A 53746-nucleotide genomic window follows, 5' to 3' on the forward strand; every position below is an offset into this window, starting at 1 on the left:
TTCATAAAAATTAAAATTGTATCCTTCTAGATACGTTTCTTTATTTTACATAATATTTTATAATTACTAACCAGCTATATTATAAACTTTAAAGGCTCTCTCCCCTGGATAGTTAACACACCATGCTACGGATTGCCATACAATGGTAGTATTTTAGTTTGTAACAAATCTACAATTAAAACAAATCGTATTATTTCTAACAACAAAACTATAGAAAGTCCTTCAGCTGACACCAGAACTCAAACTATCAAATTACAAAATGAGTGCTGATTAACAAGCAGATATCAATGAAGTTAGTAATGCTTCAAACACTGCAATGATGTGTGTCTGTGTGGGTGTAATGTTAAAACACAAGATCTTTCTAACAAAAATGTTATCTTGTTCATAGCAATTCTTAAGTACACCTACATCAGCATCAGGTTGCAATGCTTAAGAATGCCAAGTCATATCATAGTCATGATGCATCCATATCCATAATTCAAGAGTGTTACCTTCGACATATTGTATCTTTTAATTTTATTTAGATTTGGTGAACAGTTAGCAAGAGCAAGTATAAAGTAAGCATCATTGGCGTATCTGCAAAAAAAGTATCATGTAAATACAAACCCCAGCTTAATGTAATTAAGTGGGGCAGAATAGCATAATTAAATTTCAGTTCAAAACCAATGGTAAATATTATATATTGACGCATTTCAAATATTATCTGAAGGGAGAAGCGAACAGAATTCTTCACAGAAAATCATGTTAAATTTAAAGAGATCTTTAATTTTTCTTTTTTCTTTATTTTCAGTCAAGTTAAAATCTCTATTTTTTTTCTTTGGATAAGTATAAAATTCAAAAATTATGTCCAAGGAAAATTCTGCCACGTACTAAAACCTAATTTAAGGAAACAACTGTAAACTCCATACCTTCCAATGCATGGTTGAGGCACAGAGCTATAATCACATATAAAAAAGTACATGAAGGGTTATATAATATTCAAACCTGCAGGACTCTCTACTAATGTTATGTGTATATCCGAAGTCCAAAACAGCTTCACAAGAAGGGAATATATAACAACAACCCAGACTTTGAAAAACTGAAAATTATGTGATCAGTGTGGACTATGGTTCGTACGTAGAATCATATTAGCAAAAACAACAATGATGAGAAATAAAATAGAACCATTGTCGAGGAAGTACATATGTAAATACTAATTTGAACAGATTAGAATCGGAAAATTAGGAAGAAAAAAGAAAAGAAAAGTGCATATATAACATGACTATGGAGTTTAAAATTATGGAACATATACACCATAAAAGATGGCTAGTATTATGACTTTTATTATAGCAATGTGTGTAAAATGCATACTTTAAATAGAAGGGAGTGGGAAGAAAAAGCACAACAGTAAACATCAAAACAATCATATGCCTGGGACTCCAAAATAGCTGGAAACTAATTGTGACAACAAAGCATAAATCATTTGAAAGAAAGAAGAGAGCCATGAACAGCACAGTCTCTACCTGAAAATGCACTATTGTTGATTTGACAAGCCGCGTATTGAACTGGAAGTCATAGAAGGTCTTCCTCTTCTCTACTTGCAAACATTCCTGTCAAGATAATATGTTTAGCAAGAAAAACGAGAGAAAAACGCAAGTATGCAACTCCAAACGCACAGAAACAGGAACAAATATGGATACGGTTTTGCACTCCTAAGACTGAAAAACATTAGGGTCACGTTTGATTCAAATGAATAAACCACTAATGGAATAGCTATTCCATAGTTTGCGCCACCATTACTGGAAATAGAAGAGTTACTCCACTAAATAAAAAATAATTATTCCTCTCAAAAAGCTAAGTATTAATTATTCTTAGAGCATTCCTAGTAGCCTCACCAAAATAGTTTTTTAGCTATTTTGGTGAGCCAATTTGATGAAAATTCTGAAAAACCACTCCCAGCAGCCTCACCATTTTAACAAAAAAAATTTGATGATTGAAATTACTAACCAAATTAGATGAGGAATTTTCACTCAACAACCCACTCACCAAATTTTGTTTCACCTTTCTCTATCACATGATTAACACACTTTTTTCCTTTTTTCTCTCATTTTCTTCTCCCATCTCCCATCTCTCAGATGATAATGTCCTTATTTCATGGATACGAATGATTTTTTGTAAAAAGATTATATAGAGAAAAAATAAATAAATATGAAAAGATTATTTTCCCAAATTACCATATTTGTTGTTCTTGTTCACATGGGTGGTCTGCCACCGAGAAGAAGCTCCGTGGAGCCCCTCGGAATTGGCTCCAGGGTGGTGCGACCACCCCCTGATTGCACATCGAGAGTGACTGCAACCACCCCCAATAGCTCGAGGGTGGTTGGGTTGGTGCAACCACCTGGGCTCCTATTGGGTGGCCGACCACCCACCTAGACAACCTTTTTTTAAAAAGAAAAATTATACCTTAAAAAAATAATATTTTTTTGGACAATTTTTAGAGCTATAGTATTTAAACAAAAAATTCGATCATTTTTGCGTTGTCACCAAAAAAAGGGGTGGGGGGTCATTCCATTCGAGCTTCTTCTATTCCTATTACTAAGGAATTTCAGGACTAAACCCACAAGGGTGGAGAAATAAGAAAATCAAAATCTAGATATTTATAAAAACAAAACACGAAAATTTCTAACAAATACAGAGGCCTTGGTTTACTCAAAAACAATATAAGTAAACAATCTAAAACTTGAAGATAAAGTGCGGACCCGAAAGTTCTTTTGTTGTATACAGAAAATTTTAACTTCATGATGAATATAATTATGTAAAATGGGGGTCAACTCTTATATTGACCCAAATCATCATAATATTTTATGAAATCGTCATATTGAAAGTGGAAGAAACTACTGAAAATCCACATATTGGGGCAAATGAAAACCCATATGCCATAAGGTCCGCTATTGAGACCCTTGTACATCAAACCCTGCAAACAAAGGCATCTACACCCCGGATCCATAGACCACCACAAGACAGATCAGGGTATAAGTACTCAATATTAAAGGAAACAAATTGAAAACAGTAACAAGTTTTTACAAAATCAACAAGAAAAACTCGACCCTTTCACATAAAATACTCGTATAATAGAAAACAGTTATCCAAAAAAGATATGAACAAATAACTATAAAATTAGTCTATTATCTAATATCACACGCAACTTGTTCTTAAATAATTAAAAACACACCCTGTAGGCTATGAGGGACCATGCGTCTCTATAGAACAAAACCAAGAGCAAACAGTATGTAAATAAACAACAAGAGGGCTGAAATCTAACCCCAAAAAAAAATAGGGCTCCAAGAAACTACCTTGTCGAGCTCTTCCCGGGAGCGAGAGAGGTTCTCGTAGTTTTTGTATTGGTTCAATCGCCTCTCGCGGTAATTATCTCTGGAATAATTAAGCCTCTCCCACGGTATTCCTTGTATGTCTTTCCCATTCCTAGCTTCCAGAGCAGAGGTATCCGTCTTTGGCTTGCTCTGAATATCCCAAAACCAATAATCTCCAAAACTAATAATAATTCTCCAAAATGAAGAAAGGGAAATCATAAGAGGGGGCATACCTTTTCAAAGTCGTCTTCAAAGTCAGAGTCCGGAGATTCGAAATCGTTGTTCCTCTGAGGCTGGTTTTCAGCGAAAGGATCGTCGTCGTCTTCGAAACTGGCCATATCGAAGTAGTCATCTACGACATATTCGAGGTCGTCGTTTTGAAATTGCGCCATGAACCTACAATTGGAACGCAGTTCAGTCAATGAAAAGTTTCTTGCACGGTTCGAATACCCTAAGCTAAGGCCAAAGAGTTCAGAATTCCCCCAAAGAATCCATATTTTCATACAAATTATAATTTAAATAAAGGACCTAGAATTTTACCACTAAATTTCGAATTGTAAGCTTAAAAATGACATCACAAACGAACAGGTAGTGTGTTAACAACAAGCAATACAGAAAGAATTCAATAAATAAGTTATTTAGTCTTGAACCACTTCAATATTACTTTAAGTGATATGAAAAGCCAAAAATTAAACGAAGAAAAAGAAAATCCTCGCTTTCAAAGCGAACTCAGGGCATTATACGGAAAATTACCTCCTAAATTTGGTACAATTAAGCAGGATAAGTTAGAGAATGGTAGATCAGACTGAATCAGAGACCTTGGAAGCGACAGATCAAAACAGAAAGCAATAGAACGCAACTTTCTCGAGAAACAAACACGAATCTCGATGAACGGTGTGCGATGAGGGGTTTAATCACGGTCAGAATTTCAAAGGCAAAAAAGATGTATTGCTGCGATTAAGACAACGAGAGAGCTACTTGCCAAACGGGCGACGAATGGCGAGCCTTGATGCGCAACTTATAGAGAAGACAAGGGTTGGGTCGGGTCGGGTGACTGGTGAGAGCGCGCGAGCGAGTTCACACAGCGTGAGTGACCGCCTTGCTGGGACCCATAAGCCATAGCAGACCACAAATATTTCGTTTTGTTTTTTTGGGATCAGTGGGCTCGGCTGGTGGGTCCCGCTCAACCGCCCGATTTACCGGCTCGGCCGTTTTCTCTGCATTGGTGAGAGCGTGTTCGCGGCCCGCGGGAATGTAGCGTGAGAATTGTTAGTTAATGTGAATTTGGGACTAAATACTTAATTCTTATTAAATAAGATAATTTTAAAATGTCCACTTTAAATATAATTCACATGTAATTATTATTTCTCATAATACACCCTAATAAGGCTAATATATTAACAGGTTGGGAAAAAGGATTTAAAGATTTTGTTAAAAGTGAGGGGTGGGTATCTATAATCTATTGTTATTATGCAGTGAAGGAAAAATTTTATCCGGTGCTTAATTCATTTTTTTTTTTATAAAAAAATAATAATAATTTATTAAGCTGATATTATGCTATTAAAGCATGTAAAAAATGTCTTACTAAAATATGTAACTTTTACATTTATTTTATAATTGTATTATCTAGCATACATGTTGGGAATTGGACCGACTAAGCCTTTATTACCCATTGTGACCATTTTGTGGCCCAACAGCAATAAGGACCCGACTGGCCCAAAGAGAACAACTGTTATTTTTTTTTTTTTTTGATAAAAGGGTACTGCTTTCATTAAAATAAACAAAAGATCCAAAGGTCCCATTACAATGTTAAGGAATACCAAGACTCCCTAAACAGAAAATCAGAATTAAGTTCTGATTTGGGAGCAAACTACCTAAAAAATACCCAAAGATTACAAGATCATACATTGGAAGCCACCTCAACCAAATAAGCACCACTACTAAAAAAAGATGGCTGATCTACGCTAAAAAGCAAAAAACTCCAATAAAATCCAAGCATCTAATAGGTAGCTTGCAAATCTAATTAAATAATACAGCAACCGACAAACACCCCCACAAACGAAGATGGCCGGACCACTGCAACTAAGAAAACCAAAAACCAATACAACCCAAACAGAGGCTCGGTGAAGTGATGGAACGATCTTTCGAGAACCGCCGTCCGACGAGGGAAAGGAAGCCGGGAGAGTGGCGCGTGGCCATCACACGCCAGGAAGGTCTCTGGCGCGTGATTACCATGCGCCAGTGAGGAGGGGGCGGTGGAGAACACGCCGAACGTCGAGGGACTCGGAGGACGCCGGGGAACCCAAACGTGAGGTCGATGTTGTGCAATCATGGAGAGAGAAGCCAGATTTAGATCGGAAAATTTCGATCCAAACAAATCTTCCAAAAACACGCAACACACGCCATCCTCCCAACGGAGCTCATCGGAAAACCCCAGCACCTGAAACCTCTGCTTGCACCAAAGAACAACATAAAAACAAAGAACCAACAAACCAAAAAACCCTCCACTGGTTCAAAACAACCGTGAAGAAACAAACCTCCAACAGCCCTAAAGCTTGGAGAAACGGACCATCCACCCCTGAAAACAAGTTAAGGAGGAACAAAAAAACCACCCTAACTATAAAGGCTAAGGGGAGACACCAGCACCCGGAAGCCCCCCCCCCCCCCCCCCCCTGAGCGAAAACCAAGCAAACTCAAAGCTTTTCCTTCTTCGGTTTAAGAACATACTCTTATCGTCTCTTTTTAGCCATTTTGAGATTGTAGATAATACTTTTTTATTCGAATTGAAAGTCTTAGGGTCCGTTTGAGTTTGCGATTTAAAATAACAATTTCAAAATGTGCGATTTGAAAAAATTAAAAATTAAAAACGCAGTTAAGCGTTTGTCAAAATCGCAGTTTAACCTTTAAAAATCGCAAATTAGCCTTTAAAATTTTGCGTTTTAAAAAAAAATCATTTTACCCGCAATTTGAAAAAGCATATTTTATGCGTTTTCAAATCGCAGTTTTTCAAATGATTTATGTTATGCGATTTTGTTTAAAATCGCACTTATTATCTACGAAATCGCAATCTAAATGACTCATTAAAGATCGGATATCTAAGGGTAAGTATAACCTTAAGTAATAATGCTCTAATCCCAAAAATCATGGGATTAGGGTTGATCAGGAACTTCAACACTCTTTTATGAAAGGATGATCAAATCCAGGTAACGTGGACTCTCCCTTTCATGAATTTTTTTCCTTGGGAAAATAGATTAATTTAAACATCAGAAGTATCTTGGCCGAAACATTCACAGCAAGCTCTTAAGACTTTTCCTATTTTGCATGTATTCATCTTACTGACTCATGTGCTCCTCAAGATCGAAAACTGTACCAACACATGTCAATCTAATAAATTCAATAAAATAAAAAATCTTATAATTTTGTTTATACACAAATTTTGCCCATACAATAATATGTTGCGTGATTATGGAAAGTATAACGAGTGAAAAGTGTGTTTCCCATATTTGGTTAAGGAATTGCCACTTCCCTTTTCACTTCTCTTTTTGTTTTCCAATACCCTTGTGCATGCGCCTACCTAGGGGTGCATAACTAGTTGCGGCAATGGTTATTTGCTCATAACCGCTACCACAACCGGGGTCTCCGGTTATGCCTATTTTAACAACCGCAACCTGAATCGGCTTACCGATTGCGGTTTTTACCAACCGCCGATTATCCGGTTGCAGTTATTTTTTGTTTTTCCGGTTAGCGGTTATTGCCAGTTAATAACCGCACCGCTTGTACACCTATACACCTACCTGTACTTTAGAGGTTCTTTCCATTTTAGAATGCAGGGGATAAATGCATTTTTGATTATTTAAGATTTTGACAAATAGCCTATTGAGTTGTTTGTTTGTTTGTTTTTTTTTTTATTTAAAAAAAGGAATAGCTTATTGAGTTTTTAAAAATGATTAGTTACTCAATGAAGTAAGGAAAAAAATATATAAATAAATTAGTTTAAAGAAATGTTTGGTTTTCATCTTTTATCCATCTTTTTTACATCTCCATATAACAAAGGGCTAAACCTATCATTGAATATGTATGCCACATATTTAATGATGGGTTTACAAAAGAGATTGATGTGTAACATCTATCATTAGTTTATACAGTTAGAAAAGTTGAAATAATCCGTTAATGTGCGTCATATCAATACGAATCAAGCCAGTCGGAAGAGATGGCCAAAACACTCACATGGTCAATATGAATGGTTTAACCACCCTTATTTAGCATATTATTAGATTATGTCAACTTTTTTTAACAACTACGACTATTTTTATTCTTTTTTCTCACCACAATTAGTGAATAAACAATTTTTGAAACTCAAAAAAATTATTTATGAAAATTTGAAACAACATCGTAAAAATTCACTTATCCCTTCGCATGTATCAAGTGAAGTGGTGATATATCGTAATGGTCAATCCGACTCTATAGGAGTTTTGAGTAAGGTAGTGTATATATGATCTGGATACTAATTAGATTTTATTTCTTGCAAATAGTCAACCCCGCTGGTTAGAAATGAGATAATTGCACCAATTCTTGTGGTATGTCATAATTATTTTTTATTCTCTATGGTTCAAAAAGTTAATGAGAGATCCTTATGGTAAGTAATAATTATAAATCAATCCATAGAGTCAAATTACGTTAAAATTTTTGACAAATTATGTTAAATGCCATGTCAAACTAATAAGAAGACGACACGTGCCCCATCTTAATAAAAAAATACAAATCTTTTTTTAAAAAAAATAAACTTTTTTTTTAAAAAAAAAAAAGAAAAAAAGAAAAAGGAAAGGGCAAAGGGGTGGCCCAAGGGGTGGCCGCGTGCCACCCCCATAGGCTGGGAGTGGCCACAGGGGTGGCCCTTGCTTTTTTGTTTTTTTGTTTTTTTGTTTTTTTTTTTTGAATTTTAATTTTTTTAAAAAAATAAGTTTATTTATTTATTTTTTAATAAATTTATATTTTTTTATTAAGATGGACACGTGTCGTATTCTTATTGGTTTGATGTGACGTTGAGTGACATTTAATCAAATCTGTCAAAAAATTTAATGAAATTTGACTTAAGGAATCGATTTATAATTATTGCTTACCACAATGACCTCCCATGAACTTTTTGAATCATAAAGAATGAAAAATAATTATGACATATTACAAGGATCAATAGTGTAATTATCCCGTTAAAAATCAACTAAACTGCATCTAATAAAAAAAAAAAAAGTCGACTAAATTTTCCTGTTGAGCTCTTTTCAGAAAATTCACCTAAACCCAATTTCTACATTTTTAATAATGTTTATTTCCTTAGGAAAAAAAATGTTTTACTTAGGAGATCATTTTACGTAAAAAAAAAAAAAAAATGTTTTAATACTTCTCGACGCTCCGGTACGGTTTGAGTACCCGGTCAGTGCGAGGACTTCGTCAACCGCAAACAGGAAGGTTACTTGACAGGTGTCAGCTGCAGACACCCCTCTGTCCTCTCCGGAGACCGGTTTCCCCATCCCCACTTGTGCTTCACTGTTTCCTAGGTGAAGTACAGTCCACCAGCTGATCCACGTGGTTGGCTGGCAGCACGAGTTCCAGAAGCTTGGCGATTCCCGGTTCCACCACGTGGCCTCCTGTAGCTGATGGGTCCGTCTTGCCTCGATTTCCCCATCACAACGGCGTGATGGTACGTCGTCGTTAGTTTAACCATGGTTAGGTGAGGTGAGGTGAGGTTAGTTAAGGGTTAGCGTCCACCGCTTGCTCTACTCCCTTCTCTTTTGGTCGGTCATTGGGCCCCACCAGAGCCCACATTCAAACGTTCACACTTGACAATCCTTATTTCTTTTTTTTTTAAGTCACAATCCTTATTTCTTAGTCGGGACGAAACCTTAAAGAATAGTATTAATTAAGTAATTAAAAAAATTGTTTTTCTTTTTATATTATCATATCCTTCTTTTACTATACTCTTACGAGGAATCACTGGGCTTGGAGAGTTGGAGAAGGCCACTTGGCACTTTAGGGAATGTGGAGCTACATGCACTAGGCAACCAAAACCATGACACGACTCTACTCCGCGTAATGGAATTGTGGTTTTTTTTGGGTAAAAATATGTACGGAATAGAATAGTATATTGTTAATTTTGAAATTAATAAAAAGTAATGATGTGATATACAATAAAAAAAATTTATATAAAAAAATAAAAAAAAATTATATTGTAGTAAATTTTTTTTTAATAATAATAAAAAATTATTTATGTAATATAAAAAGTGAAAAAAGTAATAATACTGTGATGTTCATCATTGTTAAAAAAAAAGAAAAAAAGAAAAAAAAAAAGCACATAAACAGTAAAAGCCATTATTACATCTGTAGTGCAGTCAGCACAGCCCCTGCCACCCACCGCCATCTCCACGTGGCAACTGCCAATACATTAAAAACTTTGGTCAGTTATGGATTGGCTAGTACGACTCGAAGGGCACAATTAAAATGTAACACCGAGCCACGACATTGTTTCACGTTGTTCCATTTTCTGTCTCTTGCTCAAATACAAGTTGATCCTTTCCCTTGGGTTCGAATGGCTATGTCCTGAAGGCTGAAGCTCAGATTTTTTTTTAGATTTTTTTTTTTAAAAAAATTATAACAAAAACATGTAACTTTGGTCGGGGCGTTTTTACTATTTATCACACTGTATTAATTATATTGTAAAAATTATAAATAATAACATAATAAATCCAAGCTACTTAAGTTAAAAATAGTGGATGAAATTAAAAATTTTGATTATGGTAAAATATTTGAAGAATTCTATAAGATAAGAAGTTGATGTGTACGATGAGTAATACTGAAATGAATCTTTTTTTTTTTTTTTTTTTGGTCTTTTTAAGTGATTTTTGTTGAGTTTAGAATTCTTGGAACTCGGTCAAATACAAGACCTATTGTTAATAAGGTCCTAGAGAGGCCCAATAGCATGATTCGAGCACAATGAAAGGCCTACTGCTAAGGTCCCCTCCCCTTCTCATTCTAGGTAATTCGATTCATTCTTTCTACACTTTCACCATTTCTCTCCCCGTAGCTCAAAAACTGATTTGAATGTCGAATGTCTACGGTCGAAGGGCTGGCGGCTTGATGACAACCGTCCTTCCTCTTTTGCATGTTTTGTAGTGAGCTCAGTCTGGACGTGTGAATGATGGATCTTTCTGGATCCAACAATTTTTAAAATTACTATTACATGTACGATAGATTACTGTTGAATTTTAATCTAATTATAATTTTAAAAATTACATCATTTTGAAATAATTACATAATAACATGAGTTCTACTTATAGCATTATTCGTATACAATTGATCAAATGTGTTCGATTCTCCTTTTTCTCAGCTCGAGGGATAAGGAAGCAGCATTTTACCCGGTGGTTGCCACAATCTTAAATTATACGTTTAGAATATCCGCAAGTTATTAATACGAACAAACCCAACATACTAACTCTTCCAGCAAAATATAAAAATGGATGTACATTATTGTGGACATATATACAAAAGAGAGCCCATCTACAAGTACGGTTGTTTTGTTATACCGACATGGCACCCTCAATTTATAGAATCAGTTATTATTTAAAAAAATAATAATAATAATAAATTGAGTATTATGTCAATATCGTAAGATAGTAATAAGATATTGATAGATATATATCTTTACTTTTTTGAGGATGATCAGGTTGAATGAGAAAGAACTATCAAAAGGAGGACCTAGTAATCTTAGTTATGGGTATTTAGTGGGGAAACGAATCCTCTCCGATCTGGATTCAGTCTTTGAAAAAATAATTGCATATAATTGTTTTTTTTATATTTTGTTTGATAATTATGCCTTTGTTTTTTCAAAGCTAGAATACTTACCAGTTCAATTAAACTTGAGAGGATTTAAATGCATTCAGTGAACGGTTAAAATCGTCCTACATATGCTATCCACTCATCTGTATGGGTTGCAAGCAAATTTTTAACCGTTAACCATGGCCAGCGGATGTCATATCCATATAGCGGAATATGGATAGGTAGAGGTGGACATATATGTATATATATATTAGATTAAAAATGTTGTTTTATAAGACAAAACTACACACACATGTTTTGTGTGTGTAGTTTTGTCTTATAAAACAACATTTTTAATCTCAACAAATTTTAAATACATGTTTTTTTTTTTTTAAGTAAATATTAGAATTCAGCTATAAACACTTATATTGCTCAATGTTTACAATTCAATTTGTATTTTCATATTACAATTCAGATGTGAGTTTAGTTCATAAATTGGATTGAGCCTATTAAAAAAAGCTCATAAAAAGCTTTTTAAAAAATAGGGAAAAATTGTATTTAGTCCTTAGGTTTTTATTTGATTTGAATTTAGTCATTGAGTTTTCAATTTAAAGAATATGATCTTTAGGCTTTGCCCAAGTTTAAAATAGGTCATTCTATCACTTTAGTGTCAAAGTTAATGGTTTGTCCACATGTCAACACCTTCGGGCAATGCTATGTCAACAAATATCAAGTCATTCATAGAAAAAAAAAAAAAAAAAAAAAAAAAAAAAAAACCCCACAAAAAAAAAACCAACTAACTGTGAAGCTTAAAAAACACAAAATCTGATAACTTAAGTCAGTAACTTCCTCTTCTTTTTCTTTTTCTTTTTTTAATGAATGATTTAGCACTTGCTAAAATTACATTGCATTCAGGGGTTAACATGGATGCTAACATGTCAAATGAGATACGTGCGATACGCTAATTTTAACGATAAAGTGACAGAAGAACCTAATTTAAACTTGGGCAAAACTTAAGGACTATATTTTCAAAATTGAAAACTCAATAACTAAATCCAAATCAGATGAAAACGTAAGGAGTAAATATAATTTTTTTCCTAAAAATAAATAAATAAGAAACCCATATAAATTAAGTCCATAAAACAAAACCAAAAAAGCCCAAAATGTACGTCAAAGCGAATATCACATGCGATTAGTTAAAAAAAAAATCGTCTGCTTATATGCAGTTATGGGCAGATTCCATCCGCCCTTAACGGGCTAACAGTTACTCAAATTTCCGCCGTCTATAGTGCAGTTTACACCCCTAAATAATGTTCCTCCCATGTGATTTGTCGAGGGAAAAAGCATGGATTCGAGTCTTTATAGACACGATGGTACGTCAGGAAATGAGATTCATGTCCGCCGATTCTTACCCATCGTGTTCGTATCGATCACTATATGTATCTCAACAGATATGTTATTATAGTGACGTCTAGGCACCGAGTTTCAACCTCTTACTCCTTCCTCGAAATGGGGAAGCATAAAAGAAGGGATAAGAAGGAAAGTTAGCCGCCCAGCCAATGAAGCTTCAGATCACCATTCACTTTACCTCTACTAGCGTCTACCAAAATAAAAACTAAACGTATGACTCTTTTTCTTGTCTCTTCTTAAGTGTTGTGTGTCGTTTTCAAAATTATTTCTGAATTTAAGATGATAATTATTTAATTTTGATTTAATAATAATTTTAAAAGCTACATGAAATTTAGGAGAAAAAAAAAATCTCGTTATAGCATTACTCGGTTACTAATTATTGCTCTTTCTTTCACGTAATAATAAGTCCATTTCGGTTGTGAGAATTATTTATCGAGTTTTTTTTTTTTTTTTTGTGTGTAAATTTTGTCTGGTTGTGCCCAACTTTGGTCGAGATCTTTAGAATTGTTTAACTGAGGAGGCTTATCTTTTTGTGTCTTTGAAAGGGGGAAACTGCTACCATTTTGGATATTTAAGCATTTTATATTCAGTGATTATCGTATGAATTCCTTGACCTTGACTAGTCCGAAGAAACAAATAAAAAAATCAAAACTAAAGAGATAAAGCAAATTAAAAAAATAATAAAAAAAAAAAGGAAAAAATATTGGCATTTTTAAATATTCAAGAATTAATCGAAGGGCACCCATCATTAGTTTATACTTTATATTAATCATCGACCACTGACTTGACTAACCGTGGGTCCATGGATCAGAGAGAAACATTTTTTTTATTCCTTTTTATTTTTTAATTGAGATTGTACCTTTGAAAACTTCCCTTGTAAATTTTTAATGTCATCTAATTAACTTTCCTTGATTAGCTCTCACATCAACACACTAGATATTCATCCCAACTTGGCAACTTGTTATGGAGATCTGATGAAATTAACTATATTTACTATATTTTTTTTTTTTAATGGAATACGCTTTTTTTTTTAAAAAAAATTTCTAGTGTCAATATCAATAAAATTTCTTATTTCGTAGGGGAAGAAAGAATCATGTATGAAGTCTATTAGAGGTTTCCCGTTGGCCCCCTTTTAGTCACCGTCAATACTTTAATAGTTTTTTCTCATTTTGCCGGTGGTCAATCGTCAGGCCGACCGTTCAAAAATTTTATGGTATAAACAAATATTATATTCATGAAAATCCTACTTTCTGTAGAGTTCTATCAATTAAATCCAGAAACTGGACAGCCGAGGATGATTGTAAAAAAAGGCTGAGGGAGATATTAATTAATCAAACAAACTAATTAATGGGGTTATTCTATTGTGATAATGATTAAAAATTCTGTAGCATTTTTGGATGTTTCGATACCAACCTCAATGTGAAACACGTAGGCTAGGTACTGGTGATGGAAACAAAATACAAAGAGATATAGAGAAAGAAAGTGGCTATGATCAAAGCTTTTAAGGCCATTTACCATATTTTATTCGAATTTTTTGCAAAAAGCATGGTGGGAGTAGCCAATTTCGCTGGCAATAGTCATTTCACAGCTCCGAATGGCCAATTAGGCAAAAAAGTACCAAGATTTTTATATTGTCAATTGACAACCTTTTATAGGAAGTTTCCATAATTAGGTTTTGCAACAGTAGAGATATTTTTCTCTTTTTATTTATGTTGATTAAATAATTAAGATGTTTGAGTCAGATATTTCACTCTCTCTTTACAAGAGGAATACTCGAAATCTAACTCATGGAAGTAAAAAAGATTTAAAATAAGGATAAAGATAAGAATATTATATTTAAAAAAAAATTAATAATATTTTTAAATCCGAATCTCAGAATATTATTTTGGATAAATGTTGATTTGAAAAATAAAAATAAAAAAATTACAAAGTAAAATTTCATAAGAACTCTAAAAAAATCTTGAAAGATAAATTTGAACTCATTTATTAAAAGTTTTAATATTTTAGTTCTCTTGATGTCGGGTGAATACTCTTATTATATCTCCAAGCACTTGATCAATTTGGAGTTTGGACCATGTGATTGTAATAATTTGCTGCTGAACAACAAATACTATATAAAAATATTCACGAGATTTATGCACTATACTTGTCGTGCCCAGAAGAATAAGGACAAAATAAAATTATATGGAGGGATTTTCTCTTGATTAGAGGAATAATAGATATTTTGACTGCAAGCAAATGGACACAAATTTGAAAGGCATCGTTATCAACAATAAATAAGATGGGCTAGTATTCTATTTCCATCAGTATCGATTGGCTAGCGGATTTGAGAATTGAGTGGAAGGAAATAGAATAGGAAAATGTTTGCCGTAGTACAGTTTTTACAATAATTTTATTATAAATTATGTATCTTTTTTTTTTTTTTGGTTAGAGATTGTTTTAGTCCTCTTAATTTCTCTTGAGGTTTTATCTATCGTTCAATACAACTTATCTAGCTCAATATCGCAATCTCAACGTCATGGCTCCTCCACCGTGACGGTCTCTTTCTCAACCACGTTCTTCATCTTTTACACTGCGTCGGTAGTTGTTTTTGTCCGAGTTCTTAGATATGATTTTTTTCAAAGTTAGATCTACATTCCTCCGACAATCTCTGCCTCCCACACATCACTCTACCGCATCCACCGACACTCCAGCTCCCTGTAGCCACCGGCCGTTTCTCCATACGCTTTACACGTGCTGGCGCATGCGAACAACGCGACCCACGCGCCAGCTCACTTGCAGCTCTCCTCCGCTCCACTAGAGAACGAAGTTTTTTTTTTTTTTTTGGGGGGGGTGGGGAGGGGTTTAGCTGTTTATTTGTTTATGTATGTCTATGTTACATGGGTTATTGTCTCCCCCTTTATGTGGGAGACTTTTTGTATCTAGATTTGTGTTAGTGTCTCTCTCTTATACAGTTCCAGATTCAGACTTTAACAGTGTTTCTATTGCTTCAACCTCCTTCCAATGACTGTCGTTGTTCTTAAGTGAAGGTTCAAATAGATTAGCCTTAATCTACGTCCATTTATTAAACATATATATTATGCGGTCATTTGAGAGAACCGAATCACTTATTTAACCCATTTCCTATCATTTATCATTATTTTAACACTGATTTAGTTTGTTTTGGGTCTATTGTTGGGGAGCCCATCCCATTTTGGTTCATTTCATATTAGAAGTGTGAATGATTGAATTCTATAACCCTTTTCATATTAATTATAAATTAATGTGACAGTTATATATGGGTAAAAAAGTTAAGTCATAAAATTTGATAAATAAATTTATTAGTTAATTTCTGAGGCAATAAATGTCATGTGTATTTACTTTGTTAATTTATAAAGGATCTATAATAAAAATTATAATACTCATATTAGCACTTGTAGTAAAAAATTTATTTCTTTTTTGCTTGGAACTTTATTTAGAATAATACTATTCTTTATAATTTTTTATTTATCACACATAATTTATATAAATTAGCATAATATGTTTTAAATATTTTTTTTAAGTCAATTACTTAAAATATAGTATATTTAAAATAGACGTGATAAATGAAGATGCAGATCTTCTTCGTCTATCAACGTCGTTTTGGACTTTTGGTTACAGATAACGAAATTCATTTCCTAGCCCAAAAAAGACGACAGACAGCTTCATTAATATGGACAGGTGACATATTGGTCGTGTCGTATATTGGATTACAAAACAGTTTCCAGGTAGAGGATAGATATCACACTCTTCAAACACTTTCTCCTGGAATTAATATTTAGTTTTACTTTTATAGATTAGTTTTGGAATAAAAATACAAAGGAGATTGGTTGAGACCGGAAGTAGGGGATAAGGAATGCGACCCAAGTGGAACAGCTGGGCAGGATTCGTATTTAGGTCACAGCCAACTTTAGTGGAATCCTATTGGCTTACCTCTATCAATTGGGTCCCCTTTTGGTTGGATGAATTATGAATATTCCAATCAGGGCCGGCTCGATATATTTGGGGGCCTTAGGCGAAAAGTTTAAGTGAGGCTTTTTATTTAAAATTAAATATAAATTAAATATTATTTAATTTAAAATTATATTTTTATTTAAAATGCATTCTTTTCACTTTTTGGGATGCAAAATTACTTATTAAATTTTTATATTCAAGTTTTTTTAACATTTCCTTTTCAATTGATAATATGGCTAATCCATTTAATCTTTCTTGTGACATTGTTGATCTTAGGTAGGATTTTATTAATTTAATTTTGAAAAACTTCTTTTTGCAGAAGCAACTGTAACTAATATTGTCAATAAAATTCTATAAACGATACTTGCATTAGGAAAAGAATCAAGTATTTTTATATAATTTAATGTGTCAATTGGAACACTTTCTTCTATTTGTAAAATTTCTGTTAAAACTTTTAGTTCTGAAAATAAATCTAAGCCATCAATATCATCTTTTAGAAAACCTTTAAAGTTAAGACATCTTTTTTTTTTTTTTTTTTTTTTTTTTTAAGTTTTTCATATTCGGAAGCATATTTTCTAGTAGACATCTATAACTAAAAGCAATTACAAATTAAATAAACACAATTTATATATATATATAATGACTATAATAAAATAAATTAAAAAATAGAACAAGAAAACCCGATTTGTCAAAGATTGAATTCTCCTTAATCTTTATGGTAGAATTATCTTACACTTTTAACCTGCACAAAAAAAGACAAATTAATATAAAAATATTTCCTAAAATCAAATAAAAAAATTAATGCAATTAATTGATTGAGTAGATATGGAATGATTTTAAGGACTTGAATAGTAAGTTATAGGGAAAGAATGAAAATGGAGAAAGAAGAGAGAAATTCAAATTTTGAATAAAATTGACTTGAATAGAGAACTTGAAATTTTAAAAAAAATAAAATAGAGGAACGTTGGGCGTGCTGCGTACAGGACTTTCCATCTTCAATATATGAGGCTTTCCATTTTTCAAAAAAACTTTCCATCTTCTTTCATTCTTAGCATTTAATTTTATTTATTTTTTCATCCTAAACGTTGGGCGTAAAGGACAATCTACTTAATTATGTCTTTTTTCTTTTTCTTTTTTTTTTTAATGAGACTTTCCATCTTCATTGATTTTTCCTAAATTGAGGTCTTATTAATTTTATTTTTACCAGATTTTGGAGCTTTAATTGGGGCCTTATTAATTTTATTTTTACCAGATTTTGGGGTCTTATTAATTTTATTTTTAGTTTTTTACCATATTTTGAAGCCTTATTAAAGTGTATTGATGACAATTAAAGTTTTTTTTTTTTTTTTTAAATTATTAATAATTTTTTATTAGGGGCCTTATTAAATTGGGGGCCTTAGGCGACCGCCTAATTCGCCTAAGGCCCCAGCCGGCCCTGATTCCAATATGTGTGACCCTCCAAATCATCCTCATGCATGCATCACTTTTGTACGTCTAGATTAAAAAAGTTTAATTAACTTTTGAAAAAAAGAAATGCGACACGTAATCTTAAGTGCTTATCCCTTTACGTAATGATTTGTAAAAAAACTATACCAAGATCGATGTACCACAGATAATTAAACAGCTAGCGAGATGATGAATTCTCTTTGCTAATGCGTAGCCATACGATTTGACTCTCAGTGACCACATGCATGGCTGCACTTATACATCTTTTGATAAATGTGTAAGAAAGGATTTCGAAAAATTTTAACAGAGAAATGATACATAAACATATATTTTGTATACATTTTCATATAATCAAGTTTTAATTTTGTTATTGAATTTGTAGAACCTAACGTGAATCCCATAAATTCAATGATAAATTTGACAATAAAAATCATACGAGCTTGAAGATGATAATAGTAATGTTAGAATATTAATTTAATATGATATCAAACAATATTAACATAAAATTTGATATTTATTCAACCCAAATAGAGAAATAACCTAGAGAGAAACCTCTAGGAACAAACAAGATATTTAAATCTCTAAAAAAATAAAATAACAATATCACGAATACTGCCCTTATAAATTTCTTCAATCCACACTCTATTCATGCTTTGTTTTACTGCTGCCTTAGCAAGGCCATAAACCTCAGAATATATTTGACACTCTTTGATTGAATATGCCTAATTTGCTAACTCCGTCAACTAGAAAGAACAACTTTTCTATCTGCCACTAATTGTCTGTATCTTCACATGTTTGAACCATTTGCCTTTACAGTATTAACCACCTGCAAGGAATTTCCTTTTAGGATGATACTCTTAAGTCCTAAATCATAACTGAATTTCACCGCCAGCAGTGTCGCTTGGGCTTATGCTATCACTGGCTGTGCCTAACACATACCGAATCAAACAGTCTTGGTCAGTAATTGATATCATTTTTTAGGCGATAAGATTTGTTTGAACAATAGCACTTCCGAGCCCATCGTAGTCACAACTCCCAAGCATCATCAAGTCTCCTAATTGCCCTTAAGAGAGTTTTGCAAAATATGGAAGAAGAATTGACTAAATAAGTTGTATTTGTGAACGATAATTAAATTCACCGCTTGAAAATTTAATTAAAATTATCAACATGATAAATCACAGTCACAAGATATTTTTTTTAAAAAAAAAAAAAAAAATTCACCATGAATAAACTAGAACAACTAGAAACCCCAACTGCATGCGCATATACAGCCATGGGAACAAAGAATATAAAATGATTTAGTCTAATTAAAGGTGATTGGTTAGTACTAAATGATATAAAATTAGCAATTGGATAAGTTAATTTATAATGAACAAGTTGGAATCAGGTAGCTTCTAGGTAGTTTTGAAGATTATCTAACTGTTCAACTTTTTTATTATTATGGGACGATCATCACTTGTTATTAGGTTGCTAATTTTTAAGAGAGTAGCTATATAGATAAAACGGCAAATACAATTTATTTAATCAATTTTTCCTTCTTATTATCATTATACAAAATTTTCAGAGATGAGCTATGTACGGAGCTTACAAATCTCATATCATCAACTGGTCTAAAACTTGCCACCCGAATGATGAGGGCCACTTTTCCTTAAATTTCAGCCCTCTTTTAAGCTCTTTTATAGGGAATTTGCTTCGTCTAATAACAAGTCGCGATAAGTTGTCGTAATCAGGTAACGAGTAGTTTAGGATGCGGGATCCACTTGCTTAAGACAAGTACTAGACCCACAACCTCCCCTTACAAAAAATCGGGCAAAGTAATAACCGGGGATTCTAAGTCATTATTATATGATTTTTTTCGTTAATAGATTAAAAAAAGAAAAAGAAAAAGGAAATTAAAGATTTTTATAAGCCACATAAGAGCAAAAGAATGGATCAAGGATGTAGTCTTGTTGGCATAGGCCCTCTTGTTGTTTCCTCTATTTTTGTCTCATTTCATATACTTATATATTGGAAAGCACACGTTTTCTACACATCATGTAAATCTTACTAGTTACTATTACAATTTCAGCAAAATATAGATTAGTATTACAATTCAATCAAAGTGAGGAAGATACTGGTTGAAACATAAATAAGGGAGAGAAATCGCAAAGAAATTATCCATCTGTGAAGAAAACTTTTGTATAAAAGGTCTTTGCCTAGTTCCCTACCTTATGATCTAGACTAACCTAGTGTTTGGGTGAGAGTCAAGTTACGGATTTTAGCAGTTAATTAATATAGTATAATCACGTGATTAACTGTATGTATGAAAGGTGATGCGCTCCAAGTGGTTGGTAAACGCTACAGGGCAAAAATATAGTAGATTTGGTCACTGGTGGAGGACATTCGCATGATCATTACTTCGTTTACTAGTTGGAAGATCAATCATGTCAATAGAGTTGCAAATACGGCGATTGGCGGTACATGGGTTAGCTAAAGCTACCGTTAAGTTCATCGTAAATCAAATTTGATTGGAATAAATTCCTATCTGGATTTATGATGTGATTTTATTTGAGCAATTTGCTCATGATTCTTGATTATATAATGAAAGGCATTTAATGCCATTTTTCTAACCAAAAAAAAAAAAAAAACCCTTTTGGTTTAAGCTAGCCAACTAAACGTCTTTTGACCTACTTAGGATTGCCACATCCCCATTTTCTGTGCTAATCTCATTCTAGTGTTTGGCAAGGCTATCTCAACTGGGTCTAACTGTGGGCCTGTGGCTATGGTAGCTGCAGATGGACTCAAGCCCCAAAAGTTCATAGCCCAAGCTCAGCTAAGGTTAACTCGGGCTGGTTTAGCAAACCAGGCTTTGAGCTAGCTCCGCCCAAATGACAGCCCACAAAAACACTCAGAACACACAATCTCTCTCAAGCCTCGGCAACACCCAGAAGCCTGTCTTTGTTTAGTGGACCAAACTTTTTGGCCCAACTGTTCCTCTCCTCTTTCCACCGAACCGGGATCCCTGCAATTGCATAGAACTCAATTGTAAATCCTCAAATTATGAAATTTGGGCATTTTTCTTATATCGAAATGCTTGAAAAATGTCATTTATTAAAATTATGGTATGTTATAGTTGAGAATTGAGTTTATTTTTTTCATGTTCATGCTCTCTATGTTGTAAAAAAAACTTTGAGCAAAAATTGTTTTGTAGTTGTATGAAGAAGAACGGCTTTGTAAAAGTGAAAAATAAACATTTTTGAGGAAAATTCTTTGTATTGCCTCGAGAATATGCCACACTTTTAATATGTATCATTTTTCAAGCATTTCGATATAAAGAAACTGCTAAAATTCTGTAATTTGAGAATCTATAATCTTTTTTTTAAAAAAAAAAAATTGTGAGAGATCATAATCCAATCGCATACATACGTAGGCGATTGCAGCCGGTCCCAATCCATTTCCGCCGCCTTAATAGCGACCACACTCTTGCCAGATTTTTTCGCCAAAATTTGGAAACATCTTCTTGGTTGAGGAACCAGAGAAAAGTGTATTGTCTGTTTATATCTTCAGTCTTCTTCGTGTCACAGTGTTCCCATTCAATCCAGAATGATGCCCTTTTGCTCACCAACTGACTGCCTTGCTGCTTTAAACCATATGCTTTCCTTCTGGTCAGCCGTCAGCAATGTGTATCAAAGACTTGCAGTTGAAACTTGAATCCCATTTTCAAAAAGTCCAACATTTAGATAATGAAGAACCAGTATACATTATTATTAGCAAAATACTGAACAAGAATGGTCTAATACAGAATCATACGACAATAAATCTATTCATAACGACAAAGTCTTTCTCTAAACTGGGTTTGAATTAATTTTTCCTAACGCAGTTTATTAAGCTAAACACAAAAGAGAGTTGAACTTGACACGTCTCTAATCCCTGAACTATTGCATGATCAACTTTATTGTCACTTTTCATGTAGCTTACATGAAAGATGAATTTACTTTCACACTAGGCCAACTTTATACATATAAACACGACACATACACACAAAAAATAATTTAAAAAAATTGCTCTAAAGATGGGGTATAAGAATATAAGTAAATGATTTGGAACACTCATAATGAGCTTTTTAAATTTGGTTTTTTATCTAAATTTTTAACAAAACACACAAAAATTATCATTTAATAAATTATCTATCAAAAGTTCAATTTAACGTATGTTGAAATCTTTCTTTAAATCTAAAGAGCCAAAAAGTAAATGTTAAAGTTTTTCTAATTTTACTTTTTGCATTGAATGCTTCAAAAGTTTGGCTTGATTTGAATTTAATGCATTGAATGCTTTTAGTAGTTAACTTTATATATATATATATATATTTAAAGTAGATAAATATTTAGAGAATTTCTTATTTAATAATTTAGGTGTTCCAAAGTCCAAACAATCAGTTTCCCAAAAAGAAATTATGCTGTGTTTTACGAGTAATTCTACATGTACATTAATGCTCAGTTTGTTTCGGCGTAAAATGATTTTAGCATTTTACGGTGTTTGGTAGGGGCGAAAAATAATGGTCAACGAAAATCATTCTCAGGTTGACCTAAAAAGCTTCTTTAATTTTTAGAAAACAATTTATAGTTTTTAAAACCGTAAATCGTTTTTCGAAATTAAACTCTTTGTCTTTGCACGTACGTTTTATATCCGATTGTCGGAATTCAAGAATTTTCGGTCGTCGGAATACAGTCGGCGTCGGAGTCCAGCAACACCCGGTCGTCGGAATCTTGCAGATGCAGGAATCCGGAGACATCTAGCCACCATCTCCAGATGCCAGCGGACCAGATTCCGACTGAAACTGGCCCGAATATTGACGGATTCCCGCCATGGTCAGAACCTGGTCGGAATCCAGCCAAACTTGCTCTTCGGATTCCAGCGGCATTTGCCAAACTCTGATTTTTGCATTTCGTAATTTTTTCATGCGAGCCAAACACCGAAAAATATTTTCAAAAAAATTATTTTTTCTGAAAATAATTTCGCCAAAACATTTTACGACGAAAATCATTTTACGTCAAAACAAACGGAGCATAAATATTAATCAAAAAATGAGATAACTTTTAAAATTACTATTTGATGAAAATCATCATTTAATTCATCACACGCTTAATAATAATTTTAAAAATTACTTCAATTTTTTATAGACACACAATAAACACTTAATATACATATAAAATTACTCGTGTTTTACGGGTATATTAGAGAGCCATTTAGCCATTTACCGCCTTCGGGTTTTAGAGAGTGGAAGTTGAGACGTCTCTAATTCGTAAACTATTGAATTGACAGAAGAGAGAGAGCGTGACAAGGCTTACATCTCGTTTTGGATAGGGACTCAAAAGAACTCTGAAATATAATAATAATAATAATAAATTATACATGTGATGTGTTTCAATCTGCACCAGCAGCTTCAGGGCATTGGAATGTGGATTATATTTTTCTGAAGGTACAATAATTCAATATCTACTGTCGCTTTTGAATTAAAATGTTATAATATTAATTTAGATAATTAAATTTATATTTTTTATTAGCTTAAATAATGATGATTTAACATTAAATTAAAGGTTAAAAACCTCATAGCTACTTAATTTTTTTTTACATATGTACGTGAGATATTTAACCATTAAATTAAAGAAAAGTTGTGTCACTTGTTGCGGGGAGTCTTCACCTTTAACGCGGGTGAAAGTTGAAAAAGTTAAAACATATGCACACGGAAAAGGGATTGTCTTTAATGGTATTCTCTTTTAAAAAAAAATTAGAAACAAAACCAAATTTCAAAAGAGAAAAGGACTTGTTGTGGAATCTTAAAAGGACGGATAGTCGCTTTGTGGAGGCAAAATGGCCACCACCTTGGGGCAGGGTGGCTCAACAGTCAACCGACTAGGCAACTTAGGATGCCTAGGGCCCCAATAAATTAAGGCACCAATTTAATTGTACATAAATTATTTTTTTAAAGAAAAATATTTAAAGTTCTAATATGCTAAAAAGATTAATAAATAGTCTTTAATTAAGGTCTTGGGGGCATCACAAGAGTTGAAATTTATGATATGCACTAGTATGTCATGCATGGAGTAAATAAAAGGAAAATTTCACTTGCTCCCTTAATGTTTCGGTACTTTTGCAATATCGATTTCTTAATAGTTTAAAATTTTACAATGCTACTCATCTATTAAGATTTTTTTGTTATATCCTAATGAATGAATGGCGGCCCTCTTAAAAATAAAAAAGGAAACAATTTTATGGTTGGAGATATTTTGACCCGAACCCAAGGTCAGGCCGAGGGGGAATGATGGGTGGGGGACGTCTTACCGTCCCCCAACTGGCTTTTTGAATAAAAAAATATTTTTTTTATTCAAAAAGTAACTTCTGATGACATCAGAAGTCACTTTTTGATTAAAAAAAATTGTTTTTAATTAAAAGGGGAGGGCAGGGACGGTAAAACGTCCCCTGCCAATCACTACTCCAAGCTGAGACCAAGGTCTATTCATCCATGGCTAAGGCCGGCTGTGGAGAGCCATAGAATTGCTCAAGTTTTTATATTTTATTTTTTTTTTAAAAAAAATGAATGAAGGCTAATTATTTATTTATTAATTAATTTTACATGGATATAAGGGGGACATTTTTACTATTCATCGTCTGATTTAACTTAAAGCATTAACAATAGAGTCATTGCAGACTTTGAAGACACAGAAACTTAACATTGCAAGTGACGTTTCCAAAAAAAAAAAAAACTAAAAGCAAAAGAAATAAAGCATATCCTGCTATATAGCTGTATTAATGAAATTTCAAACATGAACTCTTGTATTTGTTAAGATAGCATTTTCTAGTGAGAGAAACATCAATATGTTATAGCTAGTTGAAAACATATTAAAATTGGTAAGAAATTATTAATAATGAAATTTTAATCAAAGTAAATTAGTAATTCATTAAAAAAATGCCTTCAATTTTGTTTAAAAAGACCATATATACACCATATAAGACCCAATTTTCAAAATATTATTAGGCATAATTACATATAAAATGATGTATTACTCATATTATAGTATTAAAATTCATTATTGTTGTTCTCAAGGGGCAGCTCAATCAGCTGGAAATCGCGCTTCATAAAGCGGAGATCACTAGATTGAATTCTTTCCTCTTTTTCTGTAGACATGTCAAAAAAAAAAAAAAAAAAAAATTCATCCGTACTTTTTCAGATCAATGGTTCAATTATTACAAGGTTAAAAGTCAATATCTTATTGCAAAAGACAGTAACCGAAGCCTTTCTTTATGTCTCATCCAAAGATGCCCTGCTATCTTGTAGGAGATAAAGGCAAAAATGCATCATCATGTTTGTTTTTGGTCGACTTAATACACATAGTTTTTTATGTTTCAGAATGGATTCAGAAGTATGCATGATTGACCTAATTTATAAATAGTTTTTTCTAGTTAAATTTTGATAAAAATTTAATATTTTCTGTTAGATGTTACGTTAGTTTTAATAAATTAATGATTCGTGGCATTTTTAATAAAAAAAAAATATATAAAAAACTAAAAAATTAGTTATTATTATTATTATATTTTAAAAAAATGGTGGCTTGAGCGACCCTTTTTTTTAAAATAAAAAATAAAAAATTGTGTAGTTTTTATATTTTTAGTTTTAATATATATTCTTTTAAATTAAAAATGCCATGTGTCCTCATCTTATTGGCGTTAAGGTGGCACATGAGAGAATCTATTAAATTTTTTAACGAAATTTAATTTCAGCAAGCGATTTATAAATTAGGTCAACTATAGAAACTTTTGAATTTACTTTGATACCGCATATAGACGATTTGTATATTAGACCAACCATAATTGATGGTGCAATTTTTTTTTTTAGAAATAAAATCAAACAAAAAAACTTAAAATAAAATAAAATAATAATAATAATTATCAATTTCTCGTAAGTCAAAAGTCTAACCACGTTGTCCATATCACGATAAAAAGAGACTTGCTACACAGGGGACGCTCATCCGTCCCCTGTGAGCATTTTATTATAAAAAAATAATTTTTTTATTATATATGGGTGATGGGGGACGGATGAGTGTCTCCTCTAGCATTTCCCCCCGATAAAAAACCGCCATACCACCCCTCCATGGATGTTTTCTGCAGCCCCACTTTTTTTTATTATTATTATTGTTTTGTCTTTAGGAATTTATTTATTTGATAACTTTCTCCTCCCACTTGCCTCACCATTCTCTGACATCTCTAAAAGCATTTGCCTTCGATTCTTCTCGATCGAATCGTCAACACTGCACGCATGCAATAATATATAGAACCCCAACTTTTGTTGGGTATTATCTTTTAATTTTCTTTTATTATTATTATTATTATTATTTTACTCCTTTTCTTTTTGTTGGATTGAAGACATTAATAATTAATCATATGCATTTTCATGTCCGTAATTTTTGAATTCTGTAATTTTTAAAATTATTATCAAATTAAAATTTAATAATAACCTACCACATATGTAATTGATGATTTTAAAATTTCATATCAATAAAATGACATGAATGGTCTTTATAAGAGTATTCACAATAAATGAATGATTTAAATTTCAAACTATTTTAAATAATCAAAACTTACCTTTTGCTAGTTTAATTAATCACTTTTAAAATTACCTTTCAACCGATTATTTAAATTTTTATTTATTTTATTATAATAATCATTTATAGTATTTTTTCGTTTTGTTAAAACCTCGTATCCCCTCATTCCCAAAAACAGAACCACAATCTACTTCAACGAAAATTAGATAAAATCAGAACAACAGCAACCTTTTTCTTCAACGAAAATTAGAACAAACATCCCATAATTTCTATTCTCGAAACTCAGACGAAAAACATAAATGAAAATTAAAGAAAGATGACCCAACCCAGTATCAAAGAAAAATGATGAACCAGAAAGGAAAATCAATTAATCGGATAACTAAAACTAACCCCAAGGAAGATGCGCAACGTATCAAAGAAAAAAGATGAAACAATTAAACGGGTAATTAAAACCAAAAATTAAAATCAGTTAAATGACTTCTCCGGCACTAGCCCTGGTACGAAATCGTAAATCAGACAAAATCATGGAGCTAAAGCAATCCAGGTTGACAGTTCAAAAGGAGCTTAGGAAAAGAGATGATGAATTACTTCATCTCAAAGATCTGCTTAGCAAATCCATGAGACAAAGAAATGTCAAAGGTTCCTCCTTGAGAAGCTCCTACTTCAACAAACATCAAGAGACAGGTCCTCTTTCAGGAATTTTCAGCATTGAAGATGAACCCAGAAGAGGAATTGACTCCAACAATGGCTTGCCGGGAGAGAGAGAGAGAGAGAGAGAGTGCAGTGATTGTTGGGAGAGAGAGATTGGTGCGTTGAAGAGAAAAGAAAATAAAATGATGCTGGGAAAGAGAAAGACCGGTGCGTTAAACGAGAAAAGGAAATAAAATAAAATAAAATAATGATGTGATAATATACAGTGTCACGCCTCATGCGATACATTCATGTACAGTGTCACGCCTCAACGGGTTTTACATTTTGGTTTACAGAATATTGAGGCGGTTTTTCTAACAACCGTTTTTTTCATAAAAAAAAAAAAAAAAAAAAAACCGTTTTGACACTGTTATACTACCGACGGAGGCCGCTGTACATAGAAGCCCAAGTGCCAAGGCAAAGTCACATTTGCCCTACACCATTACACCATACATCCTAGATAATACGAAGCACACGGGCAACTCTGTCATTTTACCTAAACACCAATGATCTCAACCTCATTGTACTTCACTGCTGGCCTTTGGCACTATAACAGTATAACTTTCACTCCTCCTTCTATATCCCAACAGGCAACAGATCACTACCTACAGTCTCTGCAGAATGGGACTTCTCCATAGCTTCTCTCTCATAACCCTTGCCTTCCTTCCTCTGCTACTCCTTGTGCATACTACCGAGTCAACTCAGCCTCCATTTTCCTGTGACTCCTCCAACCCATCGACAAAGTCCTTCCCTTTCTGCAAAACCTCACTACCCATCAAGAAGCGAGTCCAGGACCTCGTATCCCGCCTCACATTAGACGAGAAGATCTCTCAGCTCGTTAGCACAGCGCCCCCGATCGCCCGGCTCGGTATCCCTGGCTACCAGTGGTGGTCCGAGGCTTTACACGGCGTGGCCAACGTCGGCCCCGGCATCCATTTCAATGGGATTATCAAGTCCGCCACAAGCTTCCCTCAGGTTATTCTGACTGCCGCTTCCTTTGATACCCATCTCTGGTATCGCATCGGCCAGGTGAGTCACCGTTACACTCTCACGCGTGGATTCAAACTTTTTATTTTAATCAAGATTCGACATTTTTTTTTTTTTTTTTAACTGTATTGTACGTGTTTTTAGGTGATTGGAGCCGAAGCTAGAGCGGTGTACAATGCCGGGCAAGCCGAGGGGATGACGTTTTGGGCTCCGAACATTAATATATTTAGGGACCCAAGATGGGGGAGAGGACAAGAGACGCCTGGAGAGGATCCATTGGTTACAGGGAAATATGCAGCGGCATATGTGAGGGGTGTTCAGGGGGACTCCTTTGAGGGTGGGAAGCTCAAAGAGCGTCTTCAAGCTTCGGCTTGTTGCAAGCATTTTACGGCTTATGATTTGGACGACTGGAAGGGTGCGAACCGGTTCATTTTCGATGCTCGCGTAAGTTTTCAGCTTCAACTCCATTGGCTCCTCGCCCTTCATTTGCTCCAATGTCTTTGTTGCTTTCTCTGGCCACACTTTTCTGCTCCAATGTCTTTGTTTCTTGCTTCCTTTTATGCCCTTTTTCTTTTTGTAAGAATTATTTTATGCTTATTCCTTGCTGCGAGTGCGTTATTATTAATATTATTAATATTATTAAGGTTAACAATTAACAAATCAGATGGGTGGGTGGCCTGGCCTTTTTGGGTTATGGTGTTTTGGATTTTTGTTACTTTTTTATTTATGATTCTTTAATTTACAGTTGATAACAAAATAAGAGAAAATCTTACATGGTGGACCAGTTACTTTAAAGATTTGCTGGTAAAAAATCTTATATGCTAGACCAGCAGTTACCTTCTGCTTTACTAACTTTTACTTAATCATTTAATCAACTTTTTGTTTTACGTAAAGTCGAATTCTTTTTTTATAAATTAATAATAATAATAATAATAAAAAGAGACAAATTTCATTACTTAATCAATACTTTAATACAGGTGACCGTGCAAGATATGGCGGACACATATCAACCACCATTCCAAAGCTGCGTAGAGCAAGGAGGAGCGAGTGGGATAATGTGTGCTTACAACCAAGTCAATGGGGTTCCAAGCTGTGCCGATTTCAATCTCCTATCTACGACTGCCAGAGGACAATGGGGTTTTAATGGGTAATCACTAAGAGATGAATTAAGATCCCCTTAAATTCTTTGTCCGAATTTGATACAATTTGGGCAGGTAGTTGTGAGTGAGCATTTATGAGACCCATCTGACCAAATAAAAGTTGGGCTGCCCAACTGCTTATCCGGTCAGGTGAATCTCATAAATGCTTACTCACAACAACCTGCCCGAATTGTATCAAATTCGGGCAAAAAATTTGAGGGGATCCTGATCCCTAAGAGATATGATACATTTACAACTTTTTTATAATTCTTATACAATGCCAATAAATTTTTTTTTTTTTAGAAAAAAAAATCAACCATTAGATATGTAGGATTCATACGTAGAAAAATAGATCCATGTTAATTTGAAAAAAAGTTGATAAAATTATATAAAAACTGTGTCAAGAGTTATTTAACAATTATTTCTCAATTAATAATATTATATTTATATGCATAATAAATAAGTACGATTTTTGTGAACTTGTGCAAACTAAATTGGTCCTCTTCCTGTTCAAAATGAGCAGCTACATAACGTCAGATTGCGATGCGGTTGCTATCATCCGTGATAACCAACGATATGCTAAGTCACCAGAAGATGCTGTCGTCGATGTCTTGAAAGCTGGTACGGTCGGATCATTTTCTTTTTTTATTCCGTATATTGCATTTCAATATTTTTAAAATTTTCTAGTTGTCTTAAATTTATGGTTATTTTTGTTAAATTTTTTTTGCTTTTTTTTTATTGCATCGAACACTTTTTAATATTAAAAATAAAGATAATTTCAAAATACATTAAACAAATGAAAAATTATATAAATACATCTTCTACGCATCTGATTTTCAAATCCACCTTTAAATTTATGAGACTCGCATTAGGTTCCACAAATATAATGATAAATTTAAAACTTGATTGTATAAAGATGAGTAAAGAATGTATGTATATAATTTCTCCAAACAAATGGACCTATATTTTTATAATATTTTCACATTATTGTATATATTTATGATAAAACTCATTATCCTCCTCATCTTTCACCCATCTCCTACCGTGTATGAGTAAATTTATTGTGGCACAAATTTAATAATAAATTTGCAAAAGAAATAGTCCGAAGAATTCTTTTGCAAATTTGTCATTTCTCACAAATTGAATGGTAAGTATGGAGATGGATGAAAAATTGATTGAAAAAAGATTTTTATTATTATTTCGTTATGATTATGTGATATAAATATATAGGGATTAAGATTAAATAATTAAAGCCTAAAAGAATCATAAAAGGACAATTACTATTGCTTTATCCATTGGCATGTGTAGGTCTCTTGTCAAGAATTTCGTGTCCCTTGTCTTTTTCAGTTCTTTAACTTTTTCTTTTCCATTGGTCCCTTCACTAGCTGCCCGTGTTGCCTCTTTATTAATCCAAAGGCCCACCTACTCGGGCCCAACTCGATTTAATTTGGCTATAATCACCATTAACCAGTCCACCGTTTCCATAAGTCCATCTTTGGGGTCCTCTAAATGAAGTTTATCCTACCTTTTCTTTTGGATGCATGAACTGAACTGGTTCTGACCAATCCATTTATTTTTTCTTGGGTTATTTTACAATAAGATGGATTTATAATCCACTCAAACTCCATAAGACTTGTTGTTTGATTGAGAAACTTCATAAAACTAACAAAGCTCTACCAATTTGACAGGCATGGATGTCAATTGCGGATCCTACTTGCAGAACCACACTAAGAATGCAGTAGAGCAGAAAAAATTACCTGTATCTGAAATAGACAGGGCTCTTCGCAACCTTTTCTCTGTGAGAATGAGGTTGGGACTGTTTGATGGCAGTCCAGTTCAACAGCGTTTTGGCAACATTGGTCCAGACCAAGTGTGTTCCAAAGAGCACCAGGATCTAGCCCTTGAAGCCGCCAGGAGTGGCATTGTTCTATTGAAAAACCCCGACGGATTGCTGCCACTCCCAAAAGGAAGAACCTTGTCTCTTGCTGTAATAGGCCCCAACGCCAATTCCCCACAAACACTTCTTGGAAACTATGCCGGCCCGCCATGCATATTTGTTACCCCACTGCAGGCATTGCAGAGTTATGTTAAAAACACAGTCTTCCATCAGGGCTGCGATACAGTGGACTGTTCTTCTGCTGCAATCGATGAAGCAGTGAAGATAGCTAAAGGGGTGGATTATGTGGTGTTGGTTGTGGGACTGGACCAAACTCAAGAGAGGGAGGCACACGATCGTGTCCACTTGGAGCTTCCTGGAAAGCAACAGGAGCTGATCAATCGTGTGGCAAGTGTAGCAAAGAAACCAGTTGTTCTGGTTCTTCTTTCTGGTGGTCCGGTTGATATATCTTCAGCCAAGAATGACAAGAACATCGGAAGTATCTTGTGGGCTGGTTATCCCGGCCAAGCTGGAGGAACTGCGATTGCAGAAGTTATCTTTGGCGACCACAACCCAGGTAGCTTATAAGAGAAAAGAATGTCTCTGATTATTTCCTTTAACCGCAGCTCTCATGGTGTTCTTCATTTTTGCATGCAGGAGGAAGATTGCCAGTGACTTGGTATCCGCAAGATTACGTAAAAGTACCAATGACAGACATGAGGATGAGGGCAGAGCCATCATCAGGCTATCCCGGGCGCACATACCGTTTCTACGAAGGTGAAAAGGTTTTCGAGTTCGGTTACGGCCTGAGCTACTCAAAATATGTTTATGAGCTCCCAGCTGTCACACAAAGCATGCTCCACTTGAATCAATCATTAGCTACACAGACGGCGGAATCCAGGTTAGTTTCAGAGCTGGGTAAGGAAGTCTGTGAGAGGAAGAAGATCTCCGTCAATTTCCACATAAAAAATGAAGGGGAGATGGCGGGTAAGCATTCGGTATTGCTGTTTTTGAGAAGGGAAAAGCCTAGCCATGGAAGCCCAGTCAAACAGCTGGTTGGTTTCCAGAGCCTTAACCTAAAGGCAGGGGAAAGAGCTGAAGTTGAATTTGTGTTGAACCCATGCGAACACCTTAGCAGAGCCAATGAAGCTGGTTTGATGATGATCGAGCCAGGATCACATTTCTTGGTTGTAGGTGATGTAGAGCTCCCACTTACCATCATAATTTGATTCTGAGGAGAAACTAAATAAAATATTTAATGAAAATGTTCATCAATTTCCTCTGATTTGGTTCAACATCGCCTTAATTAAGAGGCAATATCTGTATCACTCTGTATTTGGTAGTCGTGCCTACGAATATATCATATATATGCAATCATCATGAAAAAGACTACTAGAGGTAAGAATCGGGCGCAATTAGCTGCCCTTATTTTATCTAAATCCCTGTGGTAAAAAGTTTTTTGGTCATCATTATCTTAAAATTCTCTTGAGAGTTGCGTTTACTCCAAGCATCATTGACGTTGAAGTCATTAACAAAAGTACATAGGCAATCAGTACTTGAGAATTCCTGGAAATAGAGCAATAGCCAACACATCAAGCTCTGAATCTTTTTCTTCTTCTTTTTTCTTTTTTTCAGTAATGCAAATGCTAAAATCGACAGCTATTAAGCAAAAAGCTATTACCTTAAATAAAAATTTGTCATAGAAACGAGTAAAAGGAGTGTCAAAGAAATTATCATACACAGAAACACCCTGATTTGGTTATCAACTATAAACCTACGAGTTTGATTTACCAGAAAAACATGGAACACTAAGATTCATCCTACCTAGAATCTTTCATAAATGAAGGAACCATTTAATTTAAAATAAATAGTACAAAACTAGTACATATAAAAAAATAAAAAAACTATATGAAAACAATAATGAACAACACACGGAGTATTAAATCATCGTCTTCTTAAACATATCAAAAGAGGTGGTTTAGAGACGAGCATAGTTGACACAAACAGCACTACAAAAGTTATATAGGCTAGTAAAACATGAGATTCTCTAGCAAGAGAGCAATAGCTCACACTGACTGCCCTTCTATTCCCGTGGAAAGTGGCAACAACAAATCCAGGGTCATCCCCCACATTCCACGTCATGGCCGGAACAGTCACCTCACGGGTTCCATCTGAGTGAAGGCGATCACAAAATCCATGGGTGTGTGCACTGAAAACGATCCTACAGAGGAAAGAGAGAATAAATTAGCTTACAGATGCAAATGGAGACAACCCAAGTCATTGAGCATTGTACTCGAGCATTGTAATAAGGAGGAATATGGTAACTCATCAACTAGTATAAAAGGTCGGCAGGTGGAGAATCTTATGAACTATTTTGCACCAACTTGTTGAAAACCAGTATCAAATTGGATAGGCTGTATCTAGACTTGTATGTATAAGAATTCCCCACTGCACTTAGCTTTCACACACATAGGTGTTCGGTAAATCCTAGAATCAATGCTAGTGGAAATCATACTTGCATGGAAACACTAATTTTATAAAAATAAAAAAATGGAAACACTAATTTTATATACTAGATACAGATGAAGGTTGATTATGAAGCATAGGATGACCCAATAAAGATTACATTAGAAATTATGTAGCAAGTAAACAACAACTCCAAATCAGAATCCCACCAACAACAAATGATATATTTGCTAGTGTGGTCAAATACAAGAATCGTATTGCCGTGTTACCCTAAAGAAAAGAAATTTTTAAAAACAAATAGTTTTTCCACATCTGATAAAATGTCAAAAGGCATTGAAAATTGTATTTGCAATTGAGTAAATTAGCTAAAGCATCCATGCAACAGTAAATGAAAAATTTACAAAAAAAAAAAAAACCAGTAAGAAATTCATAGGCATTCTCTTGTGTAATTATTGAATGCTGTAAAGAGCATGTTTATGCACAGAAGAACCTCAGCATGATTTATAAAAAGATAAGAAATTGCAGATTAAACTGGTGAGTGGCAAATTGACTTTAACATCTGACCTTCAGAAAGCAACACTTAATAAACATCCATCCATTGAAAAAAAATTCACGGCTACAAAAGCAGTGGAAAATTCTAAAAGGCATCCAAAATGACATCTGGCCCAAGAGCCTTAATGCGTTTTGAGAGTTGAAGGGATAGCATATCATTCTTTAACATTCAGGGGCAATGTGCAATTCACTCCAAGCTTAAAGGAAAATATGAGACTGGAAAAGTAAAACTGACCTAAATCATACATTCAAAATCAAATTATATGTCTATTATTTTAAAGCAAATTATACTTTACCACCCCAAACTATTTCCCTTGTAGCAATTGCCTCACCAAACTTCAGATTTGACCGAGTGGTCCCTAATTTGGAAGAGTTATTGCAATATACCCCCATGAGTAAAATGACAGGAATACCCATTAACACAAATGTTGACATGGCAATTAAGTCCACGTGGAATCAGCAATTTCAGCTAAAAGATTCCCAAAATTTTCAAATTAAATCTAACAAAAAAATCTCCACCCTCATCCCACTCCACCCTTATTCTACCCTCCAACGGCTTCCGGGGGGGCTACATTGAAAAGAGCAATGATTGGGAGGGGACCCCTAGCCGGCCCCCTTCCCCCCCTTTTCAATAAACAAACCAATTTTATTGAAAAAGAAAAAAAATAAAACAATAAAACAATTCACTTTTTGAATATAATTGGTTTGTTTATTGAAAAGGGGGGGAAGGGGGCCGGCTAGGGGTCCCCTCCCAATCACTGCTCCATTGAAAAAGCTTAAGACCTTGTCAATTGGGAATGCTTAATTTCTATGTAAGAGAGGTTTTGATTTGGTGAGAAGCAGATTTTTGGTGTTAGATGGTAGTAGTCCAACTGTTTTTTTTTTAAAATTAGTAAAGCAAATTCACAAAAAGCACGAGAGGTGCAACTCAGGTATACGGAAAGTATACAAGAAAAAATCATCCAACAAGATCAAGAATGGAGAAAGAGAGCGCAAAAATCTACAAAGCTAGAGATATTGAGAAGGACGTTAACAAAGATCCACTCAAAGAGTGATTTACGAAAACACATTTGTAGCTCCGAACTCGTCTTCTCACAATCTTCGAAACTTCAAGCATTCCCTTCTTTTCAAATGCACCACCTTAAACAAGGAGGGATTGTATTCTAAACAATGTTAAAATCATTCCGACGATACCTTCCTTTCCAGCTTGCCAAGAGCTCCACCAGACCACCACCCTTATGAGATTTGAGGTTTGAGCCCAACTGGTTTTTCTTTTTTAATAGTTCAAGAGGTTTAAGGCCAAGGAAACTGTCATCTTACCACTTATTTTTGGAGGGGATTATAGACATTTTGAAGAACTCTTGTTTGTTGTTTACCGATGACATTATTACTTTGTAGGGTGGAAATCAAATAGCTAAAATCTATTCGGCATGTTTTGCTTTGTTTTTGATGTTGCTCTAGTTTGAGGATGAATTTTAGTAAAGCTGGTAGTTGCAGGAGAGGTTGAGGGGTTGGCAGATTTGGTAGATACGTTGGGGTGTAAGGTAGGTTCGTAACCTATGTCTTATTAGGGGCTACCTCTGTGGCCATCGTTTAATGCACAAGGAATGTGAAATACAGCTATCAAGAAGGTGGAGAAAAGACTAGAAAGCTTTAAAAAAAAAAAAAAAATTGCATTTGTCAAAAAGGGGGAGATTTATGTTGATTATTGTCTTACATCCCTACCTATTTCATGACTTTGATTAACATTCCTAGTTCAGTGGCCAATAGGTCAGAGAAATTACAGAAGGGGATTCTTGCAGCTCCCAAAATGAAATCAAATATCATTTGGTTGATTGGAATATGGTGTGTTATTTAAGGCAGATGGGTTGGGAATTCGTTTAAATCTTTAATCAGGCACTGTTGGGTAAATATGGCAGTTTAGAGTGGAAATGAGTGTTTTTAGAGGCAGGTTAGTTCTGTGAAAATTGGGAGAAGTGGTGTCAATGGACTTCCAAAGAGGTGAAAGGTGTGAGTTTGCAGAAGAGCATTAGAGGAGTGTAGGATTCCTTGTTTTATTTTTTTTTGGGGTGTTTATTTGTTTTAAGGTAGGGGATGGAAGTAAGGTGTGGAAATGGTATGCTATGTGTATGTGTTTATATTACAGTAATTGGTAGATTTATGAATTTATTCTCATAGTCGTGGATAATGAATGTTTAATGCATCACAGTGATATCTCTTCAAGGAGCTTGACGTTGGAATATTATACTTCTAAAGATCTTTGCATGATTAGAAGCTTGAGTAAGTTGATATTTTCTTGGAGCTTTTGTACTCTAATCCTATTGGGTGGTGGAGGAGAAGATAGAATGTGTTGCTGACTTTCAAAGAATGGAAGGTTCAAGGCTCATTGTTTCTACAGGCTCTTAGAGGCCCATTTGATGGTTAAATTTGCTTGGAAGAATATGGTGATTAGATGAACTAAGAAAAGTAGCATTCTTTTGGTGGACAACTGCTCTTGGTAAATATTGACTATTGATATGTTAAGAAAAAGGGGGAAAAATTACCATATATAGATCTTCATGTGTAAGAATTTTTTTATAAGTAATCGATACATATCATTAAAAGCGTAAGGCACCCTTAATTACACAGAAAGTATATAAAACGAAGCACCTAGCTAGAAGAAGCAAAAAGAACAAACAAATCACTATAACTAAGCAGCATAGGAGAAACATAAGCAGCTGTCTAAAGATAGAAAGTTCTAAAGAATTATGACTTAATCTCATCCAAAGTCTTCTCTCGGTCCTCAAAACTTTTATCATTCATTTCCCTCCATAATAAAAGGCACGTAGGCACCATCTTCCACATAGCAGCACTTTGCATACTGCCAGTAGTCCACCAACTACACGTCTAAGCATTACTCAAGACAGTCCAAAACGATTGAAAAAGACAATTCAAATGGCATAAGCCACATCACAATGAAGAAGAAAAAGGTCCACGAACTCTCCATTCCTCTTACACATGCAGCATTTGTCCACCACAATGACGTGTCGCTTCCTAAGGTTATTCATGTGTAATAATTGTAGTGAGATGGTAGACAATCTCCTTTTACATTGTGTGGTGGCAGGAGAATTGTGATCGTTAGCATTATCCTTGGAGTGCATTGGCTGATGCCTCAGATTGTGATAGAAGTGTTTGCAAGTTGGAAAGGGAGACTTTGTTGTCTTGATAAAGGTGAGATTTGGGGGGCAGTTCCTCAGTGTGTTGTGTGGACGATCCAACAAGAGGAGAATAATCATACTTTCAACAATGCAGAGTTGAAGGAAACTTGCTTTAAACTATTTTTTTACACTCACTATTTGATTGGTTGGTTGCTTTGGAAAGTTTACAATTGCTATTATTTTTTGAATTTCTTGGCACTTTTGACTTTTGGATGGCAATTAACTGAGAGGATGCATTATAATCGCCTTCTGTATTTTTATGAATAAAACTCATAAAATAATGAATCATTGCATTGATTCTTTCATCTTTTAATACATTTTTAATTTCTTCGCAATGATGTTCTATGAGAAGCCCTCCTCTATAATCACCATAATCACCATACAAATATTTCTCTTTTTGTATTTCAATTCTTTGGCCAGCACAAGGTCCAGAACATGTCAATTGCGGAGAAGAAACAATATCTAAAAGGATTATTGGACAAATAACAAATATTAACCACAATGTCCATTGCTAATAAGCTGTTGAAAGAAAAGTGTAAAAATGTGAAAAGCTACGATCTATTGAAAGCCTCTTTCTCTCAGGTGTATATGGTTAAAAGATAAGAGAAAAGAGTGGAAAAGAGGGAAAGATCACTAACAATTCCATGGGGAAAGATCACTACAAGACTGAAAATTTGCAGTAATAAGAATTCATGTCTCACATGAACTATTAAGGCCAAATCTCCCCACAACATTACAGTACACTTAAGGGACTATGTGACAAAATGTTCAACCATATTGAAGATGGATAATCTGATTGCGATTAAGCAAGAAGCCTATATCTAATAAACATATAGGAGATCAACAAATAGATGCAACACGTATATAGAAGAAAGAACAGGAGCAAGCAAAGATACATGTCTTATGAATTCAAGGACATGGACCTGAAGTAAAAATAACATGGATTTACCTTGGTCTAAGGGCCTGAAAAATGTATTCGGTAACATTTGGTGGGAGAGTGTGCGATAACTTGTATGGCCCAGTCCCAACAAGCCCCCTGAAGAAAAAAGTTCAGCACGTAAAGAGAACTTCCACCAATATAAGTACTTGAAACCACAAACCAAGTGAAAGACACAGTAAGCAAAGGGCACATGCATAAGTCTTAAGATCACTATTTCTGCTGGCAAAATGAATAATAATATGAAATCAATGCAAATCACTTAACATAGGGACGAAAGTGTTCAATGTCTTTAATGAAAAATCATTTCCCACGACCCCCTAAAACTTTAGTTTTCAGGAGGAAAAAATATTAGATCAATAAAATAGAGAGGATATCATCTTTATTTCAATTACTTGGCTTTATTAACAACCATACGAGAGGGGAGTCTTCAACACTAGCTCTAAGCTTACCATCAAACTGAAAATGGAAACTTTAAAAGACATCTTTGCAAAGACATGCTTATTACAAAGAACCAACAATAACTTATTCATAAAGAACTCCCATGAAGAACGAAAATGCAATGCTAGTGAGGCAATGCACCCACCTACTATCCAGCGAAGTTGAACTCTCTCGTGAAAGTTTCAAACTTTCATCAAGAGCGTCAACCCCACCACAGTTTCCATCTGCTGTACGGTGCAAAGGAAAGTGAAGCAGTAGAACAGGACCAGACCCATATGAAATGCTATTATCTCTCCAACCAAATTTATGGTCTATCTCCCTGAATTTGCCACCCTCATTCATTGCTTCTGTTGGGCCTTCAGTTCCCATTTGCAAATCCACACTCTCTCTCTCCACTACTTTCTCAACACCAAACCGTAGATCATTGTTCCCACAAAGCAAAGCCACAGCATTGAGCGACACGAAGCTGATGTTACTAATCTCAAAGGCACCACAACCCGCCGAGTCCAGTCCTGGGAAATTGCCAGCGATCCAATTAACCATTTTCAAATTCAACCCTCTACAATCTCCGATGTCCCTGTCACCGAGACTGACATGATAAGGAAGACCCAGAAACGGGCCTAACAGTCCCTGAAACTGGCGGGCCACAGAAACCCATTTCGCTCTTGTTAACTCTGAACCTCTTGCCGAAACATCTCCCAAAACTAGCAGCATATCAGGCCTAATACTTTCGAACGATTTCTGGAGAACATATTAGCAGACTTTACAAATCAATACATCAATTTCAAAGAAGAAAAATCAACAAGAAAAGCTTAGAACTAGTCTCTGAAATTACCCGAAAGAACTTGGACATGTAATAGTGTCTGAAATGAAGGTTGACGAAGCCATCTTCGGAACCCAACAAGAGCAAGTTGGCGACCATCATAACCTTCAAGTCCTCTTCGGATTCAGTGGTTGGTTGACCGAGGTCAGCGGCGCTGGGCACTGTTTTGCACGAAGGAATGGAGACCCACTCTTCGAAAGCGATCAGAGCAAAGATTGTGATCAGAGGCAACACTGGCCTCCACCCGACCGCCATTGTTCCTGTCCTGGGTGAGGGCGTGCGTTTGAGACAGCGTGCCGAAATTTGGGTTCGCCATTGTGAGGTGAAGTTTGTACAGCTACTTGGATAGCCCCAAAAAGAGAAATTTCCTTCAAAGAATTTCTATTTTAATTAAATATTTTCACTAAATATTTAATTAGGTGACAAAACTTAAGTTGATAATAATTAAAATCTTAAGAAATATATTAAAGATTTACCGCAATTTAACAGTGTTCATTAATCACCATTCATATATTTAGCAGACCAAAAATAATAGGCCAATCAAAGAAAGGGGGAATTAAATCACTTTTTGCCTCCTTTAATGAATTTAAAATTGGCGATCTTTAATATATATATATAAATAATAATAATAATAATAAATTCCTTTTGGTTTCTCTTAGCTTTTTTCAATTATTTTTTTAAAAAAAATTTAATTTCCTTCCTTTTTTGTCTTTTTTTTTTCCCTCTCTTTTGATGACCTGGATCATCTTCAATTCCAATAAAACGGAGATAAGCTGATTCCTTATATTCGAGGGACATTTTTGTTATATTTTTGGATTTAAATGCATTTCTAGTCTAAATGAACTTGAGAGGATACAAATTTTTCTTGGATTGACCTATTAATACTCTTTTTAACCCATTACCAGCCATAGATAGTTGGGCTACTCTCATTTGGCCATTTGGGGAGTGGCTGAGTCACCCCGTCTAATAAGGCCCAATTTTTTCCAATTTCATGCTCACTTGGTCCAAACCAAAAATCCATATACTTACTAAGCCCATCAAGAAATTCATTGAACAAGCTTTAAGGCAAGAACCAATTTTATAAACTTTAAGCCCACCAATATATCAATCACACGGTTATGGACCAAAGTTCAAAGCATTTGGCCCATAATTTCTAAACATAATGCTCTATTTATCAAGCTTTAATCCAATTTAACCTAATTAACAAAACGTTAAAGTCCATATTTCACCAAACATATTCACCTTGAAGACCAATAACTAACTTATTTTTTTTCTTTTTTTCTCTACGGTGGAGATTGGGATATTACATATTCAAATTCAAGCCATTAATTGTAAAGTGCAAAAGGTTGTTAGAAATATATGATCCGTTTGACCTAATTGGGTTGAAAAATGAATTCTTAACTGCACAGTTATTTACGGTCTTTGTTCGCCTCCTGCAGCAATGAGTAATTTTAGAAGTCTTTTATTTTTTACTTTTATGTCTCTAAAAAAAAATGAGGTAATTTTTAAAATCATCATTCGATTAAAATTCAATAGTAATCAATCACAATTTCAATAATAATTTTAAAAACCACTTTAATTTTAGAGGGACACAAAATAAACGCATAACGTTAATATGCAGCAACTCTGCTGGAAGCATTGCCAACACAAAGTTACTGTCCTTGTTCGCCTCTGACAAAATTGTCAAAACCCTCCAACAACATTGCCAAAACCCACCCATTGTGGTACTTTAAGGTAGGTGTCAAAACTCTAAAAACCAGAAAAAGGAAGCATGTCATTTCCTTTAATCATTTTCTACACAAGTGTCCAACGGTGCCCAACAATCCAATGGCCTTCTGCGAAATAACCTGCCCGCATGGCCCAAAAACACCTCCAGTACTCAGTTTGGCACGTGAGATGCTACGCACATCAATGATTGGGGATACGGTGGAGAGACAAAGAGCACTCTCGACTTGCATTCTGTGCACACAAATACAAATAAAACAAACTAAAACCTTCTTAAATAGAGAGTTATTTGACATTTTGATCTTTACATCTATTTTTAAATGGATAAGGCTTGCATCTTGTGTCTTGTGCTCGCAAAATGCAAGTTAGAGGGGATACGTTAGTAATTGAAAACCCGCAACACATTAGTAATGGAGACCGGTGACATCCTAACTTGTGCGCAAAGGGCACAAACCTTAACTTTTTTAACATGTTCCAACCTCGACGTCCAACTTTAACATGGACCCAACCTGAATGACAAAGTAGAAATGAACCGGAGAGTATCTAGTTCATAATAGTGTAAGGGTATTTTAGTCCCAAAAAATATGAAATGGTAAAAATAGACTAAAATACCCCTAAATTATAAGGAAATGGTAAATAAACTGGAAAAAAACCATTTCCCTTAACGATAATGGCTGGCAAAGTAAACAAAAAAAAAAATGGCTAAATATGTTTTACTCTCCAGTGGTTTAACGCCTTTATTTTTTGCCCCCCTGTGGTTTATTTCGTATCGTAGATAGTACTTCGTTTATGGCTAAAGATGGAGATGATATTTCCATCAAACTTCCGTCAAAAAATTGACAGAATTCTATGCTTACACCTCTCAGAAGCTGACACGTGTTATATGCATTAAAAAATGAAAATAATAAAACTTTTTAAAGAGTAAAAACATTAAAAAATATTAAAAAAAAAAAAAAAAAAAAAGATTGAGGAGGGGGTGGCTCACGGCAGGTTTGGGGTGGTCGAACTACTCCCAAGGGCCCTTGGGAGTAGTTTGACCACCCCCAAAGAGAAAATGAGGGTGGCTGAAATCACCCCTAAGACCCTTGAGTCACCTTCGCCTTGGATGGGTTTGGCCACCTCCACCTTGGGTGGGTTTGTCATGGGTTTTTTTTTTTTCAATTTTTTTTTAATGCTTTTGTTTTATTTTGTTTTATTTTTTAATGTATAAAACACGTATCAACTTCTTAAAGATGTTGACTCAGACTTCTATCAATTTTTAGACAGAATTGTAGATGGAGGTACAATTTTCGTCGTTAACCATAAACGAAGTACCATCTATCATACGAAATGAACCAAATAGAATAAAAATAAATGCATTAAATCACACGGGCAAAAACATATTTTTCCCAAAAATAAAAAATAAAAAATTAAGGAATGCCACATTTTAAATTGTGGTTTTACCATGACTCGTGAGTGGCTAGGAAGAAGAGATCTATACGGCGGCTTACCAACCAATTTGAAAATTAGAACAGGGTAAACGGGTTGTGCATTTGGGGTGGGTACGTAGGGGCATTCGCAGCCCATTGACTGAAAGTGACAGGCCTGACGGCGATGATCTAGAATTTGTGTCTTTTTGTCGCTTTGGCAAATGAAGAGGTTGAACCAAACATGCTTCCAATACCACTACAAAATTTGTAAACAACTTTATTATATAATATATATATATATATATATATATATATATATATATATATATATGATTTTTCAATGCTCACTTGTCACAAGAAAAGTATATTATGTATAGTTTTATTTTTATTTTTATTTATTTGCTTCGAGAAAAAAAAAAATTATAGAATAGGAAAAGGGTTGTTGAAAAAGAGAAAAGAACAAAGCAAAACATATTGCTGAGGAAAAAAAGTGACACATCATATTTATAAATTTTAATTTTTTCCTTTCTTTTTTATTTCTTTTATTAAAGGGAACACATGTCGCCTTTGCGTGGCAGCACAGTTAAAAATTTAACAAAAAGTAAGTATAATGATTTATTTGATAACAATTAGAATTTTAGGAAGTAAATCGACAAAATTTAAAGTACATTTTTAATAGACTCACCAAATTTTACGAATTAAAATAATTACAAATTACTTTTCACTATTTTAACTATTGACTTTCATTATTCTATATAAATATTATTTTTTAAAGATTTCTTTATTTCTTTATAACATTTATATTTTTGAATGTTTGTCTATTCCTAATGATCATATTTTTGAATATTTGTCTTATTCTAACAGTTATTTTTTTAAAAATATATATATATTCTTAACGGTCATATTTTTTTTAAAAAAAAAAAAAAAAATTTCTTAATGGTCATATTTTTTAATGTTTATCTTATCCTAACGATCATATTCCGAAATTTTTTTTTTCCTAACGGTCATATTTTTCAAAAAATGTCATATACTTTTAATATAAATAAACGTTAGGATAAGAAATAAAAAATAAATAAAAGAAAGGGAAATGAATGTTTGCTTCGAGTATGAAAAATAAATAAATAAATATTTTTTTTTAAAAAAAAAAAAGAGAAATTTTATTATTTTTCATGCTTTTAGTGAATAAACAGTACTCACCAAACAAAAATCATCATTTTTGTGAGGCTTTTAGGGAGAGGCTTTTGGTGATTTGGCTCACCAAAATAGTGTTTTAACTGTTTTGGTGAGTTTTCTACAAAAAAAAAAAAAAAAAAAGCATACATCATAAACCTCTAGAGCATTTTTCTATTTTGTAAAGCGGAAAAAATAAAATTTATTGTGAATGTAAACTTACAATTTTTTTTCTTTCTTTTTTTAAGAAAAGTAGAATTTCATTAATCAAGCAAAAGAGCATTAATCGGCAATTACAAGATGTTGGATTGGTGAAGGGCATTTATCAATCCAAACATAATATAAAGACCGATTAACGGCCAGTTTTGCCAATCTATGTGCAACCTTATTAGCATCTCTACTTACATATTGAACTGCATGATACTGGAATCTTGCAGCATGGTGCGAACATCCTCCAGCAGTTGAACATATCTGTTCAAACTCTAAGTATTACACAAAGTTTGCACCACCTGCACGGAGTCCCCCTCAAATACCACACATTGACAGCCCAACTTGCCACATAGTTTCACTGTCTTCTAGAGAGCTGTAGCCTCAGCCACAGTAGGGTCTCGAATGTATGAGGTTACAGAAGCAAGTGCAATAAAGACTATGCCATGTTCATCTCGCAGCACCGCCCCCACTCCTATCATCTTTGTTGAAGAGCAAAGAGCAGCATCCCAATTCATCTTAGGACAAGCCTCATATGAAGGCTTCCACTTCTTCAAATTTGGCCCTGTCTATCAATGGGGCCTGAGCTCCTAACTAGTTGCCAACTTGAAATTTGCCATTGACTCCTTTGCTGAGCGCACCACTTGAAAAGGAGACATAACCTCCCTTCCAAAGACACAAACATTTCGGAGTAGCCATGGAAGACGAGCAACTGTCAGTACTCCAGTCAATTCATCCCCGGACAGATGCTCCCGTATATGGGTAAACCACCCCAAGCTATCATCCTCCATTAAAGACAGTTTCTGAATACGCCAGTAACACTCCTACCAAACTACCATCGAGGATGGGCATTCCCAAACCATGTGATAAGGTGTTTCAACACCAATCGAGCACACAGGGCACACCAGGTCCGGCACAATATGCCTACTATATAGTACTTCCTTGGTTGGGAGGGCATTGGAGTAAACTTACAATTAGGATAATGTGAAACGGATTATAGAGATTAAGTTTCACATATTTAATGGTGTAAATATTTGCCACGCCATTTAAACTTTTTAGATGGCGTTGCATCATGTACAGTGTACACCATTAGATACAACAAAACAAAATTTAAATCGTAAAATGGTTTATTATTATTTCATTTGAAATTCACCTTTAAGATACTAAAAACCCAAAACACGATAAAAGTAAACTTTAGGAAAAACTACATTTTACCCCATTCACTCTACCACCTTTGTTGCAATGCTTTCCTATATTTTAATTTGATTAATGAACCAAATTGATCTATTATTGGGGTTGTAATGTTCCATTTTACACCAAAAATGACAAAAATAATCTCAATAAAAAATGGAAATGAGAAAAAAAATAAAATAAAAATTGTACTTGCATGGCCTGCCAATTGACGACTTCATTATGTGTTGGATCGACTTTCTTCTTCTTCTTCTTCGATGTAACGAGAGGTTCTCCGTTCTCAATTCAAACCGATGGTTTTGGGAGCTAAAGTAGCACTTCACAGCCAAACAACTTTTCCCTCTGGCTTATTCGACCATAAATTGAATTTATACATCTTCTATTTAATTATTTTAACCAATGTGATAAATTAACAACTTAAAAGTTTTTTTTAAAAAAAATGTCAAAATTTCATTATATTCTAATTAAATTGGAATAAATTATCAGCAGTCTAAAAAACTTAATTGATATAAAAAATTATTTAATTATTTAATTAACACGATACAACCAATAAACCCTTACTTACAAATTCCATGAACTACTTAGCCATTAATTATCTCTATGATTAGTATAGACGTCCAAAAAAGCTAACATATCTATTATCTATGTCTAGTCCAGATAGACCACCCCCCCCCCCCCCCCAAAAAAAAAAAAAAGAAAAGAAAAAAAAAAGGTGGTGCTGGGGAGAAGAAGAAAAGGTGAAAAAAGTGGAGGTTGATAAGTGAGAAAAAGTAATTAAAGACAATGATGTCATTTTGTGTTAGTTATAAATTATATTACTCTTTTTTTTTCTTTTTTTTTTGAACGGTTCAGACGATCCCTAAACAACATATCCACAATATAATTCGGAAGAGCATTCATCCAACAATCATTCACTAAATTATCCGTCGCCTTTTTCGCTAGGCAATGAGCGACCATGTTGCATTCCCTTTTAACGTGAACAAAGGAGGCTAACCTGAATTTGTAGAGATCCTGAACAATACTTTCAGTAATATGGCCAAACTTTGACAGGTGGGGAAAAGGTTCTCTAATATTGGTTATCACCTGAACCGAGTCTCCTTAAAAAATCACCTCTTGAAAACTCATCTCCAAGCAAAACTTCATTGCCCAAAAAGCAACCAGAGCTTCCGCTAGACTAGCTTCAAGATTCTGAGGGTGCATGATACATTTAGCACCCAAAAAATCCCTTTTACTGTTACGAATGACAATCCTCAACCCAATACAACCCTTACTAAGATTAGTGGCTGCATCCCAATTAACTTTAAAGAAGTTTAAAGGGGGAGCTGAACAAACCTGATGTCTACGGACACTTGTAGCCATAGAGCCATGCACCATATCAATATCACGACTTACACTACGTCTAAAATCACTCAAAAACGTATCTGCTCTTTTTAGAACCTCAGAATGATGCATATATAAAAGAGCCTTCAAAGATTAGAGCATTTCTCCGCAGCCATATCTTACGAGCTATAACAACAAAATGCTCTAATCCTTACATTTTTATTTTTTTAAAAACAAATTTTCATTCTTATTGAGAAAAAATAGTTCATCCAAGAATCAGGATCTAGGGACAACTTGTTCCCTACTTACAGTTCCATAGATGCTATTTGGAATATTTTCCAGCCGGCCGAAGCGAAGACATGAGTAGCTGCTTCCCTAGTAAGAGTATGGACTATAGTATTTGCTTCTCTACTAACGTGGACAACTCTTGAGGATCTGAAAAAAAGTAAAAACCCAACTCTTGTTTGATGCGCGCTCTCCACAAAATGGCCAATTATGTTCATGTGTGGAGAGTCCGGGGTAACCTCTTTCACAATTTGTAGCTCATCTCCTTCAAACATAGCATCAAAGAATCCCACTTCCTTGCTAAACATAGCCATTTAGAGGGTTATCATTACTTCAGCAACCAATGGATTCTGCAGATTATTTTGCTAAAGGGTAGTAAAAGATAAAGGGGTTTTTTTTTTTTAAGAAATAGTTTGTTTCACTATTTTGCATATTTTTGTAAGGATTATTGAATCTATTATCGAATAGAATGACACTGAACACTTTATTTATTTATTTATATTTATTTTTAAAGAAGCTTTCAAAGAAAATAGATATTGGAAACTGACTGGACTCTAAGCTAATGTGGAGATCTGAGTCTGAGGCATACAAAGCAGAGTAATAATCCTGTTCGACATAATCTTTTAGTATTTGAACGGGACAAAAACATAGTTGCATACGTTTAAACTTTGTCTCGCCCATCGAGGTTTCCTTTTTCCTTTCCTTTTTCTTACTTTTATTTGTTTTACTGTGATGGAATAGTAAAATTGTAAAAGTAACAGTAACCTACTGGACATGGTGTTTGTAGACGCCTAGTTCAATTGACACATATAGGGCTAGGACTAGGGCTAGGGCTAGGGCTAGGTCTAGGTCACACATCCTCCACATAGAGTTCCGAACGCCCTTTTCTGTCTATACCCTAATTTCATGGGTATTGATCTCCGTTTCAAATCGTCGATTCATATAAATAGAAAGATAAAATTTTATTTAAAAAATTAAAATAATAATTTTACATGAATTTACTTCTCTCCAGTTTAGATGAACTCGAAAAGCTTTGGTCCCATCTCATAAGCGACGATACTTATCTAAATTGAACAATAAATAGGGACACTTCGTCGTCTTGTACCCAATGCTTAAAAAGTATGGTTAGATAAGTATATGCAGTAACCATAACCACGTCTACTCGTCTAGGGTCTTGATTCTCGAGTGACCCACACCAAAATGTGAGTTTGCTTTTAGCTTTTTATTTTTTTTATTATTGTTTTAAAGTAAGGGTATAATTATATTTTGAGAAATTTGATGACAGTGGCATGGACTCCTTAGAGCATTCACAATGTATTGTATAAATTTCAATTTAAAATAGTAAACTAAAACTCACTTTATCTAGTTTAGCTAACAGGTTTTAAAAGGCACACTTCATCCGATTATCTATTCTTAACTCTATATTCTTATTTTATTATTTTTCTCTCTTTCCTACTTTTTATTATTTTACTTTACCAACCAACTCCCAACTAATTTTTCATACCTTTGTTTTTATGTTCATAAAATTATTGAATGACTATTTAAATGGTTGGCTTGAATTTTGGATGGAAGGTAGTAGACCCAATTAATTTATTGTATGGACATGTCAAAAAAAAATAATAATAATTTTTAACTAACAACGGCTATTTGTTAAAAATTTGGTTTGCTACCAAAACTATTTATTGCTTATGAACAACAACATTTGTTACATACATGCTATTTATTGATAAGAAAGAAGTCAAGAAATCCACAACTAGCTATTAACTGTATGGTTGGTTCACTACCAGTTATTAAAACAAAAAAGTCAAGAAATCCACCACCAAAGAAGACATTTTTTTTCCCTAAATTCATAAAAATGTTGAAAGTGCGGTAGCCAAATAAACACCCGGTTGCAGATTCAATCCAATTTTCCACCCGGAATCAATATCCAGTTATTATAGATCCCACTAATAGATCAAAAATAAGCCCAAAAAGAAATGGACTAATCTTAAAAAAGAAAACATTTATCACAAAAACTTACATAAAATGCAAACGAACAGATAGGGGTCGAAACTCGAAAAAGAACTGGAAGTACCTTCGGGCTGTTACATAGAAACAATAATAACTCTTTTTCCTGTCCTTGTCCCCACAAACTCCTCCAAAACTCGACAACAACGACGGCAGAAGACACCAACTCCTTTCACCTTCTTCATCATCTTCTTCTTCTTCTTCTTCTTATTCTCAGACTCTTGGCTCTCTCTCCCTCTCTCTCTCTAGTGCGACGGGAAGCAGGGGCCGGGAAGGGGATGGGTAATGCGGCTAAAAACTAGGTTCACTCTCTGCGACTAACATGATTTTGACAAAACTCAGCTGATTTTGACGATTTCCTCATGAGTCTTGGATGAAAACAGAGAAGAGAGACCATAATGAGAGAGAGAGAGAGAGAGAGAGAGAGAGAGAGAGAAGACCTTGAGAGATAGAGAGAAGATGAGGGAAAGAGCAGACCTTGAGAGACAGAGAGATGCAGAGACGAGAGAAAGAAGCGGGAGAGAAGAGAGGGAAAGGAAAAGGCAGAGGGAAAAGGAAAAAAAAAAAGAGAGAAAAAGAAGCAACTTGGCGCCGAAAATATACAATAAAAAAAAGATAGATGTGTGAACAATGTAACGCTACAGATAGCGTTGCACTGTTCACCAATGCAGTGTCAATCTATCCTAGTGTTCAGATGCATAATCCGATGGATGGATATTTTTTGAGTCCCGTTAGCTATTATAGATTCACAGTGGGTTATACATAACCCACTGCGAATGCTCTTACATGGCAGCCAACTCCTGAGTTAATGAAAATTGTAAGCGGTAGTGAGTAATGGAAATGAGTTAAAATATTGAAAAAATTACAATTTAACTCCTCAAACTATCTGTCGTTTTATTGATAGTTTTTTCGAACTATTAACGCTTGGACTTTGGACCTCCAAACTACTAATGTCTTTGAAAAATGCTCATTTTGACAAAATATGCTCATAATACCTCTGTCACGTGTCATTTTTCAATTAAAAAAAAACTGTTTTTTTAAATAAAGAAAATGGGTGTGACGGCCACCCCGTTTGAGAAAGGAGGTGGTGCGCGGCACCCCCAGGGATTGAGGGGTGGCTAGTAGCCACCCCCCCTCCCCGAGTGGCAGCCACCCTTAAGCACTTAACTTTTTATTTTTAAAAATTAAAAAAAAAAAAAAAACCTAATAAAATTTTAGTTTTTTTGTTGTTTTTTAATTTTTTTTAAAAATTTGTTAATTTTTAATTAAAAAATGACACATGACAATGGGTATTATAGGCATATTTTGCCAAAATGTGCATTTTTCAAAGGCATTAATAGTTTGAGGACCAGAGTCCAAGTATTAGTAATTCAGGAGGACTATCCATAAAATGACCGGTAATTGGGAGTTAAATTGTAATTTTTCCAAAAATATTATAATCTCATGTTGCAAAGTTTAAAAGTTTTTAAAAAAAGAAAAACATTGAAAATTACGTAGAAGTTTAGGAGCAAATGAAGTTTTGTTTTGTTTTTTTTTCTTTATTTCATGAGCAGGTGGGGGGCTCCTGATCCGCTCCTATATGCGTGAAAACAATAAATTTTGGCCGAATCCCGTTGAGTTTTTTTTTTTTAATAAAAAATATATATACGAACTCTGTTTTCAAAATAATAATAATAATAAAGCTCAACCTTTTCTTGTTTTATTCTTTTTTTTTTTTAGAATTGTTTTATTCATTTTATTTTATACTTTGGGCATGCGTTGGGTTTGAGTATTAAATAATAAAATAGCGTGCCACTACCGAATTATATGGTAGTTTTTTTTTTTTTTTTTTAATTATTATTATTAAATTATATGGTAGTTTGATCACGCACCAATTAATGTCATTCTTTTAATGACTACAAATCAATCTTCTTCTTCATTTGTTTTTTTGTTTATAACTTTATACTACTAAACTTTCTTTAGAAATAATTAAGGAAAAAGAAATTGAATCCATTGTTTTTTTTTTTTTTTGGGTCATTTGTTCTCATAATAAAATGTTTATACAAACAAACTAAATAGATGAAAATACGAATATCTTGTGCTAAGAGTACTCGATGGTGGTGCGTATTAATTAAAAGTGCATCTGAATTATTATAGTGGAGCGTATAATATTCAACCAACTTTTAATTCAATGTGAGACAATTATAAGTGATTATAATTGTTCCCACTGCACTGAATTAGTGATTGTCGAATTTTACTATTCATGGCCGGATCATGCTTATGTAATAAGTGAAGAAATATATGATTTGGCTTACAATTATTCTCAGTAAAATTTCTAAAACATACTGTTTTTGTATGTTTGTTAGTGTGTTTTACTTGGTATTTTTTTAATTACAATCCTAGCTCGGTAGTCAGGTGGTGTCCTCCTCGGTAGGGTTTTTTGAAAATAAACTGGGACGCGGCCTTAGATCCGGTGATGCAGCGAACGGGTATTGGAGTAATGATCCGTGATACAGAGGGGGGTATTTTATGCGGCACAGGGAAAGGAATTTCCGTCCCTTCTCGACCCCCTTTTGTGGCCGAAGCCCTGAGAGCGCGGTTTGCGGTGAAACTTTGCTGTGATTTTGATATCTCTCATGTGCACCTCGAAGGCGACTCTATGAATGTGGTGAATACTTTGAAGAAGATTGAACCTTGTAGCAGCAGCTTTAATTTGGCCACTTGATAGAAGACACCCGACTATGGCTTAAGCGACTACACCCTTTCACTATTCACCATGTTAGACGTGATGCTAACATTGCTGCTCATAAGATTGCAAAATTAGCTATTTCACAGTTATTAGATGAGGTTTGGATTGAGGAGTGTCCCTATATTTTGTGGAATGTAATTCTTGCGGCTTAGAAAGAGATTATGATTTTATCAATGATATAGCTGATTTCTCAAAAAAAAAAAAAAAAAATTCTAACAATTTGTTTTTCAATATATGCAGTCGTCTCCCTACGTATCGAGTTCCATTTGATTGTTTGATTATTTGATTATTTTATAGTTGTGACATCTATTCCTTATTTATTTCTATAATTAATATTGCATAGTACAATAGTTTTCGGGTTTATTTTTCTTGATTTGTTTATAGTCCGTTGATGTTTGGGATTTTCAATATATATATATATATGCATACATTGATTTATATTCTATATAACTATCGGGGTTGATTAAATTTTCATTTTTTATAAGTCTACAATGCTCTTAAATTTAACAAATTTAATGGTATATATGTTACCATATAATTTAAAAGAGACATGTTATTTAGTAGGGGTGTATGAACGAGACAGTTATTAATCGCTAATAACTGCTAACCGGATAACCAGAAAAACGAAAACCATAAATAACCGCAACCGGATAATCGGGTACCCCGATTGGGGTTACCGGTTATAGGGTTTTATAAAATCGGTTAATAGCCGGGTAACCTGAAACCAATTTATATATATGTATGCAGGGACGGAGCTAGACATTTAGTTGGGAGGAGGCCAAACAAAAAATAAATTAAAATATGTAGTTAAAGTATAAATACAAAATATACTGGGTAGGTTTGGTATCTCTTCATCTTCAAGTTTTTTCAACGCCTTATTGAGTCTCTTATGTGCTTGAAAAAAAAAAAAAAAAAAAAATCTTCAACACATTTCCTTTTTCTTTTTTTCTTTTTCTTTTTTTTTTTTTTTATTATTATTATTTTTTTTCGTCTCAACTCTACACTACATCATCTATGACACAAAACAATATTTCCTTTCATTCAACAAGTAATATCAATCACAATATGGTGGAGTGATGCTTTTCACGGCGTGGCTGAACCGCCTATTATTTCAAAATTTCTTCATAAGATTCAAACTCCTGCAAAGATTAATATTCTCAAGTGTTTTTTTTTTAAAAAAATTTCATCTTCCCAAGTTAATTCTCAGCATTCAATAACGAACCTCCAAAAAAATATGTTGAGAAATTTTCTCTTTTGTTTTTGGCCTGCACCTATACTTTAATTCATTTCTATTTCTCCATAAATTATAAACCGTTTCACAAAGAATCAATCGACAAAAATAAGTTCTAAAAGATTTATTCCTTTACACTTTAACAACAAAAATAGGCCAAAATTTATATACAGCAAAAATGGGCCAAAATTTCTGTACCATAACACTGCTATACATGCCTCCAAAGTTAGCACAATAATCCTGATCATCATTCACCTTTATCGGATTAAAATCCAACGGCAGCAAAGAGTAATCTAGTGGCTTCACGCAAGATATAGGCTGCAGCTAATTAATTCCCTCTAGTTCCATATTCTTCTGAAGTATCATTGCCTAAGTACCCATTATTCCTGATGTTGTATCCTTCATGATCACCATATAAACATCGTTTTTTTTTTTTTTTCAAATGAGCTGGGGGGGCCATGACCCCTAGGGGTGTGCAAAACCCACCCGCACCCGCGAACCCGCCCCGCCCCGTCAATAACGGGTATAAGACATTTTTAAAAAAGTGCGGGCCCTAAATATGCCAACCCGTGATTTATGGGGCGGGTTGTGGTATTAAATTTTTTCTCACCCGCACACCCGCCCCACCCCGCAATCCCTTTATACTCGTACCATCAAATTTTCCCCAAAAAAGTTATAAGAATCATGACTAGGGGTGTGCCTTTGATTTCATCAAATTTTCTCCAAAAAAATTATAAGAGTCACGAATTGCCCAAATTGTGTACCTTTGATTTCATTCAATTCTGCACTATCCATTTCATCT

At 34.2% G+C, this 53746-nt stretch overlaps 3 protein-coding genes across 5 annotated transcripts in view; 1 reads left to right on the forward strand and 2 right to left on the reverse strand.

Moving 5' to 3' along the window:
* Positions 1 to 4354, reverse strand: part of LOC133853648 (uncharacterized WD repeat-containing protein C2A9.03) — an 8051-nt gene extending 3697 nt beyond the window's left edge. The window contains exons 1-4 of one of the 3 annotated variants that reach the window (XM_062289646.1): positions 4104 to 4354; positions 3584 to 3746; positions 3333 to 3500; positions 1503 to 1589 (exon numbers count right to left, since the gene is read on the reverse strand). In XM_062289646.1, the coding sequence (XP_062145630.1) occupies positions 1503 to 1589; positions 3333 to 3500; positions 3584 to 3742 (414 nt within the window). In that variant the 5' untranslated portion in view covers positions 3743 to 3746; positions 4104 to 4354. Of the gene's footprint in view, positions 1 to 1502; positions 1590 to 3332; positions 3501 to 3583; positions 3747 to 4103 lie in introns of those variants that run through there. The other 2 variants (XM_062289654.1, XM_062289660.1) reach the window with 2 other exon arrangements.
* A 23410-nt stretch (positions 4355 to 27764) lies between these two features.
* Positions 27765 to 32694, forward strand: LOC133853669 (probable beta-D-xylosidase 7). Its single transcript, XM_062289669.1, has 6 exons — positions 27765 to 28282; positions 28385 to 28684; positions 29218 to 29387; positions 29903 to 30000; positions 31068 to 31832; positions 31913 to 32694. Exons 1-6 carry the CDS (start codon positions 27875 to 27877, stop codon positions 32482 to 32484), a joined length of 2313 nt encoding a protein of 770 aa, XP_062145653.1. The 5' UTR covers positions 27765 to 27874; the 3' UTR covers positions 32485 to 32694.
* Positions 32695 to 33192: 498 nt separating this feature from the next.
* Positions 33193 to 40021, reverse strand: LOC133853680 (uncharacterized). Its single transcript, XM_062289681.1, has 4 exons — positions 39684 to 40021; positions 38994 to 39589; positions 38420 to 38506; positions 33193 to 33476 (listed from the first exon to the last, which is right to left on the reverse strand). Exons 1-4 carry the CDS (start codon positions 39924 to 39926, stop codon positions 33200 to 33202), a joined length of 1203 nt encoding a protein of 400 aa, XP_062145665.1. The 5' UTR covers positions 39927 to 40021; the 3' UTR covers positions 33193 to 33199.
* Positions 40022 to 53746: the final 13725 nt, after the last annotated feature.

Source organism: Alnus glutinosa, chromosome 1, assembly GCF_958979055.1.
Source record: "Alnus glutinosa chromosome 1, dhAlnGlut1.1, whole genome shotgun sequence".
In the NCBI taxonomy this organism is placed as follows: Eukaryota; Viridiplantae; Streptophyta; class Magnoliopsida; order Fagales; family Betulaceae; genus Alnus; species Alnus glutinosa.

Bases quoted from the DNA above. Each gene is read 5' to 3' on its own strand.
- LOC133853680 (XM_062289681.1), bottom strand. From the start codon at position 39,926: ATGGCGGTCGGGTGGAGGCCAGTGTTGCCTCTGATCACAATCTTTGCT. The intron at 38,507-38,993 runs GTGGGTGCATTG...TTTTTTCTTCAG, and splicing joins TCAACTTCGCTGGATAGTAG to GGGGCTTGTTGGGACTGGGC. The intron at 33,477-38,419 runs GTAAATCCATGT...TTTCCTCTGTAG, and splicing joins TTTCAGGCCCTTAGACCAAG to GATCGTTTTCAGTGCACACA.
- LOC133853669 (XM_062289669.1), top strand. From the start codon at position 27,875: ATGGGACTTCTCCATAGCTTCTCTCTCATAACCCTTGCCTTCCTTCCT. The intron at 29,388-29,902 runs GTAATCACTAAG...CAAAATGAGCAG, and splicing joins GGACAATGGGGTTTTAATGG to CTACATAACGTCAGATTGCG. The intron at 30,001-31,067 runs GTACGGTCGGAT...CCAATTTGACAG, and splicing joins CGTCGATGTCTTGAAAGCTG to GCATGGATGTCAATTGCGGA.